Raw genomic sequence first — 52,380 nt, 5'->3', positions numbered from 1 at the left:
AGTATGACAAGCTTGGGATCTCCCTAGAGATGGGTGCTGCCCCTGTTCTCAGGACCAACTAATTTTCTTGAAGGCATGAATCTGCTGTTTATTTAAATCATTTCCCCACAGACAGCCCTTCACGGTTTCCAGAATGCCTTCCGGGATGGCGAGGCTCGGTGAATTTCCACAGCATGTGTGCTGAGGTGGCCCGGCTTTGGCCCCTTCCTCAGTGAGGCTATGGGGACATGACTCATCAGAGGGGTGGCCCAGCACTGGCTGGGAAGGGAAAGGTTCCTTATTGTTGGTACATGAACAGTTTCTATTTCTCTCATTTGATGAGCTGTTGGGTCTCTTCTCAGCTGGGATCAGTTACCCACACTGGACTCAATAATGAGAAGCTACCCCTTGCCCTACAGGGTTGGGTGTGGTTTGAGATGTTTGGCCTTATGCCAGGGTTTCTGGGCCTCTGGATGCCACCTTGCTGGGTGCCCCCAGGGTCACCCCCTTGTATCCTTTTCTACAGTTGGAGGAGCCATTAACCAGTAAGCCCTCCTGCCTGTACTGCCTCCCACTTCTCAGGCCCCCAGGGTCCTGGATGGGGAGACAGACATTACCAAAACCAAGTCTGGGGCACCACTGTGATAATTCCTTTCATTCCACAGGAACCAAACCAGTTTTTAAACCCTCATTCTAAGAGCTGCTGGGTCTCTTCCCTGCTGGGATCTGTGACTGACCTGGACTCAATATAGAGAGGCCACCGTTGCCCTGCAGGGTTAGCTTTCCACAGTTCCAATGCTGATTGATGCTTGGGAGAAGGACCAGCCAAGGCCTGTAGAATGGGGGTGGGGGTGTGGAGGGGGGTGCCTGAGTCAGTCAGAGTGATGGGGGGAGGGGCAGCCTGAATCAATCTCCCCCCCCCCCCAGCCCTTTGCTTAGGCCTCTGGAGGCCATGACTCATTTCCCCCTCTGGGTCTCAGATTTCTCCCATGAAGGAGGCCTGAAGACAATCCCTGGGGTGAGGATGGAGGAGGTCACTGGGGAGAGGGGGTAGGGTGGGTAGTGACAGCTGTATGCACCCTTGCCTCAAGGGATCAAGCCTTTAAGTGCTTCACAGTGCTGGGTGCTAGGCATTCAAGAGGTAATCACTTCGCAAACTAGGAGGCTTCCTGGAGGAGGTGGTACCTGCGCTGCACTCCAGCAAGGGAGCTTGGAGCATTCTCTATCTGGGCTCTTGGATGAAAGGATACTGTGAACTAAAGGGGTGTGGGGACCCAGGGAGCTGCATGGTAGGGGGGAACTCTTGGGCTTTGCCACAGAACTGAGCCAGAAATAGGAAGAGATGACAGCCTTGACTGTCCTGTTGAGGGGTTCAGGTTCCCCTCAGATGTCCTTAGGCAAATATTTTGACCGTAGTGTGGAAGCTGGCTGGAGCTGGGAGGAAGCGCCCAAGGCCTGGGCAGGAGGAACCGGTACCATAGTCAGGTTAGGGCTGAGAGCAGTGGCAGCTGTCTGTGATCCCAGCACTTGGGAGGCTGAGACAGGACAGTGGAGAGTATTGAGGCCAGTCCCGGTTACTTGAGGAGATGCTGCTGTTCTTTGCTTGTTTTGAAATCTGGTTAGGAGATAACAAGAGCTGGTTAGTTCTGAAAGGAACTGGTTGTTTTGGGAAACCTCTGTGCCATAACCTCACTTGGGCCTCAGAACAGTTTGTTCTGTCACTGTCACTAACATGTGTGGGTGGCATGGTGAGTCTTTCACAGGATCCTTTCACACCACAGTGTTAAGTGTTTCACTGCCTTCCTGTTAACCAGTGTAGGCTGGGGACATGGCTCAGCTGGTCAAATGCTCTGCTCCTCACTCACACGGAGCACTGAGTTTGATCCCCAGCTCGGTGTAAAACCAGGCACACATGCGGTTCCAGATCTTAGGAGGCCAAGGCAAGAGGAGCAGAAGTTCACGGTCATCTGTGCTGTGCTGGAGCTAGAGGCCAGCTGACAGTCTTGGATATATGCACCTAACCAAACCAAAAAACCCCGAAACAACAACAAAAACGTGGATCCTGCATCAAACAAAACAAAACAAAACAAAACAAAACAAAACAACATTACCAACCAACCAACCAAACAAACAAACAAAAAAGTCTTGCTCTTTGCCCTTCTTCCTTACGCCCTCATTCCAAACAAGTGCTGGAGGGTCATACGTGAACTGCGGAGAAGGCTCAGCAGATAAAGCTCTGACCTCACAAGCCTGGAAGATGGAGGGAGACAGGCAACCCACAGAGTTATACCATGATTTCTACATGTATGCTGTGGCACAACATACCCTGCCATCCTAACACACACACACACACACACACACACACACACACACACACACACACACACTTTTTTTTTTTCAAGAGTAAAGACAGGTGTTTGGGGGAGAGAGTCCCAGCAGATGGGATCTGGCCACATGTGAAGTCACATGCCCCAGATCCTGGACAGACATCTGTCTCTATTCTGCTCCCACTTGGGCAGGGCTGATTGCATCCCACCAGTTTCAGAAGCTGCTGGACGTGGAAGGGCTAGCAAGGCTGCACCCGTTCTTGGGAGCCCTCCCCAGAGGGCTTGGTGGGAGTGCTTCCCTGGCACTAATAGCCACTGGGAAATAGGGCAGGTGGCTAAGACACACGGGAGAATGGGCTGTTCCCCACGTCTACGTGGCCCACATTCTGGGAGATCTCTTCATCTGTAGTGGGGCTGGTCATTACTGTCTCTCAGAGGAATGGGAAGCTGAAAGCTGTCTTGTGCTAGTCTCAGAGTGCTTGGGATGTGAAAATGTGGCCAAGTGGTTCTTTTTGTATTGTTGGGGCTGCTAGAATGGAGCAAAAAACCCCTCAGTGCCCGGAGCCTGGGACATTGCAACAAGATTTGGTTTCTTGTCAGGGATAGTCTGGTTCCAGGATCTAGGGAGCATGGTATAGGTAGGTGATGTATGTATGGGGAATTTTCCAGTTGGGTCCATTAACAACTAGACTAGGATCTGACACCTATAAGCTTCCTGGCTTGGTAGGTGAAGAGTGGACAAAGGTGCATGAGGAAGTTGCCAAAACTCTTGCTGTACTTAACTGGAAGGGTCTGTGAAGGTCTTGTTGGCCATTCCCCTGCCTCAAGGAGGCCTCAGTTCACAGAGGGAAAAGACTCTGATGGTGTGTGTGTGTGTGTGTTCAGAATACTTACCTTGGTCCTTCATCCTATACTTTCTTGTTTTACTTCTTCTGCTCCGAGGGACAAATAACCTATGCTGAGCGTAGACTTGGTCTGGTTCAGCCAGGATGCTCATGTCCATTCTTAGACCAGGGAGGTGGCACCGAGTGCCAACTCTGGTCTCAAAGTGTATGCTCCAGCCTGGGGCTGCCACTGAGTTGGGGGAGAGGTGCAGAGGCAAGTCAGCTGGGTCCAGCTAGGATGTGTGAAAGTTCTATAGCCGAGGTGCACCCCTCTTCCTAGCCACACTGCAAGGAATACCAAGAGCAAAGGTGCAGAATTTCGGGTTCAGAGGGAATGAAGTTGTGGGTGGAAGCTGTTTTGTTTTGTTTGTTTATTGTTTTGTTTTGATTTTTTTCAAGACAGCATAACAGCCCTGGCTATCCTGAGACTTGATTTTTGTAGACCTGGTTGTCCTTAAACTCAAGAGATCTGTTTGCTTTTGCCTCCTGAGTGCTGGAGGTAAAGGCATTTGCCATCACAGGTAGCTAGTGTGTGGAATTTTTTTAAAGCCAGGCTTAAAGAGCTCTAGTGGGAATGAGGTCAACACTATCCCGAGGCTTTGAGCAGTGTAGGCTCCAGTGCCTGAGTGGCAGGGGTACAACCTTTCTGTCTGCAGAAGAGGCTAACATGGAGAAGGACTTGTCAAGGTGTGGGAGGACTGGGCCTCTACCTCCACAACTGCTCAGCTCTCCTCCCTGCACCCTCCTGTCCTCCTCCAGCTAAGGCTCAGGGTTGGGAGCAGGGGTGAGGATGGGGTAGCCTAAAGAGGGCAGGAGGGAGGGATTGAGGAGGAGGGGCAGGACTGGCAGATCTGGAGAGAACAGAGCCAGACCTAGAGAGAAGCGAAGATACTGGCTTTCCTTCATCTTTCCCTGGCTTGCAGCCTGAGTGAAGGCGGCAGGCCTTCCCTTGTGCTGCTGTGTCCCGTGTCTTCACCCTCAGCAGGGAGGCGCCTCAGCACCACCAAGGCCTAACGACTGTTGCCTGGGGCTTCCCACTGAGGCCTGGGGCTTCCTCTTCCCTTTCGTGAGCCGCTCCTGAGAGATGTCCATCCCAGCCAACCAGCCCTGTGAGAGCTGGCACAGGGTGGGCCTGGTTCCTCTAGGGTCCAATCCAGAAGCCAGGTGTATGTCATCACAGCTCTCGCCTAGTCTAGCCTGGAAGGCCTTTCTTGGCCACTGGGAGCCACCTCGCCAGGATTTTTCCCTCTTCAGGGAAATCTGTATTGGGAAGTTGAGGCCGTTAATCCTTGCTTAGGCCCTAATATGGGTGAAAGGCTGGGAACAGGGCCCTCAGGCCAGCAGCCTGAGCTTAAAAGGAGAAGGGGACAGAGCATGATTTATTCTCCAGAAGGTCCTGGAAAGGATAAGGCATAGCATGGCGCTACCACAGCACTGGCTGCTGCCTCATCCCAGAGCAGTGAAGGGCTGCAGGGTTGAATCGCTGCGATGACCAAGCTCATCTCCATCTGGCAGTGTTCCTGGGGCACCCAGTATAGCACCTGACACCAGAGGTAGGGAACCCTACTGCTAAATTGACAAGTCATGAACCATTTCCTTCTACCTGGACATCTCCCAAGTTGACATCCCTCTCAGATCAGCACTGATAATGGAGGTGAAGCATGTGTGAGGGGTGTGTGTGAGGTCTTTGGTTCTAACCGATGTGGTGTGTGCGTGTACATGTGTGTGAGTACATGTATGTATGTGTGTGTGTGTGTGTGTGTGTGTGTGTGATTGGTGTACCTGTGGGTATATCAGAATGAGGTATATCTGATAGTGTGTGTGTTGTACTGTTGTGGGTGTCAGTACCTATGAGAGAATAAGACAGTAACTAGGCCCAGAAATGGTCATGGCAGTCTGAGAGCTTGACACTCCTGAGCGGACAGAGAAACGCACTAGAGGACTTGCGTGTAGGCGGGATACGGTCCACGCTAGAAGTGGACAGGAACTTACAGGTGGTGCTTTGTCTCGGGATGAGTGGTCAGGGGTGAAGGTCGGTCTGTGAGCTGCAGAAAGACAGGAGGGGGTGTGTGAAGAGTTGGCCTGTGGACCTGGGGTCTGGCTCCTAGGTGGAACTGCTGATGCAGGCTTTCTGTGGGCTACGCTGGCACTTGGGAGGCCACATCATGGAGAGTGTGTCACAGAGGATGTCTCGGTTTAACTGTGTAGCACTGTGGCTTTGAGGACGGGTGTGCTAGTAGGGCTGTGTAATCTCGAGGGTACATGTGTGTGAGACTGTGTACACGTCTGCGTGTGAGCACATGTGACACCCCCCCCCCCATGTCTGGGGAGACTCTGGGACGACCTGCCATGGTTGGGCTTCTTCAGGAATCGTCATCTGCAGGAATCACCTTATCTAACTTGAACGTTAATCCTGTCTGAGGCTCCCAGGTGTTTCCTCTCTGCTGTTAACTTGAGGCCCTGTCCCCATATCCTGCTGAGTCTGTCCATTTCCTTTCCCCCTCCCCCTCCCCCCGCTAGTTCCCTCAGACTGTGGCTTGGATACTCTCCTCTTTAGCCTTTGCCTCACCTTAGAGTGAGCAAACCACTTGCAATCACAGAAGTAGGAGTTGCAGGGTGCACACACAGCAGGACTCTGGCTGGGCTTGGCTTCAGGGGGATGAGGGTGGACAGGAGGCTTGGGCCTCATCTTGCCCGAGGAATCTGGCTACATCGACAATCCTCCCCACTCCTCCTCCCAACTACCCCTTCCAGTGGACTCAAAGTTCTTGCTGGCTCTTTTCCTTTGATACCCATGCTGAAGTCACTGTCCCCAGTCCCTGAGCCACCGCATTAGCATCTAGCTTACTCTGTGTCGGCCTTTATCCCCTTCTTGTTCATCTCTCACAGCTAAGTGCCAATCTGATGGTTCTGCCCCATCAGAACCTTCCAAGGGTTTCCATTGGCCTTTCAATAGGGTTAGATCCTTACTGGAAGTAAAGGGCCCGCCAGCCAGCTGCTCCCCCAGCCAGCTGCTCCCCCAGCCAGCTGCTCCCCCAGCCAGCTGCTCCCCCAGCCAGCTGCTCCCCCAGCCAGCTGCTCCCCCAGCCAGCTGCTCCCCCAGCCAGCTGCTCCCCCAGCCAGCTGCTCCCCCAGCCAGCTGCTCCCCAAACCCCTCTGCTTGGCCTTCTGCTATTGCTTTGCTCTGGGCTACCTCCTCCCTCAAGTTATAGCTAAAAGCCACATTCAGTGGAATCCTCCTCATCATGGCTCTGCTCTCTCCATGCCCTCTGAGAAGCTGCTTGTCACAGCTTCTGCCACTCTGACATGATATATTTACAGCCTGGTCTCTGGCTCCCATGGAAAGTCACCCAGAGAGGACAGAAGCCTTGTTTATCTCGTTCATGGTCACATCGTTAGCACCCAGAACAAAGCCTAGCACCCTGTAGATATACCTGGTGAGCCATGAGTACTGACTGGGTTGTGAGAAGGTCTGAGACAAGTCGCCAAAGTGGACATGGCTGAGCTTGCCCTTGGACCCAGGACATTCTGCTCTTCATGGAAGTGATGATAGGCACTCCTTGATATGCCTGGAATGTTTGCTTTCTGCTCTGAGGACCTTAGGACATTTATTTTCTGGAGCCTTGGGAATGGTGGGAAGCCAGTGGAGATGCCTCGATCCCCAAACCAGACCTGGGCACTGTGGTGTTTTTGGTGGGGAGTGCAGTGGACTCTTAGCAAGGAGCAGAGGCCTGTGTGTCTGCAGCCTCCAGATATTTGCAATTAGGCTGGGAAACATCACTCCCGATCCTGAGACAGCCAGTGTCTCCAAGATGGGAAACTCGGGGGCCAGTGCTTAAAGAGAAGAGTTGCTGTGGGCAGAGCAGGGCATGTGGTGGGATCTAGGACCTGGGCAGTGGATCTAGGGCCCCGCACAGATCCTGGGAGCATTGTAGGAAGGGCCTAACACTTAAGTTCCAAGTGTGGCTGTCAGCTGACTCCAAGGGCTTGAGCAAATTACACAGTTTCTCAGCACCTTGGGTCACCCATGCATATTTGATGTAGCATTCTTTCTGGCCTGTAGGGATTCTGATCAGTTTTAGAAAGGTCTCATAGGGACAGGGCAGGGCCTGTGACATTCATAAGTCACATTCAACGTAGTCATTATTGTGAAGAAGGGCATGTGGGTGGTATGTGTCCAGGGAGGGGGTGAATGCAGGACAAAGGCAGGTCCTTGCAGACTCTGTCTTAAGGCAGGAAAGTCTAATGGTTAAAACCCAGGCTCTATTCAGTATTCCCATAGGCTGGGTGGCTGTCCTAGTTAGGGTTCCTGTTGCTGTGATGAAACACCACGACCAAAAGCAACTTAGAGATAAAGAGTTATTTTTGCTTAGGCTTCCACATCTCTGTTCCATCATTAAAGAAAATCAGGGCAGGAACTAAAGCAGGGCAGGGATCTGAAGGCGAGAGCTGATGCAGAGGCCATGGAGGGTGCTGCTTACTGACTTGCTCCCTATGGCTTGCTCTGTCTGCTTTTTTTATAGAACCCAGGACCACCGGCTGATAGGTCTCCCCACCTACACTTGTCTGGGCCCTCCCCCATCAATCACCAATTAGGAGAATGCCCTACAGGCTTGTCTAAAGCCTATCGTTCGGAGGCATGGAGGCATTTTCTTCATTGAGGCTCCCTCCATTCTGATGACAGCTCATATCAAGTTAACAAAAAACTAGCCAGCACAGTGTACCTAGCTCTGGTCATGACAGAGTCCCAGGAGTCCTCTTGTCACCCTGGAACTCAGTTTGGTGACATTTTTGAGAATGAGCTGCTTGTGAGGTTGTACATTGGTGGCAGCTTTTCCTCCACAGCCTGCTCTTCACTCCTTCACTGTGCCTAAGCCACAGATACCTCTGGCTGCCAGCATGGGAGTGGGGTTAGTTAACTGGGGGATGGGGGAGGGTGGGGGTGTCATCCAGCCTTGAGAGGCCAATATATGCTGGGGATGATGGGTGTACTGGGGGGCGTCCCCTCCAGCCATGTCCAGACACAAGCAGGGGCATAGGCAAAACCCCAGTCCTTGCACGGATACACATGGGTCACGGTGTAGACTCTGCCCTGACCATGAGGGTGCTCACCATTGTCCACTGTGCTCCCCCTTCCCCTGTGACTCATGCTCTTGTTTTTACAGGAGACCATAGCCATGGGGAGAGCCAGATCCCCAGAATCACACAACGCACAAAGCTGGAAGGGGCTGTGACAGCGCCCTCCAGGGCAAGGTGTTCCCACTCTGGCGTCTCCTACCTGCATCATCATTGCTTACAAAGTGTTTGGGAACCGTCTGGGTCTTACCTAATAGCTTTCCCAAGTTGACTTGATTTTCTTTTACAACCCTAGCATTTATTTTAACAGGAAAAAGATAACCATTACTCTAATGGATAGTGTCACCGGCCACCAATACAACATGGTCGTGAAGGCAGGTATTTCTGGGATGAGGTCAGCTCCTTGAAGGCATGCGTCACTAGGGGTTTACTGCTAGATCCCCGCCCCCAAAGCAGGACTGGCACTCAAGTTCTCAGGACTGAGTCACTGAATGAGTGCAGGGGTGAGGGACCTGAGCATTAGTGAAGAGGAGGGAGAGTGGAGGTCACCGGGGCCCCAAAGCCAGCCAGCCACAAGTGGACAGAGTCGGATCACTGGAAGGGATTTGAAAAGCGTAGAACTTCCTCACTGTGTGCTTTGGAGTTCTTCAGTGCCCTATTCAGAATGCTGCCTCTGCACATCAGAGGACCACATGGGCACAAGAGGGACCCAGAGCTCAGGTGGCCGGCCCCTCTCACCCACATTCAGCATGAGGGAAGATCCAGGGGAGCCTCCTTGGTAGAGCTGCCTACATCTCTCTGCCCCCGTAAACTAATCTGACAGACATGTGGGACATGCCAGTCCCTTCTACCACATCCCCGTCTACAGTCTGACCAGCATGATCTCTGGGTCTTCCTGAGTCACCTTCCCCAGCAGGAGATTGAATGGCCATGTGACCTTCTGGCAAGACTGTGATGGCAGCTGAGCTCAGGGCCTGGGGTTCAGGTCTTCACCCGACAGGAGCCTATGGGGGTGGCTGCAGCATAGCATCCTGGTGGGAGGCCTGGCACCGGAAAGCCGACGTCACTCCTGACTCACTCACTCTTCAGGCAGGGCTGGGGGTGGGTGGCCTGTCACTAATCTCCACGGTCACTCTCACCTTTATGACTCTCCTGGCTCAGGTCTCTCTGCCCAGTCACTCACATCTCCTTTCTACCCGGGGCCATCCGCTTGAGGCTGGCCTTGGACTGGGGAGGAAGGGAAAGAGGGTCAGGGTAGAGCCTGGAGCATCTGACAGTGGAAGGGAAACCCATGCTGCAAGCAGACTGAGCAGACAAACCGGAATCCCAAAGGCAGAAGGCCAGTGACGTCTAAGCAGCCATCCAAATAAATGGTTACAGAAAAGAACAACACAGGGAATCATCACTTCTCCCAAATGAGTCCCACACGGGCTTAATTGAAGAAAGAAAAATAAATAAAACCTGAGCCTCAAACTCACTTGTTAGGTCTGTTCTGTAACAGCCAGGCCATGAACAACCTTAAACAGAAACCAACCGTGTGGTCACTTAGTGTCTAGTTGAAGAGGCACTTGGCAGCCTGTGCCAGCAGCCATCCTGACCGGGGCCCCATCTCATGTTATCCCCAGTCCAGAGTCCTGTCTCCTCTTGGCAGGCTCCCAGCGAATGGTTCTGGACAAACAGGGTCCTGAGGAGGTAGCAAGGGGTAGCAGACAACCTACAGATGACTCATTGGTGGCGGCATGGGGGGGTGTCTTTAGTCAGAACAGGAGCTGGGGAGGGATGTGGGCTCTTCTACCCCAGCCTGGACTTTCATCAGGTGTTGAAGGTGGGGGTTTCCCCCTGCTTTGGGACTCCAGCAGAAGATAAAGGCAAGCTCCTCTTTTATGGTTCAGTTTGGCTTCTTTGAGTTCATCTGTGTTTGTCAGAGCTGAAAAGGGTACCATGCCAAGGACAGTGGCTTTGGGGTGTATGTGTGACAGATCCACACTGGCTCATATGCAAAGACTAAGGCACCCAGCAGACTCTGAGGGGCACACTCTCACCCTGCCAGGGGACCCAGCAGCTCAGTTCAGCACTGGAGTCAGGGGCTGGAGTTTCCCACAAAGCTAAGCTGATTTCACTCCTGCTGCAGGGACCTCAGCAAGCAGGGCCTCCCCTCTTCTCCACAGCTGGAAGGCTGTGGCTCCAGGCATGGCAGGTGACTCTGTTCAGCAAGACTAGACATGATGGTCCCCCTCCATGCTCTGTAATTTGTCCCTGGAATCAGCCATTAAGTCATCTGTGAGGCTGATGCCAAGGATAAGAGCCCCCTATCAGCTTCAGGGATCTATGGTCCAGACTCCCTGGCTGGGCTGCCAGTTGTGCTGTATCAGCCTCCAGACAGGCTTGGTGGGAAGGGACCCAGGCTGTGGCACAGCCTCATAGCCCTGGAACCAACTTGCATGACCATGCCACTGAGACACAAGTCCATGATTCCTGGTCCAGGAGTCCTTGTAGCTCACCCTGGCATTCTGTATCCCCCACAAGACCCAAGTTCCCCAAATCAAGAGGAAAGGCATAATATTTTGCTCGAGCACCTATATACCTACCATACCTTATGTTAGGGGTCCACACAGGTTCAAGCCACAGGCCTCCAAGAAGCAAAGGATCTGCAGGGAAGCTGGAAGGGTCTTACTAAAGGCAGAGGATTGGCTCAGGGGAATAAAGATTTGGGAGGCTGGGTTCTGAACACTGTCCCCACCCACTGTGCCTGCTTCAGTTCAGCCACCTACCAACTTTCTTGCCCCCAACAGCAGGAGTGTCCCTGGGGGCCCACGTGCAGCTGGGCTTCACCACATCCGGGGGGGGGGGCAGGCACTCGAGTGGGGGAGCACAGAATGGCTGTGAGTTACCCAGTTTTCCATTCTTACAGTTTGGTGTGGGACCAGGGCCTGTCCCAGAGGGGTTTGCAGCTCCTAAGGGGTCGGAAGGGAACAGGTTCTGTGAATAGACCTTCTTCCCCTGAAATTCCCGCCAGGCCTGGCTATGCCCCGGGAGAGCCCAGCATCGTCAACAGAGTTCCTCTTTAGCCCTGGCCTGTGACATGAGAACTACTTCTTTTTAGGCTCTTGGGGGTTTTCCTGGGCCCCTGGGGAAAGAAACTGCCCCAGTCATATGAGGAAACTCGTCACAGGTCCCTGCGCCCCTTCCCCATTAAAGCCCCTCCCACCCCGCCCCCACCCCCGGGCTTTGGCTTTCCAGGACTCCTCCACCTGGGCCTGGGCCTGGGCCTGGGCCTGACATAGGAGAAGAGGACAATTTCCTGACGGTTGGTGTCTTTCCTAATAGTGTATCATCATTGGTAGCAACAGGTAATTTGTCCATTTTTGCTATCGAAATTCCTAGAATGAAAACCCTGGGAGAAAATGGGAAAAGTGAGGAAGCTGAAGACCGGAGTAACTCAAAGGCTCCGTGCAGCTGAGAGCTGAGTTTCTAAGCACTTAGTGGCTTGAAGCCTGGCAGAGTGGGGAGCACTGGGGCATATACACTGGGGAGACGTGGGTGGGGCCTCTAGACTCCAGGCCGACACTTGTCACGGTCTGGTTCCCAGTTTCTTCCCCCGCGTGTCCCTCCCCCTGATGCCCCGCCCCACCCACCCCCCTGTCGGCTCCGGGAGCCCCGGGGGCGGCCCAGCCAGAATGCCACGTGAAGCCGCGGGGGCGGGCACCGGCGCCTTCCTGCTCTTCCCTTGTATGGTGACCCGAGGGGCCAGCCCTCGAGTATTTAAGCCCGGGCGCGACGAAGAGCCCCCAGAACCGTCAGCTCCCGCCACATAGACACCGCGCCGCCGGAGCCGAGGGAGAGGACCGCGGGAAGCAGGAGGCTTTGCGATGCCGATCGCCATGGGGCTGGAGACGGCGTGCGAGCTAGAGTGCGCGGCGCTGGGCGCGCTGCTGCGGGAGCCGCGGGAGGCCGAGCGCACGCTGCTGCTCGACTGCCGCCCGTTCCTGGCCTTCTGCCGGAGCCACGTGCGCGCCGCGCGACCGGTGCCCTGGAACGCGCTGCTGCGGCGGCGTGCGCGCGGCACCCCCGCCGCTGCCCTCGCCTGTCTGTTGCCCGACCGCACACTCCGGGCGCGCCTGGGCCGCGGGGAGCTGGCCCGCGCCGTGGTGCTGGATGAAAGTAGCGCGTCTGTGGCCGAGCTCCCGCCCGACGGCCCGGCTCACCTGCTGCTAGCCGCACTGCAGCACGAGATGCGCGCGGGACCCACGACCGTGTGCTTCTTGCGAGGTGAGCCCGTGCCCTTCGCCCCTTGTCCCACGTTCCGCGCCCCGCGCCCTTAGCCCCATTGTTCCACGTTCTGTGCCCTGTGCCCGATCTCTTGGCTAATCATACCCTTTCTTTCTTGTCTTTCCCACAGGCGGTTTCGAAAGCTTCCAGAAGTACTGTCCGGATCTGTGCTCTGAAGCTCCTGCCCAGGCCCTGCCTCCTGCTGGGGCCGAAAATAGCAACTCTGACCCGAGGGTTCCGATCTATGACCAGGTGAGTTGATATTCGAATTAGTTGTCTTCATTGTGCATTCTAAAGGAATGCCAGTGGGGAAAGACAGGGTGTGTTCCAATATACATTCCCCGATGTGGAGAGTGTTTGTGTGACCTGCAAATGGTGTGAACGTGTATATCCTCATACAAACTTTAAGGCATATGTGGCACAAAGTGTCTGAACATATGTCCCCTTGTGGCCTCAAGACTTTTAATTCTGTCCTTGGTCAGAAAGCCTAGAGCTTCTCTTGTTTCTAGCCAATCCAGGATGTCTCGATCAAGCCTTTCAGTACAAGGCTGAGTGAGGTCTCACCACCGTTCCCTTCCTCCTCCAGGGTGGTCCTGTGGAAATCTTGCCCTACCTGTACTTGGGCAGCTGCAACCACTCCTCAGATCTTCAGGGCCTGCAGGCCTGCGGCATCACAGCGGTTCTCAATGTCTCTGCCAGCTGCCCCAACCACTTTGAGGGTCTTTTCTGTTACAAGAGCATTCCAGTAGAAGATAACCAGATGGTGGAGATAAGTGCCTGGTTCCAGGAGGCTATCAGCTTCATAGGTAGGGGAGCCTCAGCCCAGGGGTCTATGGGAACTGTAGGGAAGAAGGTACGGGCACCTGATTCCTCTGTCCACCTTCCTGTCTGACTCTCCGCTCCCCATTTCTTTTTCAGACTCGGTGAAGAATAGTGGGGGCCGGGTGCTGGTGCACTGCCAAGCTGGCATCTCTCGCTCAGCCACCATATGCCTGGCATACCTGATTCAGAGCCACCGGGTACGGCTGGACGAGGCCTTTGACTTTGTTAAGCAACGTCGGGGAGTCATCTCCCCCAACTTCAGTTTCATGGGGCAGCTGCTACAGCTGGAGACCCAGGTGCTGTGTCACTGAGGCAAAGCCCAGCCTGGCCCCACCCCCAGCTCTGGCTTTGACTGACTCCTGGGGGAAGCTGCTGTGGTCCAGCTCCTCCCTCCTCACCTTGCCGTCCCACTGGGGTGCTAGGAAATCCAGGATGACAGGAAATCCAGGATGACCACTGCTCTGATATGGTGCTCTTCTGAGGGGGCGTAAGGGCTGGCCCTTATTTGCTCTCCCTCCTTCGACTTGCAGAAATTAATTTAATTAATTTACTATATTAAAGCCCTTGGTCACCCAAGGGCTCAGAAAACAAGCTGTGACAAGCAGAAACCATGTCTAGGGGTGTGCAGCCCTTGACCCAAAGCTTAAGCCTTGTGCTCCCAGGGGAGCCAGGAAGTGACTGTGTGTGTCATGTTACCGACATCTGACTTTTGTGTGTGAGTGTGTGGGCATCTCGCTGTAATTGGTGCTGAAAAGTTATTTGTATTCAACTGACATTTAACGCTCTCTCCCCAACTTCCTCCCGGCCCTGTGGGCCAGGGAGGGGCATTGGAAACAGCACTTTATATTTATATAGAACATTGAGGTCGTGTCAATAAAAACAGTGTTTTGTTTAAAAAAGAGCAGTACCACATTGTCTGGTCTCAAGTCTGTGCCTGCGATGGCTGAATGGTCTGCCTTGGCCTGGGCTGGCCTGGCCTGGGCTCTTTCCCATACAGGTTCTAGCCTGTGGTTGAACTGGGAGGGTTAGGAAGGCTGAGGTCGGCCTCAGCCTCACAGCAGCTCTGTGCATCCCTGATCAAACCCCACATTTACCCAGTGTGTGGTGTGCAGGTATGTGTTGACTGAGGAGGGCATTTAGATCAGAGGGCACTGGCTCCCTGGATGAAGGGTGCAAAACCTACCCCTGGCGCCCATTTTCTCTGCTCTGGGTAAAGCACTCAAGTGCTAGGGTTGTTCTGAGCCTTCCTCAAGAATTGTATCAGTTTTTTTTTTTTTTTAAATGGATTATTTGGAAATCTCACATCAAGCACCCTGATTGTGCTCACCTCCCAGTTTTCCCACATCTGCTCCCTCCCCTCCCCCAGGACGTTCTGCCCCCCAAAAGGAACAGGTAAGTCCATTTTGTTTTGTCCATATATTCACTGGAACATGGTTGAATTCTTAACGGCCCACAGGGAGGAGGGGTCTTTCTCAGCCTTTCTCCATACCAGAAGCCATCAACTGAGGAAGAGCCAGTGAGGGGCGGGGCCAGCTCCCCCACACCCACACCCACAGACTTTAACGTGTTTTCAGGCAGCCTGCTTTAGTGGTAACCACAGGCATCAAGTGGGCTGGCTGTATCAGGGCCACTAACCTATTCATGGCTCACAGCAGCTGCCCCTGGGCAGGTGCTACAACATGGCCTCAGGTGGCTACAAATGCCGCTCACAACAAGATGCTTCCATCTGAGCCCCCCTCCCCACCCACCCCAGGCAGCAAAGCCCAGGGACATCAAGTCATTAGTCAGAGGCACAGACTTGCGGCTCCATCCTGGGGCAGCAACATGGACTATAGATGCCAACATGACTTCCTGGACCTTTAAGGTGGTCTAATCCAGAAAAAAAAAACACCTTTCTTCATCTTGGGCTTCCATGGTTGCCCAGAGCTAGCGGGATTTCAAGGCCAGGCAGAAGGTTTGGGGAGCTGAGTCTGCATCAACATAAGCTCCAGGTTGCCATTCTGCCAACCTTCCTGGGCAATGACAGCATGTCCACCAGCCCCCTCTCATCCGTCACCACCATCAGTCACATCTCCAGTGTCGCCTTTCTCCGTAGCACACACACACTGCTTAGTTTTTCTATGTTCCCCACTATTCATCTCATATCTGTATATTGTAATGGTACCCGCCTGTACCAGGCCATGAGGCAGGCAACCCTACCAGTTTCTATTGGGACCTGTGGACTTGATGCCCAGCTCAGGGGTGGACACCTGCGCCCCAGAGTCATTAACATTTCATCATCTTATACATAGCATGACTGGTTGCAGGTGGCCCCATTACACCTATTCCTTGCCCTTCTGTGTTTCTAACATCTTACCCTCCTAGCAAATGGCCTTTCTTTCTTTCCTTTCCTCCCTCACTTCCTTCCTTTCTTTTTTTAAGACAGCCTTACTATGTGGCCTTAATTTGTCTGGAACTGAATATGTAGACCAATTTGACCTCAAACTCACAAGAGATCCACCTACCTTTGCCTCCCAAGTACTGTGTATGAGATTTTCCACTAATGTGATGATAATAATTTTACTAAGCACATTTAAGTAGTTAGGTCATTGTTTTAAATATATTTTTGAGATGGGCCCTCACTATGTAGCCCAGGCTAATTTCTCTCAGTTCTACGGGATTTCAGGTGTGAACCACCATGACAACTCATGTCCTCCTCCTCCTCCTCCTCCTCCTCCTTCTTTTTTGTTTTTTCGAGACAGGGTTTCTCTGTGTAGCCCTGGCTGTACTGGAACTCACTTTGTAGACCAAGCTGGCCTCGAACTCAGAAATCATCCTGCCTCTGCCTCCCGAGTGCTGGGATTAAAGGGGTGCACCACCATGCCAGGCGTCTTCTTTTTTTAATGGGAAAAAAAATGGAGTGTTTAAGGTACTTGACAAGCTTTGACATATATAAGCACTGTGAAGGAATGAGTCTGCTGGTCGACCTAATTAGCATATCCATCGGATTCATGGAAACCAGTCTAGACTCTGCTCAGGCATCAGCAGCATCTGCTTTTATTATAGCCCCTCCATCTGGCTCTGGCTTCTACTTCTTGAGAGATGCTTGCCCCAGGCTCAGCAGGAATGCCAACAGGCCCTTGTGGAGCTCTGGCTTTCCTTCACTGAACATGGGGTGGACTTGGTGTGTTCCAGGCTGTCCATCCAGGCCGGGTCTCTGGATGGCAGGATGTAAAGGAAGAAAGTCTGGGAGCTTTGTATTTCGAATTAGTGAAATGGGAAGGGGCCCTGGCTGATCATGTCAGTGGGCAGTGGCATTGGGAGGATCACAGTCATATGAGCATCTAAGAGTTCAAAAGTGTCCCCTCTGCAGTGGGAGGCATCTCTGGGTGCTGATGATGCTGGTGTTCAGTGTGAAGTTTCTCAGAGTCTTGCAACTTGTGCCTGTGTAACTGTGTACTTTCCTATATGGCTTCTGAAATAAAAGCTTATAGCTGGGCATAGTGGCACATGCCTTTAATCCCAGCACTCAGGAGGCAGAGACAGGCAGCACGCAGATCTCTCTGAGTTTGAGGCCAGCCTGTTATACATAGTGAGTTCCAGGACAGCCAAAGCTTCTTAATGAGACCCTTTCTCGTATACATAGAGGGTAGAAGGGACGGGGGAGGGGGAGAAGGGGGAGGGGAGAGATTATACAGGTATGGTGACCACATAGGGAGAGGTGCCTTGAGTTTCCCAGCAGATTTTCTGGGTCTGAACCCTCCGGTAGTGGGTGGGACAGGAAAAGGAAAGCCCCCTTTTAGTGACTGGATCTCAATCCAAGTCATGAAATCCATGAGGTTGCAATGCTTCTCTGCCCTCTGGTGGCAGGAGGGGGAATCTCAGGGAAGCTACACTGCTCAAGGGTATCCTGAGGATTTGTTTTGTGTCCCCTGCCCACTTTTTACCCACTTCAGCAAAGATGGATGGGACTATGGTCCAGAAGGCTCAGGCTGGGGACGGGGGTAGAGTCCTCTGGTAAGACTGGGCAGGTCTTCAGGTGATAGTTGTTGGGAGGAACTGCAGGTGGAGGTGGTTGGGAGGCTGCAGGTGTGGGCTGGAGAAGCCCCTATTAAAGGGGGTGGGTGGTAGAGTCCCTGAGTTAAGGAGTCCTTTCCCTGCCGCAGTTCTGTGTGTTGCTTGCTGAGAGGGCAGTGAGGACCCACCACGGGTACCATGGGAAGCCTGTGGCCTTGGATGTTAACTGTGCTCTCCTTGCTAGGTAAGCTGGCTCCAGTCTCTGGGACATTGGGAAGAGGCCAGAGGCTGCAGCTGTGGCTTAAGATAATCTTAACTTAGTTTCACAGCTCCAACATGGCATTGTAGGGTTGTACCTATGAGTGAGCCCCTGGGAACCAAGGAGGAGGCCTCCTGATACTTGTAGGAGTAGAGAGGGCCCACCTAACGGCAGATTGCCAAGTGTCATACCATATACCTACTTGTTTTAAGGTAAGCCAGGTTCTAGCCTGGCTGGGGCAGCAGGCACTCAGGCTAAGCCTGAGTGGAGAGAAATGTTCAAAAGTAGGGTCTGAGGCCAGTCTTGATTCTGGTGCTGCCTCAAGATTTAAAGTCTACTGTGCCTCTTTTCTGTCTCATATTGGCTGCCCTAGCCTTTTTGAGCCAAGTGTTAGTCCCTTAAAGGGATATCCTTCACTGAAGGCGTCTAGGCCTTGTCACCAGGGATGATGAGTGAGATAGCCAGGCAGGCTTCAGGAATGCATCCTGGGTGGCCTCTCCTGGAAGGGGCTGGGTTTTGCTGCCTGCTGTCCCGGCTCACAGTGGAGTCTCTGGAGCATCTATATGTCTGCACTTGTCTTCCAGAGCCAGGTTTGAGCATGGGAGCACCCTCAGCATCCAGATGTTCTGGAGTCTGCAGTACCAGTGTCCCAGAAGGCTTCACTCCTGAGGGAAGCCCAGTATCTCAGGACAAGGATATCCCCGCAATTAACCAAGGTGAGAATATGGGGCCATACTCCAAAAGCCATGCTGAATGTGGACATGGGGAAAAGATTGAGAGGAAATGTCCCCATGCATGCAGGGAAATCAAGTTTCATGAGGAAATGTTTGTCTGTTTTTCTGTATTTTTTTGCTGGTTATTATTTTCTATATGAGATACTGTAAATGTCTTTAAAATGATCTGATAAGAACACTGGTGTTCTCTCAGCTTGGGACTTGAGCAAAATCATCAGTAGATATTTGAGAACATGTCAGTCACTCTGTAAGTAGCGGTGTGTAAGCGTGACCTAGCCAAGTGGGGTGGGTTATTAAGGAACAAAGAAGTCTGTGGCTCAGGGCATCTCTGTCTGGGGATCTCGGACCTGAGGAACACAGGCGCATTGGGCTGAAGTTGGTGTCAATGAAAATGAATTCAGATCTTGGAGTCATCATGGGCTGAAATGTTGGCAGAACAGAGGTAACCTTGCCTTAGTGTAGATGGTGACTACTGCTCCCTTCTTTCTCTGGTTAGAAGCTCAGATGGACCCAGTCCTTGGTCGGTCATATGGCTTCCCTGGCACACTCTCTCAAAGTCACAGAGAAGACTTTCCCATGCTCTGGCTCACGGTAGTTGCTAACAGCTGTCCCTGCCTAGCTGATGTCTTGTTCGTAAACACCACCAGCTGCAGCTGTGAATGACAGCTCTGAGGGATAAGGCCACACAACTGTACCAGATCCCGGAGAGTGGCCTTTTAGATTTCAGGATGCAACCTTGATCAGATAATCCTGAGGTGACCTCTCCTACCTAAGAGGACTCACAAGAGGGTGGGTCTAGTCTGTGCCACCATCCGTGGTCAGAAGTTATGAATGGGATCCGGGAGTGCTCCTGTATTCATTCCTTTCAAGCCTTCTGTGGCTTCCCTCACTGCCTCATGGGTCCCAAGATTTCTCTTCCCAGCAGTCAGCTGCAGGAGGCTCCCTGACAGGAAGATGAGAACCAAAGCAGACTGAGACAAGAAGTATTCACCATCCTCAACTCCCTTCTGTGGTTGTGACTTGTAATTTCAGCTCCTAGCTACCTCAAGGGTTCAGATTATGGATAATAGAAGCTAGGTGGTGGGTGGGAGCAAGGTAAGGCAGGAGAGACCAGGACATGTTCTGGGGAGTGTGGCTTGGGCTGGAGGGAGCCTGGATAGGAGGAGGACCTGCATCCTGAGAGCAGGGGCCTGGAGTGGGAGTTGGCTCACACATGCTGACGGAGTCATGGACTGCATTTAACCAGGAGAAGGATGAGAACAGGCCGAGAACCTCACACACACACATTTGCAGGCTGGGACCCAGCAGGGGCTGCTGTACTTCTCCAAAGCCACACAGCCTTGGTGTTCACAAAAGTTTAGTCTCCAAGTAGAAGATATAGACACTGGCATTGCTGGGTCCATCCCAGCCTGTGTTCTGGAAGTCAAGGCTCACACACATCCCTCCTTCTTCCTTTCCCTCCCAGGGCTCATCTCAGAGGAGACCCCAGAAAGCAGCTTCCTGGTAGAAGGGGACATTATCCGGCCAGTGAGTACACACGTGGGGTGTGAGCATCTTCAAGGCTATGACAGCGCTCAAAACCCTCTTCTGGCTGTCATGAGTGCTTGACAGTTGGGGGGGTCTATCTTTGGTTTGTATGGCTGGTTAGGTACCACTTTCAAGGTCATGAATGTGATAATGGTGACAGCTGAAATGACTACTCAGTCTGCCCAAGAGGGCTTCCTGGAAGAGGAAATTCAAACTCTGACTCCTCTTGTCACCTTGCCCAGGGAGAGTGCTTAGGAAGCACAAGGCTTGAGACATGGTGGCACAGGCCTTTAATCCCAGCACTTGGGAGGCAGAGGCAGGCAGATCTCTGAGTTTCAGGCCTCCTGATCTATATAATGAGTTCCAGGACAGCCAGGGCTACACAGAGAAACCCTATCTTGAAAACCAGAAAAACAAAAACAGAGACATGAGCCCAGATTGACTTGTGTTTGTGTGTGAGACCTGGGTGGCTGTCAAGATCCCCCTTAGGGAAACCAGAATAAGAAGTAACGTGGAGAGACCATCTTGCCTGTGGATGGAGGGCTGAGTCAGAAGGGAGGAGGCTGGTAGGAATGGAAATGACTTATTTCAGAGAGAAGACACACTGTTCAGGAGAGGTAGTGCCATCGTAGGTGGCAGAGGGCTGCTGAATGTGACAGTAGAAGTGGAAAGCAAGACTCTCCTGTGTGTTCAGAGGTGATTGATGGCCCCTGAGGCTGGGCTAGAGTCCACAGGCTGGAGAGCTTAGGTTATCCAGTGGAGAAGTGAACACAGGTGCCTGGCATTTGAAACGCATAGAGCAGAATCAAATGTTGACCGCCAGAGGGACAGGGCCTTCTGATAGCCATGAAGCCTACACTGTAGAGTTCCCGCTAGTGGGAGATCGTAGAGAAGCACTGTGAGGCTGCCACTCCACATAGGACCCTTCCCATTCTTTTTTTTTTTTTTTTTTTTGAGACAGGATTTCTCTGTATAGCTCTGGCTGTCCTAGAACCTACTCTGTAGACCAGTCTGGCCTCGAACTTGGAAATCCACCTGCTTCTGCCTCCCAAATGCTAGGATAAAAGGTGTGCGCCACCACGCCCCAGTAACCCTTCCCATTCTTGTTAGGGGAAGCTTTGCCATATTCCTGTTCATGGAGGTGCGTGGAAAGGGCAGAGTCCTCCTGAGCCAGGCCTCCTGGGTACCAGCCTTAGGTGCTTTTATCTACTTGATAGAACATGCTGTGACCTCTGTCATCTGAGTTCTCACAGCTGGCCCATCCTCCCCATGCTTCCATCTCCCTTCTAGTGGTTTCCTCACTCCCAAGGCCTCCGTGTCCTGCTGCTCACATCTTTAGAGTCCTGGCAGACTTAGGCATGGCACCCTGGAGAACTAGACAGCTTAGGTGGCCCGTGTCCTCCATTTAACTCTGAGCTGCCCTTTCTCCTCAGAGCCCCTTCCGATTGTTGTCAGTGACCAATAATAAATGGCCCAAGGGCGTTGGTGGCTTTGTGGAGATCCCCTTCCTGCTTTCCAGAAAGTATGGTGAGTGAGAGCAGAGGTAGCCTTCCACCCTCCTTCCCTATACATCAGGACTTCTGCAGCATCTATGCATTGGGCATCTCCTTCTGTAGAACCACACCCCCTCTCTTACACCAATAGTGTTGTGCAGAGCTCCTATCCCCAGGGCATCCTGAGCTGTGGCAGGAAAGGGAGTATTGAAATCCTGGAGGAGCTGATGGAACTCTCATCCTCTCTGAGTCACGTAGTCCCACAGCTAGGGTCTTTTCTGCAGCTCAGGCATCCTCTTCAGCATTGTCCTCTCTGAATACTGTGTTGGGAGGTGAGCTTAATGTCCTGGTCTCAGCCCCCACGTGGACTTCAAAGCTCCTCAAGAGCTATGGGACCTCTGCAGGGGGTCAGCCACGGTGTGTCTTTCCCAGATGAACCCAGCCGCCGGGTCATTATGGAGGCCTTTGCTGAGTTTGAACGTTTCACATGCATCCGGTTTGTTGCCTACCATGGTCAGAGAGACTTTGTTTCCATTCTTCCTATGGCGGGGTAAGTGCTCCTGATGGATGGAAGTGGTATGTGTGCGTGCATGTGCGTGTGCATGTGCATGCTCACTCTCTGTTTATCCCTTAGCGTGCACAAATCTAAGCTTATTTTTGGGCCTGTTTTCTTGGGTTCAACCCCAGCCTACCCAGAATGGTCATCCATGATCTGGACCTTCTGGGCCAAAGGTAAGGGATGGCCATTGGGCACAGGATCTTCCTCTACAAAGCCCTCGCCTCTGGAGGTCTTGTGGTATGAATCTGAGCAAATGTTGGGTCCTGGTTCTGTCACTCGTGTGCCATTTTGAATCTAGATGAGTTCCCTAATTTAACCTCTCTGCCTTCTTTCTGAGACGGGGTAGTGGTGATGCCTATATCCTACCTTCATTGGGGCCTGATGAGGTGTGGACAGAAGCTGTGACTCAGGCTTATGACATAGGTCTATTCATGTAATGACCTGCTTGTGTTGCACATGAGTGTCTGGTGCCACCTTTTGGCAGCTTGGTTAGTGCTGAGGCTTCTCCACAGGCCAAGCAGTCAAGGGACTTGGGAGATGGGACAGAAAGTCTGGGAGTAAGACAGGCAGTCTTGCACTGGTCCATCCCAGCTCCTAGAGCACAAGCAGTGTCTGTCCTGATGTCCAGTGTCTTAGTCAGGGTTTCTATTCTTGCACAAAACATCATGACCAAGAAGCAATTTGGGGGAGAAGAGGGTTTATTCAGCTTACACTTCCACATTGCTGTTCATCACCAAAGGAAGTCAGGACTGGAACTCGAGCAGGTCAGGAAGCAGGAGCTGATGCAGGGGCCATGGAGGGATGTTACTTACTGGCTTCCCCTGGCTCGCTTAGCTTGCTTTCTTATAGTAAACCAAGACTACAAGCCCAGGGATGGCACCACCCACAATGGACCCTCCTGGCTTGATCACCAGTTGAGAAAATGCCTTACAGCTGGATCTCATGGAGACATTTCCTCAAGGGAGGTTCCTTTCTCTGTGATAATTCCAGCCTGTGTCAAGTTCACACACACAACCAGCCCATACACCCAGCCAGCTCACCTCTATGCCAGCTCACTCTCATGGTCTTACAGGTGTTTCTCTGGTGTGGGACGCAGCGGAGGGATGCAGGTGGTGTCCCTGGCACCCACTTGTCTCCGGAAGGGCCGGGGCATTGTCCTACATGAGCTCATGCACGTACTTGGCTTCTGGCATGAGCATTCACGTGCAGATCGGGACCGCTACATCCGAGTCAACTGGAACGAGATCCTCCCAGGTAAGTCAGCTGACTAGGCTGGGCCCAGAGGACCCCCGAGGGACGCAGGCCTCAGGTCAGAGCTGGAGTTGAGTTGGCTCACCTCCCCTTGAAGAGTTCGTTCCCCACACGGTCTGTCTCCTTTTCACAAGGCAAGTGGGATTTGTGCCCCTCTGGTATTTGAGAGTGGTCCTCTGTGGCTGTTGCTCTGGGCCTCCATAGCTGTACTCAAAAAAAAAAAAAAAAAGGACATCAATTATTATCTTTGTGTCTCACCTCCCTCTGCCATTGTCAGTCATCTGAATGTGAGGTTGGCAGTGTCCTTTGACTCTTGGCCCACTGACTCAGCTGTCCCCCACACTGCAGATGCTATTGGGGCAGGTGATATGTGTCAGTTGGGAACACTGAGCCAAGACAGAAATTCAGAGGGCAGCTCAGATGCATGGGTCAGGGAAGGGGCAGTGCTGAAAGGCTGAGGTGCACAAGATGGACTTCAGTGGACAGATGGCTCAGAGAATACCCTGGAAGCGGCAGAGCAAAGGCTGACAGAAGGAGGAGCCCTAATGCCAAAGAGGAGCATGCGTTCTGGGCACAGTACAGGGATCAGAGTGCAGTGTAAGCCTATATAGGTGGGGCTCAGGGCTCAGCGGTGAGAACTGCCTTGGGCAAGAGGGGCGCTTGTGAAGGGACAGAATCCACAGTGTCTGGGGGTGCAGAGGCCTCCCGCCAGTGGGGAAACTGCCCCATCAGTGGTGCTGCTTCTGATGCTCTGGGGTTGGCCAGATGAAAAGTGTGAAACTTACCCCAGAGACCATGCTTTGAGGTAACTAGGTAGACCATGACAAAAGGACAGGATTGGTTGGGTAGGGCTGGGGGTGACTATGACCTTTCCAAGTGCTCCTTGGGTGCTTGTAAGCACTCATCCGATGACAGGCTGTGAGAAACTAGATTTGAAAAATACGGTGCAGATAATCCTGATCATGACAGAGCAGAAGGCAATGACCGACCAACCACCAAAACTGCTCTCACGTGGGACAAAATCCTTTTAGTTTTGGGGTTTGAAGGAATTGCAGGGATTTTTCAAAAGAGAGGAAAGGAAGAGAAAACTATGTAGTCCCAGCACTCCAGAGGCTGAGGAAGTGGATCCCGAGTGTGAAGTCTAGGATACATAGACTCTGTCTTTAAATAATCGTAAGGCACTATTTTTAAATCAATAGTCTCTGGCTAAGGGTAGATTCAGGGGATGTGTCGAGGTTGTCAATACTTATATCCATAAAATGAAAGAGAACAAATAGACATGCCCATTTAAAAGGGGGAATTAATTAAGGTAAAAGCATAAATTAGAGTTGAGCAGCTCTTGAGGTTAGTGTTTTCTAACAATCAGATTGGCTCAAAACCACGACCCACCTAGGGCTAAGGACAAAGCAAAGAGGCATGGCACTTGTCTGGTTTGTAACTGGGTTTCCAGCCTAGTGCCAACAAAAACGCTCAGCTATCATAATGAGGAAAATATGAAAAGTGAGATCTGTTGGCATAAACTGACGTGCATAAACTCTGCGGAGGCATAAACTTAATCACAGTAATTCTGTAAGGATTGAGAGGTAGAAATTCGGAGAATCAGGTGGTGTAGGAGACTCACAACTATCTTTAATATTGGTGTATATTATCTTTAATATATGTGTGTTATATTTCCACAGCACTGGGGCTTGCACTTGGGGCATTGTGCACACTAGATACTTGGTTATCTTGTTTTCTTGAGACAAGGTCTCACTGTGTAGCAGTAGATGTCCTGGAACTTACTCTGCAGAATAGGCTGGCTTTGAACTCACAGAAATCCTCCTGCCTCTGTCTTCCAAGTGCTGAGATTAAAGGTGTGTATAGCACTATGCCCAGCTAGATAACTTTGTTTTTTGTTTTTTTGTTTTTATTCGAGACAGGGTTTCTCTGTGTAGCCCTGGCTGTCCTGGAACTCACTCTGTAGACCAGGCTGGCCTTGAACTCAGAAATCTGCCTGCCTCTGCCTCCCAAGTGCTGGGATTAAAGGTGTATGCCACCATGCCCAGCTCAATAACTTGGTTTTTGAGTTAAGGGATTATATTGCCTATCCAAAAATTACATTTAATAATAAAGGGTCTTTGAAAAGAAAAAAATTGGTATTCTGTGGGACTCCGATTAAAGAGGCTGCTGCTGACTTTGGGGAAGAGTAGTGTGGACCCAGCCTGCTGAGTCTGGGGGGCAGGGAGGGCTGGGCAACAAAGATGTAAGGACCAGCAGCCCTGAGGAGGTAGCAGCCTTCCATTCCTCACTGGCCTGGAGGGGAAAGAGTGCATTCAGGGCAGCCAGGGTGACTGGACTGCTGGGATGCAGATCTGCAGCTTTGTGCTCTAAGATGGGAGGATGAAGATGGTCTGGGCATCAGGGGGTCAGGCACCAGAATCCTGGATGGAGAGGACAGCACATCTTAGGAGCTAGCTCAAGGAGTAGAGTAGACAGGGTACCAGTGTCTAAGGCACAGCATCCACGGCCACAGCTTTGTGGATGCTGCAGGTTTGCAAAGTTTAGTGTCATGAAAAGTGAGCTGTGAAGGAGGAAGAGCTGGAGCGAGCTCGTGGGAGGTTATGGTTGTGTGCATGGCCACGAGGCACCCCTGGTACGAGGCACCCCTGGCACAGGGATTACTTCCAGGGTCAAGTAGAGTAGGGTAGCAAAGGTATATAGAAAACGAGGTTAACTAAAAAAGAAGGTTCAGTCAGGGGAACCAGACTCTTCCACTCATAGGCTGTGAATTTTCAGAAGTCTCCCCACTTCCCTTTCCTTGCCTGGTCTTCCCTACCTGTCTATTTGTTATATATCTACAAAGGTGTGTGTGTCTGTGCTTTAAGGCTTTGAAATCAACTTCATCAAGTCACGGAGTACCAATATGTTAGTTCCCTATGACTACTCATCTGTGATGCATTATGGGAGGTGAGGACACCCCCTTCCCCCATACCCCCCCTTTCCCATGCCTTTCTCCTCCTGCCCCTCTTCCTTGCCCTCTCAGCCCCTTCCTCCTCCTCCTTGACTCTCCCTCCCCTTTGCCCCCTATCCCCTTGCCTCCCATTCCCCATACCCTTGCACTACTCTCCTAGCCAGCCCCTCTACTGCGATCTAACACAGGTCCCACCTCTGGGTTCCAGGTTTGCCTTCAGCTGGCGTGGGCAGCCCACCATCATACCACTCTGGACCTCCAGTGTTCACATTGGCCAGCGATGGAACCTGAGTACCTCAGATATCACCCGGGTCTGCAGGCTGTATAACTGCAGCCGGAGTGTCCCGGACTCCCACGGGAGAGGTAAGTGACTTAACCTAGGGAATGGTACTGAAGTTCGAGGGTAAAGATGTAAGGGATGATGAGGGATGGCAAGGAGAGGTGGGTTGGGTCACTAATGACTCATCACAATTGAATTTGGAAATATATTTGAAAAGGCTTAATACCCACTAAAGACTAAAACCTCTTAGCAAAGAGAAATAACCCAGATAATACACATCTATCAAAACTTAGAGTAGAAATAATTTTAATGACAAAATATGAAATCTTATGGCCAAGAGAAGTTTTCCCACTATTATCCATTTATTCAGTGTTGAAATGGAGGTCTTAGCTGTAAAAGTACCTTTTATCCGCCTGATGTAATTGTCATCTCCAAAGCTTACTGCCTCAGTCTGCTAACCTAGTCCCTATTCCTGGAAGCTTCTAGCCTCAGAACAATCTAAACAGGGCCTAGAATGTTTTCAGCTTCTTAGACTTACTGCTGAATAAGCTTGCACTTTCTAATTCTTTCTGAACTGCTGCAGACTGGTTCAACTCAGCTGTTCCAAGCCGACTGATTCATTCTGGCTCCCCTCTCAGCCTCTGACTGAATTGCTCTGTTTGGCCTCATACTAACCTTCACAATCTGTTCTAATCTTTAGGCTCCTTCTCATTCTCTGACTTGTTCAGAGAACAACCAATCTGTTCAACTGTCTCTGTAGAACACTCTCCCAGTTAAACTGCCTCCTGCCTCCCCCAACTCTCTCCCTCTCTGTGTGTGCGTTGCTCTCTTCTAAGTGGCTTCCCTTTCTTCTCTCTTCTCATCAGAGTTGGGCACATCCTATTCTTTCAGATCTTTCTCTGATTTGTCAGTCTGTCTGCTACTCAGACATCACTTTCAAACATGGGTGCTTCCTTCTTAGGACATGTCTGTGTTCCAGCCATAGGAATTAAAGGTGTGTGCTAAGGGTGAGGCACACCACAACTAGAAGTAGACTTTTTTTCCAGTAAATAACACAATCTCAGGGTTCACAGTGTGATCTAACATCCTGTGACACTTGGCTGTTGCCATTGTAAAGCAAGAAAAGACACAAAGTTTTTGGTATTTAGAAAGGAAGCAAAAATTTGCCCAGTGGCAGTCGTGCATGCCTTTAGTCCCAGCACTTGGGAGGCAGAGGCAGGTGGATTTCTGAGTTCAAGGCCAGCCTGGTCTACAGAGTGAGTTCCAGGACAGCCAGGGCTACACAGAGAAACCCTGTTTCAAAAACCAACAAAAACCAAAGGAAGCAATGGACACTAATCATAGATTATGATACTGAAACAGGCAAAAATCAATGAACAAATTAAGACTGGGATAATGTTAAAATATCAGTATACTTGACTGATAATAAGAATTATATTTCTGTAAACCTTCAAAAATAACTTTAAAATGAGAGCACAAAGAACAAGAGATAGAAGCTACCCAAAAACTCTCCAGGGGGAAATACTTATTTTAAAAGTTGCCAAGCATCTGTGATCCTAGTCCTTGGAAGTGAAGGGGAGGGCCAGTCACAAGTTTGAGGCCTACCTGGCCTGCTTGTATCAGAAACACTTAAAGAAGTGTTCGTCCTAGCTATAGATAGGAAGACAGTGTTTAAAGTCTTAACATTTCCCAGTCTGATCTATAGATCCAATGAATTTACACTCAGGGGCCTGGAAAGATAGCTCAGTGGTTAAGGGCAAGCATGACTGAATTTGGTTTCCGGCACCCATGTTGGGCAGCTCACTACTACCTGTGACCCCAGGGTCTCCAGCAGGCCTGCATATACCCCTCCATATATTTAAAACCAAAATAAATCTTTAGAAATTCACACTAAAAATCATAATGAATTTGATAATACTGGCAGAGCAACTTAAGCAAGATGAAAGACAACAGCCAAGACTTTCCTGATGTAAAGCAGTGGCAGGGCCTGGTATGGCAATGCAGACCTGTGATCCAAGGCATAGGTCTAGCCTAGGTCTAACTCATGGCTAACCTAGGCTATATTAATTCAAGGTTAGCCAAGGTTACAAGGCAGTGATTCTGCCTTCAAAACCAGCAACAACAAAAAAGGGGCTGTAGAAAGACTTCCCTAGCCAGTTATGAGTTTATAAGACGTCCTTAAGTGTATGTAAAGTACACAAATGTATAAAAACCTGTCTGCATTCCGAATACATGGCTTTAAGTGCAGAGGATGGCTGTAGACACACATAAGTGCCTGTGGGAACAGAGAGGAAAGTTCTGAAATGGACTCTACTCAATAGAAAACTAGCAAGCACAGTGGTGCACAGCTCTAATCCAATCCAGCACTGGAGAGGCAGACGCAGGTGGCTCTCTGTAAGCTGGAGACAAAAGTCTGGTCTACATAGTGAGTTCCAGGATAGCCAGAGCTATGTAATGAAACCCTGTCTCAAAAAAAAAAAAAATCAAATGTGAGAACTCTGGGGGCGGGGGCTTGATTATGAAAAGGTGACTTAGTGGTTCTCAGCCTGTGGGTTTCAACCCCTTTGGGGCTCCAACAACCCTTCTACAGGAATTGCATATCAGATATTTACATTTTAATTTGTAACAGTAGCAAGATTAGTTACAAAGTGGCAGTGAAAATAATTTATGGTTGGAGGTTGGTTTAATACATGAGGAACTGTATTAAAGGGCACAGCAGCATTAGGAAGGCTGAGAGCCACTGCTCTGCCTGGTTCTGAGATGGTACCTAGGCACCTACTGTCACACGTTATTACATTCCATACTGCATAAAAGACTTGTATGTGCGTGGAGAAACTGTAAAAAGTTTAGCAAGAAACTAGCAAGATGTCTCTAATATTGGGATGAGGAAGAATTTCTTCACAAATAACCCTAACAACTAGAAAGATTAATAAATCCAACAGTAACCATAATAAGCGTTGTTAAGAGACACCACAAAGGCTGGAGAGATGGCTAAGCCATTAAGAGCACCAGCTGCTCTTCCAGAGGTCCTGGGTTCAATTCCCAGTAACTACATAGTGACTCACAACCATCTGTAATGAGATCTGGTGTGTCTGAAAACAGCGACAGTGTACTCATATGAATAAAGACATCACAAGTAAATCTAAAATATGAGTTATAAAGTAGAGCTGTTTCTGAACATAACTAGTAGTATTATGAAAGGGCTGTAAACAGAAAGTCAAAGTACAGATAGAAAAATGCATGAGGTGGTTAATAAGCAACTCGGAAGAAATCAAATGAGAAGCAATCGCACCACCACTCACTCTCCCTAAATTAGCAGAAGTCTACTATCTCAGTGATATCAAATACCCACAAAGGGTACAGGGCAAAGGATGATTGTACCCCACCAATGGGACCCTAAATGGCTGCAACCCTTCTGGAAGACCGTGTGACACCCAGTGAAGCTGCTGTGTGTGCCTGTGACCCAGATTTTATTTCTAGGTCATCTACACCTGAGTCCCACCCCCTTTCCCTAGCAGTCCTAGATAATCAGTAATCTACCTTCTGCCTCTATGGATTTGCCTTGTCTAGACATTTCATATAAATGCAGCCACGTGCGTTTTGTGTCTGGCTCACTGCCCTCCACAGAACCTTTGCTATTCATCTGTTGTTGAACCTGTGAGCACGTCATTCCCTTTCTGCTGAATGACACTCAACTTCTTCACCACTTGATGGACATTTGAGTTATTTCTGGTTTGGGACCATTATGAATATACTATGTCGGTATCTGTCCCAGCCATAACGTTTCTGGGCCCCATGGTGATTCTGTACTCGGCTGTCTTCCAAAGCAGTTGATCCACTTAAAACTCCATTACCTATGTAGGGTGATGCTGACTTTTCTGCATAATTGCTGAGGTTTGTAGTCCATGCTTTTGATTATGAGTATCCCCAGTGGATATAGAAGTATCTACTACCACTCTGGTTTGCATTTCTCTAACGGCTAGCCGCCTCTAGCCTCTTTATGAGATGGCAGGTCCCCTCTCTACCTTTTTGGTTTTAGACAAATGTCCTCACAGATTCTTTGCCTCATTCTCAGTTGGATTGGGTTTTCCTTGCTGAGTTATAAGAGTTTAAAAATATATTAATTGTATCTCTTTGTTCCTTACATCATTTGGAAACATTTCTTGACATTCTGTGCACTTGAGTTTTGCTTCCTAGATAGTTCTTTGAACAGAAACCCGCTTTCCCTTTGATTCTGAGACAGGGTCTCACTATGTAGTGGTGGCTGCCCTGGAACTCAAAATATAGACGAAACTAGCCTCTAACCTGGAGATCAGCCCACCTTTTTCAGTGCTGAAATTAGAGGCATGTGCCACCACACCTGGCTTAAGTATCATTTTTAATGTCACCTTCCCTGATACATATGTATACTTGTAGTTAATCAAATATTACAAACATTTTGTTAAAACTAGAGAATGAGATGTGAGACACTGTAGGTCAGCCTGGAGCTCTGACGATCACAGAGAGCAGAGAACTGGAATTGGGAGGAACTGGTCCAAGGGGGGGCTGCCACCATGGGGACAGACTGGCGTGTTTGGGTGTTGAAATGATGACACAGTGGAGAAGGGGGCAGGTCCTGGAGGAGAAAGGAGGGCCAGTTAGAAAGGTGGGAGCGAGGGTCAGACATGGACGTAATAGGAAGGAAGACCTCAGGAGTGGACCTGGGTCCATGTGTTGATCTGAAGACCGCCTATGGCCCCTGCTCCACACACTGAGGGGAAGCTGCTAACATAGTAGTGGGGGGGCATGGCCTACAAAGTACCTGAACCTGGTAGAGAGGGCAGGACATGGGATGGTGCTGGGGACTTGAGGAGTGGCAGGGAATTGGGACAGAAGGTGGTTGCGGGTGTGGTCCCTGTGGAGGGATGATGGCAGCTTAGGTGGACAGCAAAACCAGTAGAGGGTAGAGATGTCACTGCTTGATGACAAATGGCTAGAAATGGAGGCTTTGACTCCTGTGGTTTCTGGTGCTGATATAGTTCAGAGAGGGGGCATGGCTGTGAGACCAGCAGAATTGGGCAGGAGGAGGGTCACTGGTTAAAGGAGACAGCATTGATGGGTTACCGGACACTGATGATGGAGGTGTGTGGGCAGAAATGATGAGACCATGAGGCAGCAGTGGGGTCGTACAAAGTTATACCAGTCAAGTCTAGGTGTGGCAGCAAAGAGAAAGCAAAGAGGTCCCCCCCTCCTGGTAGTGAACAGACCAGAGAGCGCTTAGGAAATTCCGATGTCCTCCCTTGGCTTGAACAGAAATGGTTCCAGAAGATGTTCAAGATGTGTAGGTGGGAGGTGTGTGCTGGGCCTGAAGACAGATGTGGTAGGAGAAGCTATATGGTCAGTTAGGCTAACAGAAGCCCTGCTGGGGTGTTGGTAGGAAGGCCGGCAGGATCTTTTCGTGGTGACCCGAGGGGCCAAATGAGGAAAAAATAATGCACCTCGGTTGTCCTGGCTGCTCCAATTTGTCTTCGAGACCTGGTCTCTCTGTGTAACCTAGGCTGACCACAAACTTGCAATTCTCCAGCTTCAACCTCTCCAGTACTGAGATACAGGCACAGATCGTCACACCCAACAGTTATACTGCCATGCAGTAGAAATGTAATAGTTTGTGCCTTAGCACAGACCTTGTGGGCTGCCGGAGACCTCTGCGAGTTTGGCTCCATAGCCCCTTAAGTAAAGCGAAAGGCCACGCAATAGCTTTCTTTTGCAGTTCTAAGACCTAACGTCTGCTCTCTTCCTGCTCTAGGGTTTGAGGCCCAGAGTGATGGAAAAAGCCTCACTCCTGCCTCTATATCACATCTACAAAGACTTCTCGAGGCACTGTCAGAAGAATCTGGAAGCTCTGCCCCTAGTGGCTCCAGGACTGGAGGTCAGGGTATTGCCGGGCTTGGTGACAGCCAGCAAAGATGGGAGCATCCTCCTCAGAGCACATTCAGTGTGGGAGCCTTGGCAAAACCACCTCAGATGATAGCCGCTGCCTCAAAATCGGGGCCCGGAGCAGGTGCAGACAGCATGTCTCTAGAGCAGTTCCAGCTAACCCAGGCCCCCACTGTACCTCCTGCTCTATTTCCAGAAGCCAGAGACAAGCCAGCACCTATCCAAGATGCCTTTGAAAGGCTAGCTCCGCTTCCAGGAGGCTGTGCACCTGGAAGTAACATTAGAGAGGTGCCCAGAGGCTGAGCCTTTAGACTTCTGTCCCCAAGTGGAGAGGGTGTATTCTATTTAGAACAGCTAGGTCAATCTAGTCTTTGGCCCCTCTGGGCATCATCCCTGTCTTCTAACCCCTGCACTGGCTACTCTTGGAGGCCTGGGTCACTTCCTTGGTCTCTTTTCCCACAACACCCCCACCCTGCAGAGTTCCTAGGGGTAGAGAGGCTCTAGGGGCTTTTCTTGGCTTGAGCCTTAGCCCTGGAAGATGCATGGCATGGAGACAGGATCCTGGGAGTGGCCATCAAGAGCAAGGTTCCAGCCTTGGTTGCCTCTGGAAGTTCTTCAACTGAGGACTAGCTCCCGGCATGGACTCGAGTGCTGCCTTGGGCATGGACCTCAGTGGGAAGCCCTGTGGCTGGAACCTGAATATCCAGCTCTCCAGGATGCCTGGCTCTAAAGATGTTCTGAAGCCCTGGGATTAAGTCCTGTTCTCCAGGAGGCAGAGAGCACACTTTGTTCTCCTGCTAAGCTGGACTAGCAAGAGATGGCTCCTTATCAGCTCTGCATGGTGGAGGCCTTGGCAAGACCACCAGTCCCTGGGCAGCAGCCTTGAGTCTTCGTGCCCGTCAGATCACTGTTTTGTCCACAAGGTGCTCAACTAGAAGCCCCTGAGAGCAAATGTCACACTACTTGTCCTTCAGCTATGCCACACCCCTTGATCTATGAGGTTTCTTCTAAGAACAAAGCATGTAGGTGGTAGGGTCTGAGCCAGGAGCCCTCAATTCTCCAGGAGCCTGTTGGGAGGCCAGGGGAGCCCTGCTTGGGATAGAAGGGGAACCAGAACCAGCGAGGAAGGGTACTTCATGTGGGAAAAGGCAGAAATAAAGTTGGGTGTTTGCTTCATGTAATATGCTGTGCTGCCTGTATTTAAGTGCCCATGAGGGCTCCCAGGGAGTCACACCCTCTTCTCTACAAGGCCAGGCTTCTGGACCCATGGAGACTTGTTCAAAGTGGCAGAGTAGGAAGCAGACATGGAACAGTGTGGTGCCTGAAGGTTGTGAGAACTTAGCCTTTGCTATTTCCTGAGGAGGTCACACGCTGGGATTGCTTCAGCGGCCATGAGGACCCAGCAGCCTCTACCCTCAGTCTAGTTTGAGCTTCAGAACAGTATTTCCCGAGATCGAATGAGGGGGGTAGTTCTGGGTGTCAGGCTCAGGAAAGGCTCATGCCCAGGGGTGCTGTTCCTTTCCTTGATCTTGGATATAGAAGGAGGTGGCTTCTGGCTGTGATGTTAGTAAAGTGGGCTTCTGGAAGTGTTCTCAGAAGGACAGCAGTCCAGTAGGAGAGAGCAGACCAAATATATGATGCCTTGTGACATCTCTTTATCCATACTAGGCATCTGGCACTGAACTGGGGTCTCCAGGGGTCCTACCAGATCAGAAGAGGGGATCTACTCTAGGCTCTGAGACCCCACTCCCCCAAGGCTATCATGAGACTATATATATCCTATATATGATCCTTCTATATCCAAGATCAAGGAAAGCAACAGTGTCCCTGGGCATGAGCCCTTGCTGAGACTGATACATCCAGAACTGCCCCCCTCATTCAATCTTGGGAAACAGACTCTGTTCTGAAGATGTGGCTCTCAGTCTTAAACTCCAGTTTCAGAAGAAGAATGTGCTGACTGAATCTGGTGGCTCCTTTGTTTGTGGGTGACAACGTTTTCCTGTTACCTCTGCCCTGGGGAATCCATGTGTTCCTGTGAAAGCCTAGTCTCCATGATACTCTGGGTGCTGGAATGTTTAATAAGCCACATTCTACAGTAGAGCAGCTGGTGCTCCAGGTCTTGAAGCTCATTAGCCTGCAGGCTGACCAGAGTGGCTTAGCCACCTCCCCAAACTCCCCTAACACAGCTATGTGGTGTTCGTTGCTCACTGCTGGATTGATTCAACAGGCACTTATGAATGCCCATTAGGCACCAGGTTTAACATGAATAAGGCAAGGAAAGGAATAGATAATTCTAACAAGGTAGGCATGTTGGATTGATAAATGACAGGAACGGGGGATCACTTGCAGCCTGCTGGTTAGGATGGGTCCCTGTAAGAATGCATGCACAGGCCTGTGGTTACCTGTGAAAATGCTAGGGTTGGAGCTACCAGTGCAAAGGTCCTGGGGCAGGAAGGAGAAGGTTTCTGGCCAGTGTATTAGGGTGAGACAGGCAGGGATAGACCGGGGGAGAGTTTTCTAAGAACAGCCTGGAGTAACACAGGCTTAAGACATTTTCTCTAGTGCACGCCTTTAATTCTGATACTTGGAAGGCAGAAGCAGGTGGACCTCTGAGTTTGAGGCCGGCATGGTCTACAGAGTGAGGTCCGAACAGACCAGGTTATATACAAAGAAACCCTGTCTTAAACACTCCAACCAACCAACCAACCAACCAAAAAAACAAAAAAAACCCCAAAAACCACCACCACCACCAAACAAAGACATTGTATAAATTCCATGGGAAATAGATTAGAAGCAGAGACTTGGCCATGGTCATGAAAGTGAGAGTGAAGGGCATTGTAGAGTTGACAAAATTTTGGGCATATTTTGGGGTTTGAGGGATGACTTGGGGAAAGTCAGGTGGACAGCAACCTTGAAAGCTGAACCTGGGAAGAGGTAGGGATGGAGGACATGGAAATGTTAGGTCTGAGTCAGCTGTAAGAGATCACATGTGTGGGTCAATAAAGGAGTAAGCACAAAGGCTCTGGGGCTTAGGACAGCAGACATGCCCTAGCATTGGAGGGGGCGGGGTGCCATCATTGGGTGGAAACTCCTGAAGAACTTAGATGCAGGAAAGGAGGGCTCTAGGAGCAGACAGTGCATTGTGTGTTCTAGATCTCAATGCCATCAGTCCTTTTTACAGCCCTTCACTATGGTGGCTCACCTGTGCATGCTAGATGTCAGTAGCAGCTTCACCATGCTGTGACTGTTAAAGGTGTCTCAAGGCACTGCCTTCTGGGCTGAGTAGGGCCACATTCACTGAGATCCTCTGAATTAGACTTTGACAGAACAGGATGCTGAGGAGGAATGGCACCTTAAAGTATTGCCAACTTAGGAAGTGACCCACACTCCTGGCTCACTGAGAAAGAGGACACAAACAGGGACCTGGTTCTCGGTGACTCATGATGTGGGCTCTGGAAGGGCAGACTGTAGATGCATTCCTAACCCCAAGGGGATCAAAGAGAGTGTGTGGGGGACCAGGGGGCTGAATGTAGCCTAAGGGTAGTGGGGGCAGTGTCTGTGAGAGGGGAGCAGTGTCTGTGTGTGGGAGTAGCTGGAGGAATGGAGATGAGGAAGGTTGACCACATAGAGCAGTGGTTCTCAACCTGTGGGTTGTAACTCCTTTGCTGGGGTAGGGGTGAGGTTGAACAACTTCATAGGAATGGTATATCAGATATCCTGCATATCAGATATTTACATCATGATTCCTAACAGTAGCAAAATTACAGTTATAAAGTAGCAATGAAAATTTTATGGTTGTGGGTCACCACAACCCGAGGAACTGTATTAAAGGGTGGAAGCATTAGGAAGGTTGAGAACCATAACGTAGTGTTCTAGAAGTAAGGGTCCCTTGGAAAGGAGGCTAAGTAGTTCGACAAGAGGATGGGGTCAGTCCCAGAGGGATCTTGAGGTCAGGGAGGGCAGCTCTAGGAGCTGCTTGGTCCCCACCAGGAGACTCAGTGCCTCTCTCAGCTCTTAGATGTCACACATTTCCTTAGATTCTATGCTAGCTTGCTCTTCTTTAGAAAAAGATGATGTCACCTATATGCAAAATCACCTTGCCCCTATTCCCAGTCTTTCCAGAGATGGCACTCTGGGACAGTGAGGGCACAATGGCTCTGAGCACAGTGAGTCTGCCATTCACTGATAGGCGTCTACCATCCCTCACCCACCAACAACCATGGCAGTTCTCAGCAATAAAGAGGAGGTGTCCTGATGGAGGTGGGGATGTAATTCAACAAGTCCTTGGACCACACTGGAGTGTCAAAGGGCATATGGAGTTTGGAGCGTGAGCTGAGCCCACTGAGATGGAGAGTCTCTGGCTGAACAAACCCTGGGGAGGACTAATGATACACAGACTGGGACACTCCTGGGTTCTGGGACAGCTCCTGCTGCCTTCCTAGCTGTGGGATAGGAGAGCACCTCTCCTAAGTATGTCCTGACACTTGGTAGATGTAGAGTTACCCCTTCAGGGAAGAACAAGGTGAATGTTTGTCAGTGGGGCTGGGAGTAAGGTGGGATTAGGGGCAACCTTGGCTGCTCTTCCTGCAGGATCCTGGAGACCTAGCCCTTTAAGGAGAATGGGCCATAAAATATCCCATCTGACGTTGATTATCTGTGAAGTCTTCTCTCAGTTTGAGTGTGGCCGGAGGTTGCTTGGGACAAGTAGGAACTTGTCTCAGTGGCTACCTCTCAAGCTCCCATGACCACCCTCAGCCCTTTCTCAGTAAATGGGGTTACCAGGACTTCTTCATCACCTGTGGCTGTGGACTCAAGCCCTGTCCAACGTGATGGTCTGTAAGATCTGTCTCAAGACTACAGCCTCAAAGGGGCAGGTGAATGGCTGTCCTTTTTGAGCCTGGTCTACGTGGCACCACTCTCTCTGGTTGTGGCAGTCCCACCTAACTAGAGAGCTAGCTGCAGCGCGGCCTGAGGTGAGGAGGCGTTGCTCAAAGTGTCCCCATGTGGCTAGGCATGGTGATCTGGAGACTGTTTAAGCCTGAGTTGGGGAAAGACTGGTCTGTGGGGACCCAAAGGTCACATTTGAGATCTCACAGTGGTGGCCATGACAAGTCCAGTAGACTCACTGACTTGAGGCGAGGTTTGGGAGTGGATTCCATCTTTAGGGATTCATTTATATGTATTTATGTAGTGCCCTTCAGAATTAGGAGCTGTAAATACAAGGCCTGGTTCTTTCCACACAAGCTGTGGAGAAACCTCCTTGAGGCTGGGGGTGGAGAGGGCCTAGTTCAAAGTTGTTTTTTTTTTTTTTTAAAGATTTATTATTCTTTTGTGTATGATCGTTTTTTCCTGCCTGTATTTATATGTTTCACCTGTGCGCTTGGTGCCTGTGGAGTCAAGTGAGGTCGTCCGATATGCTGGAACTAGAATTACATTCTGTTGTGAGCAGATGGAAAGGGGTTTGAAAGTGAAATCGGGTCCTCTGCAAGAGCAAGCGCTCAGCAATCAAGCTTGTTCTCCCACCGGATAGGCTGCATGAACATCTGGGGTGGCCAAGGTGGGCTCCTTCCTACACCCGAGCCACCCACATTGACTTTTTCTGAGCTATGGAGAGATCTCCTCACACTGCTCTGGAGGAGGGACCTCCTTTTCCGTTGGTCAAGAGGCTCCTCTCCAAACCTTTGCTTTGAGTCCAAGCTGTTTCCCTCTTTAAGATTTGTTTTAAAGTATGGGTCTCTGTGTGGCTATGTGCAGGGGAGTGTAGGTGGAGGCCAGAGGCATACCATCCCTGAAACGGGTGTTACAGTTTTGAGCTACCTGTTGTGGCTGCTGGGAACCGAACTCAGGTTCTCTGCAAGAGGCACTCTTAACCACGGATCCATCTCTCCAGTTTCCCCTTTCTACTTTAACTTTTTTGCCTTTAATGGAGAAAAAAGAAGCAGCAATAGGGTGGTTGAAGTCCACTAGTCGCTTCTCACCAAGGAGTAGTTTGGGTGTGTGTGTGTGTGTGTGTGTGTGTGTGTGTGTGTGTGTGTGTGTGTGTGTGTGTGTCTGGGACCTGAGAGGACATCGGTCCCTAGCCTCTTGCACTCAGATGGCAGCAGAGGGCGCTCGCAGCACAGAGACTCACTCCTTGCACCTCGCAAGTCTGACCTAGACCGAGTTGTGTTTGGGTGGGGAAGCATTAGGAAAGTGGGTTCGGAACTCTCTCCCCACTTTGGTCCGACCCCTAAGGTTTTCGGTTGCTGGGATGCTGGATGGAGGTGTGGCTTATTATGCTTAAGAGCTCAACACTCTCCTACACCCTTTTCTGTCGGGCTGCTGCAGGCGACAAGAGCTCTGGTCTATCGCTCTAGATCTGGGTGCTTTGTCCTAGACTCGCAGACAGAAGGCAAGTGGACCCTTGGGACAGACCAGCTCCGGGTCTCAGCTCTCCGCACGCACCGATTTTCTTCGCTACGTACTCTTCCCAGAACGCCGACGACCCCAGACTCCCTGTTCTCCAGATTCGGCCGCGCAGCGGCGGGAAGGAGAAAGACATTGGGGCCCGGGGCGAGTAAAGGATGCGCGTTGCAGGTCCATGCCCCGCAAAGCGCACCTTCCACCCACCCTGGTCGGATCGCCCGCCCCGCCTCCTTCCCTCCTCCAGCTCCCGCCCCCAGTCTCCTCCCTCCTCCCGCGGTGCTGCCTCTCCTCCTCACGCCCCTGCGCGGCGGGCTGACTGCAGGCGCGGCTCCGGGAGAGAGCGCCTTTACCGAGCGCAGACTGCGCTTCCCCAGTCGGTTCTGTACGTTCTGCAGCTGTGCGGCACGACGGCGCGACTTTCTTCTGGTCCCGGGACGGCAGTGAGACAACTTGGAAAACTTCTCTGGGGCGGACTGCAGGGACGCCAGGCACCAGTGGCAGAGGACGTAAGAGAGCGATAGATGGTCCTGGGTGTCCCCGGACCTCCTAGGCCACTTTCGGTCACGCTACGGTGCTCCAGAGCCATCTGCACCGCCTGGGGGGACGGCCCCCAACAGTAGCGGAGCCAGGGTGGCGCTATCTCCGGCGTACTGTGAGTTTGGCCAGCATCGTTCCCTCTGGACATGTCCAGCCCCGCCATGGTCCACCAGGAGCCCTACTCGGTGCAGGCCACTGCCGCCATCGCATCGGCCATCACCTTTCTCATCCTCTTCACCATTTTCGGCAATGCGCTGGTAATTCTGGCTGTGTTGACCAGCCGCTCGCTCCGTGCACCACAAAACCTCTTCCTGGTGTCACTGGCAGCAGCCGACATCCTAGTGGCTACTCTTATCATCCCTTTCTCTCTGGCCAACGAGCTGCTGGGCTATTGGTACTTCTGGCGTGCGTGGTGCGAGGTCTACCTGGCGCTAGACGTGCTCTTCTGTACCTCTTCCATCGTGCACCTGTGTGCCATCAGTCTGGACAGATACTGGGCAGTGAGCCGAGCATTGGAGTACAACTCCAAGCGCACTCCCCGCCGCATCAAATGCATCATCCTCACTGTGTGGCTCATTGCAGCCGTCATTTCTCTACCGCCCCTCATCTACAAGGGCGACCAGCGCCCAGAGCCCCACGGGCTCCCCCAGTGTGAGCTCAACCAAGAGGCCTGGTACATCTTGGCTTCCAGCATCGGATCTTTTTTTGCTCCCTGCCTCATCATGATTCTCGTCTACCTGCGAATCTACGTAATTGCCAAACGCAGCCACTGCAGAGGTCTCGGAGCTAAGAGGGGCTCTGGGGAGGGTGAGTCCAAGAAGCCCCGTCCCGCTGCGGGGGGAGCTCCAGCCTCGGCTAAAGTGCCCACTCTGGTCTCTCCTCTATCTTCTGTCGGAGAGGCTAATGGACACCCCAAGCCTCCAAGGGAGAAGGAGGAGGGGGAGACCCCTGAAGATCCCGAAGCCAGGGCTTTGCCACCCAATTGGTCTGCCCTGCCCAGATCAGGCCAGGACCAGAAGAAGGGGACTAGTGGGGCAACTGCAGAGGAGGGAGCTGAAGAGGATGAAGAGGAGGTGGAAGAATGTGAACCCCAAACACTGCCAGCTTCTCCTGCCTCAGTATTCAACCCACCCTTGCAGCAGCCTCAGACTTCCCGGGTGCTGGCCACGCTACGTGGCCAGGTGCTTCTGAGCAAGAATGTGGGTGTGGCCAGTGGGCAGTGGTGGCGCCGTCGGACACAGCTGAGCCGGGAGAAGAGGTTCACCTTTGTGCTGGCGGTGGTCATTGGTGTTTTTGTGGTCTGTTGGTTTCCTTTCTTCTTCAGCTACAGCCTGGGGGCCATCTGCCCACAGCACTGCAAGGTACCCCACGGCCTCTTCCAGTTCTTCTTCTGGATTGGCTACTGCAACAGCTCTTTGAATCCTGTCATCTACACCATCTTCAACCAGGACTTCCGCCGTGCCTTTCGAAGGATCCTTTGCCGGCAGTGGACCCAGACTGGCTGGTGAGCCTGCCTGCTCCGGGCCTGTGCCAGGCAGGGTTGGTGCCAGGACCACCCGGTGGTAGTCTGCCACCTCCGCAGTCTATATGGCCATCTCCCTGGGGCCCATTTGCAGACCTCATCCTCAGACCCCTGAAGGGGAAAGGACAAATGTGCTGTTCCCAGGGGCCCATTTGAAACCTTCCCTTGCTGACTGTACTGTGGGATAGCTCTTCCCTGCTCTCTCTTCAGGAAGGGTAGCTTGGACCTTCTCCAATGTGGCCAAGGCTGATTAGAATACCTCCCTCCCAGCCACCTGTCAGCCAACAGGCAGGCTTCCCTTTCCTGGAGACCCCCTGTGCCTTGGCAGGCCACTTGTGGTGGTTTTCTTTCTTTCTCATCATATTCTTCTTTTTTCTTTTCTTTTATTGTTCATTTCATTTTTTTTTTTTTTTTTGAGACAGGGTCTCATGTAGCCCAGACCAGTCTCAGACTTGCTATGCAGCCTGAGGCTGATCTTAAGATTCCGCTTGTCCTGCCCTTACCTCTCCAGCATGAGAAGTAACAATGCTCACCACCATACCTGGTTTACCTGATGCTGGGGAATGAAGTCAGGGCTTCAAGCATGCTAGGGAAACATCCAACCAACCGAGTTATATCCCCAGCCTTGATCCTCCTCATGCCTTTCAAAGAGCCGGAAGCCCATCTTCTACATTTCCCAGGAGGACCTGGTGCTGAGAAAGAGGACAAAAGGAAGAGGATTCAGCCATGCTGAGCACCTGTGGTTCTCCTTGGCTGTTGGGGTGGCTGGTTATGGGCTAGTGCTGGTTACTGGGTTTTTTGTTTGTTTTGTTTTGTTTTTAAGCTTTGTAGCGTCTTTAAGGCTAGAAGCATGGGTTGTTTTCTCACTCAGCATCCCTCTGGGAGGCAAATGGGCATGTGGATGCCTCAGTGGAGAGGTCTAGAATCCTGGCCTCGGCCTCACTAAGGTCCTGATCACTGGCATTCAACCTCGCAGAGAGCAGGGTGACAATTGCCTGCCGCCTACTTGCGGCAGGGAGATGAAAGGCTTTGCAGAGAGCTTTGAGCTCCGTGGGGGAAATGCGCTAGAGAGCCAGCAAATGTGATTATCTGGTGATATAAAAATCCCTTTCCTGTGTGTTTACCACTGTGAGCCTTCCTGTAGACTTTTGTTCTGTGCTTGGGGTGTGTGAATTCCTACCCCAAACTGGAAGTGGGTTGAGGTGCACAGAGTCACTCTTTCAAATTCCGGAATTTCTTTGAGAATGCTTTCTTGTGCCTGAAAAGGTTTGAGTTATTATGCTGTTGTCAGCTTCTCCATCTGTTACCTGTAACACCGACAGAGTTTTCAGTGGCTTGGCCCCAACCCCATTAGGGGATAAGCTCTTTGTCATTGAGCAGGCAAATCGTTTTCCTAAGCTAAAAATACTTACATCAAGGAAGCAGTCTGAGATGAGATCCTCAGGTGGGGTGCTGGGGCTAGAACAGGCAGCCAGGGCCCTGTAGACTCCTGGGATAGCCACCCTCTGTGGGGTCCCAGACAACTCTCTGAGCCCCATGGAACACCTTTGGAGACAGAAGGAGACCCCAGCTCAGAAGGATGTCTCATTGGCTGTTACGAACCCTCACGGCGATACAGCTGTGCACTAGGGTGTCTCTACCTCCTGGTTGTCTCCCCGACTTAGAAATTGCTCCTCAGAGTGACTGGGGATGCGTCTGGGCCTTCCCCACAAGCAGCCTGACTTCAGCTTTGGGCAATAGACCTCTTAGCCTCAGGGAAGGGGTAGATTGAGCCATGCAGGCTACAAGCTACACAGGCTATTAGCCCAGGGTGGGTTTATCAGATTTTGAAGGTGCTAAGGGAGTTTTCTCGGGTAAAGTCAATGATGGGTCCTAAATCAATTCCTCTTGGAGAGGATGAATAGTTTGGTCCTTGGTTGGTTGCAGTTTCGAGGCTAGGACATTGATTTGAGGTGTGGCTGAGGGGTTGGTTTGGTTTTTTTGTTTTTGTTTTTGTTTTTGTTTTGTTTTGTTTTTGAGACAGGGTTTCTCTGTGTGACTCTGGTTACTCTGGAACTCACTCTGTAGACCAGGCTGGCCTCGAACTCACAGAGATCTGCCTGCCTCTGCCTCCTGAGTGCTGGGATTAAAGGCGTACACTACCACTGCCTGGCAGCGGGGCAGATTTGTAACCATCTGCTGGCTGATCTTGTGTATGCTTCATGGGACCCAAGCCCCCTGTTGTGACATATAGGTGTTTCTAAGACTCTGAGCTATTTTATCAATAAAGGCTATTTTTTAATAAGCAAGCTGAGTCCTGTGTCTAAAGGTTGACTGGAGAAGTTAGGTAACTCCTGGCATTCCGTGAGCGTCAGCCTAATGAGCCTAATGACTCCCTCCCAGGGCTTGCTCGCTCTCCCCTCTGCCCCACCTGTCTGCATTTTTCATCCTCACAGGCAGCATTTTTACTCAGCTCAGGCCACTAGGACCAGCTGACCTCTAAGGGAGAGGCAAGAAGACTTCCCTGCAGAAGTGGCGTTTGTGATGGGTCTGGTCTTGGAGCAGGAATGCACCAAGAGGCAAGACAGAGAAGTGTTTGGGGGCAGAGGAAGGCCACGTAGAGTTGATGATCTGGGAGACATCTTTGAACTCCCCTGCTGCGTGGTCACCAGTGGGGTAGGGGAGGTGCTGCTGGAGGCAGTGGGAGGCAGGCCACTGTGGAGTGGTGGATACACAGCAGCTGTGTTTGGCTAGGGCCAGGGGAGCGGATAGGAAGGCTTTGTTTCAGCTATCCCAAACCAACATCCAGCTCTCCAAACTGGGAGCCTGTGAGGTGCCCTGAAGCCCCAAGTCTCCTGTGAGTGAGAAAAGGAACGAGCTCTGCTCTGATGACACAGAGAGGGCAGAAGAGGCAGCCCCTGGGCTCCAAGCTGGGCTGACCTGGCTCCATGAGCAAGGGAAGAGCCATCAGGCTGGCGGCAGGAGGGAAGCATCAGGGTCAAGGCCCCTGGCAGATGCCAGGCTGGAAAGGACGGAGGGAGGAGCAGTGAGTGATCTAGGATACAGGGATGTTCCGTTCCCACATCCTCAAAATCTATACTTTCATCAACTCTGTTAATTTCTTTAGGCCCATGCATCTGCTAGGGCCAATCACTAAAAATGCCAGTGTGTCCACAGCTATCAGTGGACATGGCATCTGTTACTAATCTAACAAGAAAGCCCTGCCCTGCCCCCAGCTCCTGCCCAGCAGGGCAACCAGCTCTAAGGTCTCTAGAGCCTCATACAGGCACTCACCTACCTTATCCTCAGGGAAATAAAACTCAGGAAGGTGCAGTGACCACAGGTCAAGCCCCTGATTGCCCTGCTGGATCACATATCTTTCTGTCAGTTAAGGGGCTACAAGGGCCTGGGAGTGGATCCCACTGATCTCTGGGAATGGAGGTGGAGTCGGACTTCAACAGTTCTAGTGCAAGCCAATTTAGATCCTACTGTCATTCAATCCACATACTCTTTCTATATGAGGTCACTTTACAAGGGAGGAAACTGAGACACAGGTCACCCAACTGAAGCCAGGAACCACGCAGCGATCACATCCAGGCTGAAGGATTTGCTCTCTCTCCTATGATGACAGCCTTCCTTCAGTAGTGTTGACAGGATGGAGCCTCTGAGGCTGGGAGCCAGTTGGATTTAGTAGGCAGCAGTGCTAGGATGGATTGTTCATGTCTGCCACTGACACCAAACACCTAAGAGGTAATAACTGTGCTTCAGATTTTCTGCTTTTGGCAACTCTGTTGAGGGCTCAGTTCTGAGGACCCAGAAAGGGAAGCTCACTTGCCTCAGGAGGAATTACATAGACACACATAATGGCAAGAGCTGGATCTAGCATCCAGGTAGCCCAGCCTACCAGTTTTGTTTTGTTTAAGTGTATGGGTGTCTTGCCTGTATGAATGTCTGTGTACCACATACATGTTGGGGGAGGGGCACGGAGGTCAGAAGAGAGCATTGCATACCTTGGAACTGGAATTACAGATTTGTGGTTGTTGTTGTCATTGTCATCATTGTTGTTGTTATGGGTGGGTGCAAGGAATCAAACTTGGGTTCTCTGCAAGAACATGTGTACTGCAACGTCTTACTGAAGGGGTTGTTATGCATGCAGAGTCAAGGAGTCATGGGCCTGTGTTTAGGAAAGGTCTGCTGGCAACCACTGTCTGCCGGGTCCTGGGCTAGGCACACCTCTGTTTGCTACCTTGGTTCTCTGGACTCACCCAGGCCCACACAGCCAATGGAGGGAGTGGGTGCTGGCTCCAGTTTCCATCTCTCTGCTCTTCATCTCTTTTCCCATTCCTTTATCTCCCATCCCTGATCTCTCTGAGCCCAACTGAGGACCCCTAGGTTGGTAAGGAGGTGCAGATATGAGGCGGAAATGTTTGCAAATAAAGTGGAGGCATGGCTAGTGGTCAGAGTCCCAACCAGGGGCCTCTGCAGTTTGCCTGGTAAAGGAGAACTGAGAGCATGGGCCTTCAAAAGATCCCTTTCTATGACAGAAGGGTAGTCCCACCTTAGAGGACAGTTAAAGAAGCAGGTCCCCCTCCAGCTGCCCCTGCTTTGTGAGAATGTATGCCTAGGTTAATTCCACTGCGGAACGGGGTGCGGCTTAAGTCAGTCCATGCTATGGAGAATTCAGAGCTCTTGAGAATTCCTATTTAGAGCATCCTGGACCACCTGCTCAGAACAGGAGGCTCTGGAAACAAGGGAAGTCTTGTCAGTAATCAGGCCCAAGCCCTGTGTGGCTTCCATTGGGCACATGTGTGCAAGGAAAGTCACCTGAGGACCAGCCTGTAAGTGGGGCAGCTGCTGGCTGGGAGGAGCTTCTGGCGCAGCTAGAGCTGATACAGGACAACCTTTGGCTTCCCTACTGAGACGGGGAAATCTGCTCTCAGGACCTGGTCACTGTGGGTGGCGGGGTTGGTGTGGGGCTTGTGTTTCCATGAAATCTCAGTGGGGAGGTGGGTTGCCCAGGGTTTGTGTCTTGCCTCTGCTAGTTCTGAGCTTCTTTGAGAAAGGCTTCACCCTTCTCTGGGCCTCTGTGTCTTTGCCTGCCTATGGACGATTGATTGCCCCAATGGTCCCACAGTTCTCCAGCCTGTGGCTTCCTCTCTGCCCTCCTCCTCCTCCCAACTCTCTGCAAGGTCCAGTCATGGGGATTCTTCAAATGACTCAACTGTGTTAATCAGTTGTTCTCAAGGCTTGAATCCTGCCAGGATCAGGCTGTTTGCCTCGCTTTTGTACCTCAGAGAAGAACTGAGCACCAGGCCTAGAGTGACAGATCTGTTTGCAGTCCTCTGAGGTATGCAGGAGCGAGAGAAATGAAGACAGCTCGGAGCTGTAGGGGGCCAGGACTTAACACGCTTTGCCGGAGATGGTGGCATTATTATTATCCCCGTGCCATAGGTGACGGGGCTGAGGAAGATGGAGAACCTGCTGATGCCCACCAGAGTAGAGACAGGGACTTGCACAACCTATGATCCCAGCCTCTGTCCTCAGCAGCCCCCAGAGCCCGTCCCCTGGGTGAGCTATAGGGTCACTCTGTCTGTGTCACCTTTGTGGTTTGCGGGTAGACCCTGCCTGTGGCACCCCCATTGAAGCAGGAGCCCAGGCGGGGGTGCAAACTCCCACCCTTCAGTCCCTGCTCACTGTCAGCAGGGGAGGTGGGGCACACTAGGCTAAAATTAGCTTCTGGGATTCTTTGTGCTCTGCATCCGTCCCTCTTCCATCGTCTGGGGAAAGATGCTGTCAGGAGGCCAGCACTAGAAGGAGCCGGTGTCTGCGTGCACCCTCCACAGCTTGTGGGCTCTGATCTTCTCACACCCTGCCCAGGCTCTGGGCCAAAGGCTTCTGCCCTTGGCTTGGCCTTGTGGCTACCTATCGATTAGCAGTGATTTCCAAGGGAGAGACCCATCACCATCCCCCTCTGGCCCTGGGATCCTAGCCCCAGTGCCCCCACCCCCCTCCCTTCTCTTCCTTCTTTTCCTGACCCTGTTTTTGAAGATTGCACCCCCTACTCAGCCTTCCTGCCTCCTTTGGACCCTCAGGCTTCTTCCTTACCCAGAGGGATGGTCCTGGCCCTGCAGGCTCCATGGACCTGTGGTGGCTGTGAGGGAACAGGAACAGTGTAGAGACCAAAAGAGTGCTACTCTCCCTGGAAAGTTGGGGCTATTTCTGTCCTTTCTGCCTCCCTCTGGGGCTCTGGGCTCTAGAGCAGGACGCTGGAGGGGGAGTTGTGGGGGCAGGCCTCTGTGTGTGTGAGTGTGTGTGTTTGGTTTCCTTGATAAAGGGACAGGCCCACTTTGGAGCAAAGGGGTGGGCCTCTCCAATCTCAAAGCTGCAGGTTTCCATAGAATGACACACACCCCACCTCCACTCCACCCCACCCCACCCCACCCCACCCCCCATTCCCATGAGGACCTGGGGCCACTTCAGGAGGGAAAAGTTCTGGGCTGTGACTAAGGGGACCCAGGTGTCCCTGTGTCCCTTTCCCAGCCCATCCCAGCTGCAGCTGTGAGGGAGGGAGCGTGAGAGGCTGGCTGGGCTTGCCACTTGGATTCCCTGGACAGTTGGGGGGAGGGGAAGGCAAGGGTTAAACCCAGCCTTCCTCCCAGCACAGGGGTGGAGGGTGGCCCAACATGGTCATAGGTTGCAGGCTCCACTGGGTCCCTCCCAGAGTGCTCTCTGTCAGGTGTCTCTGACACAGCTGTTCCAGCTGGAGCCCTTCTTCCTCTGCTGGCCTGGTGGCTCAGGCTGCAGGGACACCTAACTACTGATTTTTTTTTTTCCTTTCTTTTCTGAGACAAAGTTTCTCTGTATAGCTGTGGCTGTCCTGGAACTCACTCTGTAGTCCAGGCTGTCCTTGAATTCAGAGAGCCACCTGCCTCTGCCTCCTAAGCTGGGATTAAAGTCGTGTGCCACAGTTACTCAGCTTTTGAAAGGCTCCCTAGTTGTCTCAGAAGTCCTTGTGGAGTCCAGAGGCAGGACTACCAAATAAATAGCTAGGTGACTTGAGGTAAATTCCTTCCCCTCTCTAGGCTTCTTTTTTGACTGATGAAGGGCCAGGACTAGAACAAACTTCAGATAACATCCTGGAACTGCCTCAGGAGCCATAGGGAAGGGCGAGAGGAAGGGGAACTGAAGACAGGGGGACCTGGCTACCTGTCTGAGCTTGACACTCTGTCTGAAGTATGGCCAAAGGAGAGCTTGTGTAGTCATGGGAGAGGGGCAAGGCAGGAAGTGAGCTGAGGGACCTTGCTGGTGGGAACTTGCACTCTCACAGGTCATATCTTAGAATGACCAGGTCAGGCTATGTCTCCTAAGCATGGGCTGGGCTCACCAAGCCTTGGCAACAAAGGGGCCCACAGAACTAGGCTGTGCAGTTAACCTAGCCATAGGTGCCAGCCCGGTCCCCTCAGCCCCAGTGTAGACGTTTAGTGAGGAGTTAGGGGACCTGGGAATGGTCCAGCAAACTGGAGCTATCCTGGCATTTGTCATCCAGATGCTGAGGACTCTCTGGGGACGTGTCTTGGATGTAGAGTTTGTATTTTGTTCTCTGTTTTGGTTTGTGTTCCCTACAGTTTCCTTGGGAGAGTCTTCTGGGAGATCCATCTGATCTCCAGCTAGAGGTATAAGAGCTGTCCTCACAGAGTTTGAGATGGACCAGGCCAAGGACTGGCCACAGAGAGTCAAGGTGTAGACCAGCGGGAGAGAGAGGAGACTGGAAGAGATGGGGTATGGTTGAGACTATTTTGATGACAACATGGAACAAAAACAGGCTTTGGTCACAAACCTGGCTCTGCTGTTCACTGGCTGTTCACTCAGAGAAACAGTTAAATCCCTCGGAGTCTCAGTTCCCTCATTTAAAGTGGGTTGGCACTGGATACCTTCAGATTGGAGATGGGAGCGAAGCAATCGCAAAGAGCTATAGGATGTCCTTATAGGGTATGGGGATGCAAACGGCAGAGTCACCGTGCTACTCTGGAACCCCAGATCCTCTGCAAGGTGAGATGACAGAATCCTTTGCTCAGCAGCCTGATGAGAGGAGGATAGATTCTGTGTCCTGGGAGATGACTCTTCCAGAATATTCCATGTCCATCTGTCCCATCTGTCATCCCTCACCATTGATTCTGTGACTCCAAAGCCTCCCCACCCCCACATACAATTCCAGCAGGTTCTCTCCAATGTGAGGGATCAGAAGGTTCTTAGAGAAAGATCTAATGTGCTCCATCAATGTCTCTGTCCCCTGACCCCATACCAGGCCCATGATAGACATCAGTAATAGATCACCAAACTTTCTCTGTGAACACAGACAAAACTGCATTAAGATCCAGGCAGACCTCTTGCAAATGAGTGATGGAGTGAAAGATAAAACTGGCTTGTCCCCGAGTTCTGTGGGGAACCCCAACCTCACCTCATGGGCATTGGAGAAAGGGAAGTCAAGTCCATTGTGGTATGAACAAGCCAGTTGGAGCAGTGAGGGGAATTGACCCCCAGAGCTTTTAGGATCCCTACATTACTGCTGCAGCAAGGATCTACCAGATATCCCCAAGATCACGAGAAAGCCATAAGAGGAAGCAGAGGTTTGAGGCAGAAGACCGGGCAGGCAGTCTGGGGAAGGGCTGGCAGCCCAGAACAAGGCAGGCAGCAGGGTGGGCACTTATGAAGGTGGAGCTCTTGGGTCTGCAATCCTAGACCTGGGCCAGAGTTGAGAAGGGAAACCTTTGGCCATCTCATCCTCTCAGGAAGCTAGACACGAGGTAAGGATGGCTGCAGAGGCACCAGACCTCATGCACAATCAGCTTCTGAGGGTCTGACCATCTGCGTCGTCTAGGTGAGCTTTGATCTCCTCCAAAGGGGGAATCCTAACAGCGTTCCCTCCTCTATCTGGGGATCCCTAGCCACGGGCCAGTCCTCAGGTCCTCATCCTCAAAATCCAGTATCCTCAGCAATGTGCTCCGAGAATATTTGTAATCCTGTTTACTGTGTGAGTTTTGAGGGATGTTCCTCAGACTGTCTCTTGGAGTGCCAAAATATCCCTGTAAGGGTGGTGAGATGGAGGAAGCCATATTTGTTTTTTATTTATTTACATCTCAAGCACTGTCTTTCTCCTGCCCCCCCCCACAATGAGACACTCCCCCTCTTTCTTTCTCCTCTGAGAGGGTGGGGGGTTCCTGGGTATCCCCCAACCTTGGCACATCAAGTCTGCCAGATTAGGTACATTCTGTCCCACTGAGGCCAGACAAGGTATCCCTGTTGGGGAAAAGATACCACAGTCATGCTACAGCTTTAGAGCCTCTGCTCCAGTTGTTAGGGGCCCATGCGGGGACGGAGCTGCATATCTGCTGCATATGTGCTGGGGCCTCATTCCAGCCCCTGTGTGTGTTCTTTGGTTAGTGGCTCAGTCTCTGAGAGCTCCCAGACATCCAGGTTAGTTGACTCTGTTGGTCTTCCTGTGGGGTTCCCATACCCTTCAGGGCCTTCAGTTCTTCTCCCAACACTTCCATAGGAAACCCTGAGAAGAAGCCATATTTGTGAAAATTCCTCCCAGGGATGGGGAACAGGTGAAGCCTCCAGAGATGGATTTGAGCAAGAAGCAAACGTCATGTCTGCTGAGTGGGTCAAGCAGAGGGTGAGCACCCAAGTCTCTGCACAGCTCAGCTTCCTGCTGCTGTGGTGCACTGTGCAGCTTGGGGCTGGTGGCGGCTTGCTGAAGACCTGTGTCCCCCAGTCCTCCTCCTGCCCGTAGTTACAGCGCAAACAGCTGGCTCAGAGCCATTTGATTAGTCAGGAATTGTATCTACATGGAGGCCTGGATCCCTTTGTGCCTGAGGGCCCCCAGTGTACTCAGCTTGATACTGGCCTAATGTACCACGGAGGGAGCCAACATTCCCTTGTGCCCCAACAGTAGAGGTATGGGGTATCAGCAGTGCCAAGGCTTTGGAGCTCTGCCTCAGTGGGGCACACTTGGAGGAAGGCAGGGCCGAGTGGGTACTTGTAGGATGTGAGCTTCAGGTGGGAGGGAGAGTGACAGGAAGATGGTGTTGGAGGCAGGAGAGTCTGGTGGTGGAGCTGGGGACATGGTAGCCAGGCTCTTAGAGTGGGGCTTGCTCCCTCTAGGAGCAGGAGACAGGGCAGGGTGAGGCTTAGCAGTGGCTCAGCTCCAGAAGCAGCAGATTAAAAGTATGTTGGGATGTCAGGAGCTCTTGTCTCCCGGAAGTAGGGAAGAATGTGTTGGGAGGGGGCTCTTGGATGGGATGGACTATGGAGGCAGACAGGAAGAGGAGCTGGGGAGGGAGGAGAGTGTCTCTGCAAAGGCAGCCAGCAAGCTTGTTTGTTTATCTTCTTTCCTGACCCCATATCTCTTAGACTGTTGTTCTGTGGTCTAGTGCAAGTCATTGAGTTTTGTGGGATCTTTGGTGTTCTCAGTCTTCCTACAGGCACAGTCCCTGGGGAATTATCTGAGGTATATCCTTCTCTCTCTCTCTCTCTCTCTCTCTCTCTCTCTCTCTCTCTCTCTCTTTCTCTCTCTCTCTCATGTTCATATATATATATATATATATATATATATATATATTCTCTTCTCCATACATATATATATGGAGAAGAGAATAATTCATCAGGGAAGGTGAGAGAGATCCGGTTCCCAAGACCTTACCTTGGATCCTTTGGCACCTTTTGGAAATACCCACAGTAGAGGGCGTTGGTGTTCAGGGACTTGGCTCAGGCCACATGCTCCCATGTTTGGCTTAAATCTCCATGTGCTTGATGCTGTTAGTGGCAGTCTCTGCACACATCACCCTAGAGGAGGGGTCAGGCATCTGGTCAGCAGCAATTGGCACAGATCTGTGGGCACACAGTAGATGACTATCATAGTGAGCGTGCCTACTGCTTACTCTCCTTAGCTGCATGCCAGGCTCTGGCCATGAAACCCCAGCTTCTTTTACTCTGTCTTCTTCCTCAGCACCTCAGTTTTCCCTAGCCCATCCCCAGGTCATCTGCAACTAGAGAGCCCCCTTTCCCTGTGCCCTGCTTTCTGGCCTTCTGTCTCAGTGCTTAGTGAGCCTCCACTGAGTAGAGACCCCTGGAGAAAGGTCGGGGTTACTGGCTGCCCTGGGTCCTCAGTGAAGAAGTGTGGGCAGGACATCTCAGCGCAAGCCAGCTCCTATTGTCTTCAGTCGTCTGACTGCGGCTGGTCTGGAGATATGAGAGAGCCTTTGGCATGAGCAGAGCTCCTCCTTGTCACCTTCAGCAGCAGGGAACAAGAGGGGAACAGGACTGAAGGCGACCAGCTGAGAGAGAGGTCTGTTGCCAACTCCCTATCTTCTCTCCTTTCCTCTTCATGTTTAACAACACCTATTGGTGAACTCAAGAAGCCTTGTATTTCCTCACCCCTGTCTTCCTAAATACAGTTTTAGCTTAGTAATCACAATCTCTGTCTCTCCTCTGTCTCTCTGTCTCTGTCTCTCTCTCATATGTTTAGAAGCCCCCACCCAGGCTCTTTCCTCCTTCCACTGGGCCCGCCCCACTGCTGGCAACCTTCCCAGGATAATTTTAGGGAGTCACAGGGG

General features: G+C 51.5%; 3 protein-coding genes across 3 annotated transcripts; all 3 read left to right on the top strand.

Moving 5' to 3' along the window:
• The first annotated feature begins 12,077 nt into the window (after positions 1-12,077).
• Dusp2 (dual specificity phosphatase 2) lies at positions 12,078-14,251 on the top strand. The gene is made up of 4 exons (XM_021156681.2): positions 12,078-12,535; positions 12,666-12,787; positions 13,122-13,341; positions 13,454-14,251. The coding sequence occupies exons 1-4, from the start codon at positions 12,136-12,138 to the stop codon at positions 13,666-13,668; spliced, it is 957 nt and encodes a 318-aa protein (XP_021012340.1). The 5' UTR covers positions 12,078-12,135; the 3' UTR covers positions 13,669-14,251.
• Positions 14,252-17,551: 3,300 nt separating this feature from the next.
• On the top strand, positions 17,552-32,625 carry Astl (astacin like metalloendopeptidase). Its single transcript, XM_021156180.2, has 9 exons — positions 17,552-17,597; positions 18,203-18,328; positions 19,812-19,873; positions 21,307-21,400; positions 21,799-21,916; positions 22,998-23,179; positions 26,041-26,122; positions 26,335-26,489; positions 32,192-32,625. The coding sequence occupies exons 1-9, from the start codon at positions 17,552-17,554 to the stop codon at positions 32,623-32,625; spliced, it is 1,299 nt and encodes a 432-aa protein (XP_021011839.1).
• Positions 32,626-39,036: 6,411 nt separating this feature from the next.
• Positions 39,037-43,074, top strand: Adra2b (adrenoceptor alpha 2B). The gene has a single exon (XM_021155495.3). The coding sequence runs from the start codon at positions 39,411-39,413 to the stop codon at positions 40,770-40,772; it is 1,362 nt and encodes a 453-aa protein (XP_021011154.1). The 5' UTR covers positions 39,037-39,410; the 3' UTR covers positions 40,773-43,074.
• Positions 43,075-52,380: the final 9,306 nt, after the last annotated feature.

Source organism: Mus caroli, unplaced genomic scaffold (genome assembly GCF_978045245.1).
Source record: "Mus caroli unplaced genomic scaffold, Mus_caroli_1 scaffold_2, whole genome shotgun sequence".
In the NCBI taxonomy this organism is placed as follows: domain Eukaryota; kingdom Metazoa; phylum Chordata; class Mammalia; order Rodentia; family Muridae; genus Mus; species Mus caroli.
Note: the sequence above shows the minus strand (reverse complement) of the source record. Positions and strands in the feature narration are given on the sequence as shown.

What these genes read in the sequence shown, in the direction of transcription:
- Dusp2 (XM_021156681.2), top strand. Translation starts at nt 12,136, where the DNA reads ATGCCGATCGCCATGGGGCTGGAGACGGCGTGCGAGCTAGAGTGCGCG. An exon ending in GACCGTGTGCTTCTTGCGAG is followed by an intron (nt 12,536 to 12,665) that starts GTGAGCCCGTGC and finishes TCTTTCCCACAG; the next exon opens with GCGGTTTCGAAAGCTTCCAG. An exon ending in GGAGGCTATCAGCTTCATAG is followed by an intron (nt 13,342 to 13,453) that starts GTAGGGGAGCCT and finishes TTTCTTTTTCAG; the next exon opens with ACTCGGTGAAGAATAGTGGG.
- Astl (XM_021156180.2), top strand. Translation starts at nt 17,552, where the DNA reads ATGGGAAGCCTGTGGCCTTGGATGTTAACTGTGCTCTCCTTGCTAG. An exon ending in AAGGGGACATTATCCGGCCA is followed by an intron (nt 19,874 to 21,306) that starts GTGAGTACACAC and finishes CTTTCTCCTCAG; the next exon opens with AGCCCCTTCCGATTGTTGTC. An exon ending in CCCGGACTCCCACGGGAGAG is followed by an intron (nt 26,490 to 32,191) that starts GTAAGTGACTTA and finishes TTCCTGCTCTAG; the next exon opens with GGTTTGAGGCCCAGAGTGAT.
- Adra2b (XM_021155495.3), top strand. Translation starts at nt 39,411, where the DNA reads ATGTCCAGCCCCGCCATGGTCCACCAGGAGCCCTACTCGGTGCAGGCC.